The 59,106-nt window shown below is 37.0% G+C and overlaps 1 protein-coding gene across 2 annotated transcripts; it reads right to left on the bottom strand.

Annotated features, from left to right (window-relative positions):
- Positions 1-12,513: 12,513 nt before the first annotated feature.
- LOC132039906 (dicer-like protein 4) lies at positions 12,514-44,699 on the bottom strand. 2 transcript variants are annotated; one of them, XM_059430459.1, is made up of 25 exons: positions 44,424-44,699; positions 38,984-39,161; positions 38,084-38,194; positions 35,396-35,536; positions 35,233-35,305; positions 34,414-34,454; positions 33,693-33,827; positions 33,487-33,612; positions 32,168-32,306; positions 30,868-30,964; positions 29,513-29,705; positions 29,218-29,378; positions 28,928-29,134; positions 28,507-28,769; positions 28,142-28,416; positions 27,628-28,070; positions 26,642-26,736; positions 25,246-25,451; positions 24,887-25,096; positions 22,066-22,524; positions 21,671-21,943; positions 15,564-15,890; positions 13,758-14,070; positions 13,572-13,686; positions 12,514-12,848 (listed from the first exon to the last, which is right to left on the bottom strand). In XM_059430459.1, exons 1-25 carry the CDS (start codon positions 44,549-44,551, stop codon positions 12,695-12,697), a joined length of 4,863 nt encoding a protein of 1,620 aa, XP_059286442.1. In that variant the 5' UTR covers positions 44,552-44,699; the 3' UTR covers positions 12,514-12,694. The 2 variants fall into 2 exon arrangements, with proteins under 2 accessions (XP_059286442.1, XP_059286443.1); XM_059430460.1 differs by having other exon boundaries at positions 27,628-28,067; positions 44,424-44,698.
- Between the last annotated feature and the right edge of the window lie 14,407 nt (positions 44,700-59,106).

Raw genomic sequence — 59,106 nt, 5'->3', positions numbered from 1 at the left:
GCCCCACAAGCTCGGTAAGTGCACCAAGCTCGGTGCACGGCCACAAGGCTCAGGGTTATTATTCGTACCCAACTGCAGTGGTGCACGCGCGTCGTCATATATAGGTATACATACATACTTACTTTCTATATTCTACCCGGCCATATAAGCTCGGGGTTCACAATAGCCTCTCATAGGCACACATGCATATACATATACATACTAGCTCATATCTATCTCATAGCCTTCCTACTATCGTTATTCATTACATTCTATCCTTAGAGCATTACTCGTCGTATAAGGAACTTAGTACAATCGTATCACTTGGGCATCTTTGGCTTAATAGCTTCTCGAGCTAAGATCATTAGAAAGTATCATGAACTCGTAAGAGATGAACAATTTGCCCAAGAACCATGCCTTATGAAAGAAGGGTTAGCCTTACATACCTTGTCGTGTAACTATTCTATCGCTTGAGCGATCTTCTTCAAAGCTCACGTTCTACCTTCATTGAAGTGCATACTCGTATTAGATGATGGATAGCATTAGCATTCATAACTAATTCTAGAGAAAATCGAATGACATCTCCTTTATTTATACGACTTTCCTCGTATTACATCTCAACTCCCAAACATCAATAATAACATTCATATTATCATCATAATAGCTTCTAGTCATCTACCTTATTCTTACTTCACAATTCTCTTCACTTCATCTATGTTCATAGTCATAACTCGACAACATGTTCACTCAAAAATGTTACTATTCACACATTCATGACCCATTACTTGTATTCTTTCGTAATCCAAGTGTTTCACCTTCTAAACACTTTATATAACATGGAAACATCATAAAACTTACCTTGGATGGTGTAGGATTGAACCTTGGTTGCATAAACCTCACTTGAGCCAAACCCTAGATTTTCCTTCACTTGGTTTTCTTGCTTTTGATGAACTCTAATGGTTTCTCTTACTTTGATTCACTTGGTTTAATGATAAACACCTTTGATTCCCCTTTGAATTCTTGTTCATGAAACATATATGGAACCCTAGAGGTCTTAGAGAGAAGTAGAGAGAGGTTGGAAATGAAATAATGAAGTTGGGAACTCATTTAAACACTTAAAACATTTCGGCCGTCGGGTGTTCCACGGGCTTGTTCCACGGTCCGTGGAACCAAGTCTTGTCGTCCGTGGATCTGGTCGTGGTTCATGACCAACCAGGTACTCTCTCGCTGGCGGTTCACGGACCCATCCACGGTCCGTGGAATGAAATCTTGGCCGTGGATCTGGCCGTGGAACTCGCGGTTCCACCAAGTTTGATCCGTCGTCTCGTTTGATCTCCGATCACTTATGGAGCCTTCTTGGCACTTGTTTATCACTTCATTAGCAACCTAAGGGGCGTCATAACTATTCCCCAACACATCATTAAGTTGTCATCAACTTACTACTCATAAAGCCTTTCCGAAACTCATCGCATACATGGCCTTCTCTTGGCAACTTTCTTATCTAACATCGAATGTCTTTCAATCTCATTTGGAATCATCAATTGCTACGTCTTACTTATTGAAACGTCGTATACTTCATATCTCTCATTATCCTATTCACTGTGCATCGACGGAAAATTTTTCCGAGGTGTAACATTCTCCCCCCCTTAGGAACATTCGTCCTCGAATGTTAAGCACTCGGGGATTTTATAAAAATTTCGCCATAGTTTCCCCTATAATATGGCACTACCACCCTGTCACAACAACCCATAATATCAATGCCACACAGGGCCATAACATAATAGCAATATAATTTGGCCACACACTACCCGAATACATAGAAGGAAAGCGTACATACCTTATGATATTGACGTCTCGTCTTGGCCTCTTGCAGGGGAAGTGAAATAGGTGCGGATATTTGAATTTCATGCCTTCTTCCGCTTCCCATGTCATTTCTTCTCGATTATTATCTCTCCACAAAACTTTAAGCGAGGCCACTTCTTTGTTCTAAGCCTCCGTACTTACTATCTAGTATGGCAATGGGTCTTTCATCATAAGCTAACTTTTCGTACTTGAACATCATTTAATGGGACGATCTAGTAGGATCTCCAATACATTTACGTAACATCGAGACATGGAACAACTGGATGGGCCCGACTCCAAATCGGGGAGGAGGTAAATCGCTTTCGCAGCTACTTTGCCTACTTTGCGCACAATTTCATAAGGCCGATATACCGGGGACTAAGCTTCCCCTTTTTAGAATCTCTAAACGCCTTTCGTTTACACTTTCAAGAATACCCAATCTTTAACTTGGAACTCTAGGTCCCTTCGGCGATTATCGCATAGGACTTTTGACGACTTTGGGCTGTTGCAGTACCGATCTTGTATAAGCTTGACTTTCTCTATGGCTTGTTGGACCAAATCCCTATCGATTTAGCCTCTCTTGTCTCAAACCCCGATCGGGGATCTACACTTTCGCCCGTATAAGGCTTCATACGGTGCCATTTGAATGCTAGAATGATAGCTATTATTATAAGCAAATCGATGAGCGGCAAATGATCATCCCAATTTCCTCCAAAATCTATCATACATGCTCGCAACATATCCTCAAGAGTACGAATGGTACGTTCGGCTTGTCCGTCGGTGTGGATGAAATGCGTGCTAAGGCTCACTCGAGTCCCTAAGCCCTCTTGGAAGGACTTCCGAGAAATTTGCCGTAAAGGCGAGTACCTACATCGGAGATAATAGATCCGGAACACCATGAAGTCGCACTATCTCTTTAACATACGGCTTTGCATAATCCTCTGCTACATACGTCGTTACGGCGGCAAGAAATGAGGCGACTTGGTGAGTCTATCCACAATCACCCATATGGAATCATACTTACGTCGAGAACGGGGTAGACACGTAATAAAGTCCATGTTAATCACTTCCCGTTCCAAGTTGGGATTTCTATAGCTTGTAACAATCCGCCCGGCTTTTGGTGCTCTATTTTCACTTGTTGACAATTGGGACATTGAGCTACAAATTCTGCTATATCTCTCTTCATCCCATTCCACCAATACATGGATTTAAGATCATTATACATTTTCGTTGCTCCGGGATGGATGGAATAACGGGAACAATGAGCTTCTCTCAATATTTGGTGGCGCAATCACCTTGCGGAACACGTAACTGCTTTGAACATCGGAGAACTCCGAGTCTCCGTAATCTCAAATGATGACTCCCCTCTTTTACGAGGGAGTGTATCTCACATCTTTATTGCTAACATGGGATCTTCGTATTGTCGCTCCTTCGGCTTTCTACTAGCGGCAGAGGCTTGCTAAATTCGAAGGGTAGTTCCCGCTACTCGAGTCCCTTACTCGGACTCCCCGGAGCTAGTACTGGCTGGAGCTCACGAGTCATTTCTCGTTTCTCGATTGTACATCATAAACTTCCCGTAGACCGCGCGGCTAAGAGCGTCGGCCACAACATTTGCCTTTCGGGTGATACGAATCTCAACATCATAATCTTTTAATAATTCTAACCATCGTCGTTGCCGTAAATTCAACTCTTTTTGCTTGAAGATATGCGAAGGCTCTTGTGATACGTATAAATATCCACATGAACACCATATAGTAGTGTCTCCATATCTTTAATGCATGAATCAACTTGCGACCAATTCCGGATCATGGGTTGGATAATTCTTTTCATGCTTTCTTAATTGCCTCGAAGCATATGCGATCACTTTGCCGTCTTTGCGTCAACACACACGCGGCCCTAACCCAACGCACGAAGTATCACGATAAACTACATACCCTTCCAATCCTGCGGAAGTGTCGGGACCGGCGCGAAGTCAATCCCTTTAGCTCTCTTGAAACTACGTTCCACAAGCGTATCATTGAAACTTTCTTGATTTTCGAGTCAACTTGGTAAGTGGGGCGAAATAGAAGAAAAACCTTCGACAAATCTTCGGTAATAACTGCGCCAAGCCCGAAAGCTACGTACCTCCGTAGAAGTTGCCAGGCCTTGGCCCAGTCTTTACGGCCTCATCTTTTGGCTATCTGCCGAATTCCGTATTTGATGTGCCCAATATTCTTGAATTGACGAACTCACCCAACACGAGAATTTTGCAAACAACTCTCTCGAGTCGAAGGATTAAAGGACGATGCAAATGATCCGCGTATTGCACCTCGGATCTAGAATACACCAAAATGTCATCGATAAACACAATCACGAACAAATCTAGAAAGGTCACGAACCACGTCATTCATTAAATCCATAAACAACTGTAGGTGGAATAATTAGATTACAAAATGACATCACCGGAACTCGAAAATGGCCATATCTTGTGCACGAAAAGTACATCTTGGGATATCCTTCTCCACAACTCTCGACGATGATATCGGATCTCGAATACTATCTTGGAAAACCATTGGGCACCTTGTAATTGATCAAATAAGTCATCAATCCTCGGAAGAGGATATTTATTCTTAGTCGTCACCTTATTTAATTTAGATAATCGTCTGCAACGTCAAAGAACCATCTTTCTTTCGAACAAATAATACGGGTGCTGCGGGAAATGAGCTAGGCTTTAATAAAGCCTTTATCAAGCAAATCTTTTAAGCACTCTTTCAACTTCTTTCGATTCTGCGGGAACGTTCTATAGGGAGGAATAGATATGGGCTTAGATGTGCGCGACACGTGATAGCAAAATCGATCTCTCCCGGCTCGGGAGGAAGGCACAGGAGCTCTTAGGGAATACATCAGGAAACTCGTTCCTTTCTGAAGGCCAGGCGAAAAATCGGCGGTTTAAACCATCTTGAACTCGCACTAAATGATAAATGCAACCTTTTGTAATCATTTCATACTTAGATAGAAATAAACCTACCATTTATGACGCGTATTCCTTTCCATTAAGCGGTTCTCGGGGAATTGAAAACGAACCATTTTCATTCTACGATCAACATTGGCGTAAGAGCCGACCCAATCCGTACCCGTAATAACATCAAAATCCATTTTGTAACTACTTGAAATCGATTCGCCAACGTACGGCGATCCGCAGGATCACGATTACACGATTTCTATATACTCGGCTAGCTATTCTTGCGGTTCTGACGGGTGTGGACACGAAAAGGTTTAATCGACTCGGTTTGATTCATCGACTCGCAATATACGGAGTAACATATGACAATGTGGGCCGGGGTCTATCCGTATCACATGTCGCATGAAAATGCAATAATATACAGCGGACCCACGTGGAGAAGACCTAAGTCTTGGCGTCCGATCGAAAGTATAAACACGGTCTTCCGATGACCGGCGTGGGCCCAGGGCTCTCCCCCTCCCTACCACGGCGTGGGCCGCGTGTGGACCGCCCTATTAGGGCGTATGAATCTTCCGAGCGTCAAACCCGGCTGACCTGAAGGTGGTCACACCTGCGCCGCCTCGCGGGCGATCTCGCATGTGGCACCGGTCGACCACGCTGAATAATAGCGTCGGAGCCCCGTGCGCACGGGCCCCGTGTGTTCCTGCCCCCGGGAACATCGCGGCACGGAGTGGCCTCGCCCCGGCCGAATGCGCCTCCCTGAGCGAGATCCGAAAAGCTCGACTCGGCCGGGATGAGTAGGCACCGCAGAGATCTGCGGCACGAACACCGGGTGGAGGGCGCCTTAGTCATGGGGTGTAGAATGTCTAGAGAATCTGGCATGCGTGCCCACCTACATGCTCGTTCCATCGGACTGAAAAATCTATTTTCTTCTTGTACTCTGTCGTGCTCGGCTGCTTTGTTGTTGCAAGCTTTATTTTAAATTTTGAGAATGGGCTTGGATGCGTGCGGTATCCGTATTGATACGGAGGGACGCGATCGGACATCTGTCCGTAGTGTGGCCCTGGGCCTTTCACAAACACAGCATACTCGATCACCCGCCATCCCGGCCTGCCATGGGCGAAGCGTACCTGGCCCCGAGGAGTTGAAGCGGAGGCACTACTATACAGAGCACTCGTGCTCCCGCTTGTCTCCAAATTCGGGAACATCGGCCTGCAACTCGCCCAGGGCCGGGGGCAAGTAATGTGGGAGGAATGCATGCAAATTCTTTCCACATCACAGGAGGGTGCATTGGCTCCCAGTGAAGCCATCCCGCGCTGTGTGCCCGACATACGCGACGTCCCTGAGTACGCAGGACGCTGGCTGCGACGACTTGGTGTACGAAGCATGTATCGACCGAACGTCCTCGGGCACGTCGTAGGTACGAGGGTCATAATCGGCTTTGATCCCGAAAATTCCGGAGGTTCAAACTAATAAAATCGCGGGCTCTTGCAGCAGCCTATCGCACCCTTTTGAACCCGACCTCGTATGCAGGTGCCCAGCCGGCGGAGTCGGCAAATTAATGGCCGACACCATCTTGGCCGAGGGCATCCCCGTTGGAGGAGCGGAGGAGTCTTTCGGGCAGGCGGAGGCTCACTCGTACTCCTCCCCAATAGGCTCTGAATGGGAAGACGAGATTGAGCCGCGCTCACCGGGACTCGCTGTACACTGCGGTTGGCGGTGCTGTTCCGGCCCGCACACGTGCCCAGATCTTGCCCGCACTTCCAGGTTCTTTGTGGCCTTTCTCTTTACGAGCGTTTACGAAATACATAACATATCGTTAAGAAAACAGTTCTTACATCAAAGCTGTCGCACGATTTAACGCAGAAGAAAAGGAGTCATTCATTCCTAAAATATCGCGAACTGCTTGTTTATAAGTGTGGCACGCACACCCATGTGAGGGCCTACACTAGACACGGCTCGTAGACACGCACAAATTTGAGCGCTCGTACTTTTGTCCGACCCGACTTGAGGGCGCGACGAGCGCCGTCTTCCCGCCCCGGGCACCCGCCCGGCCACCCCCGCCGTTACGCCCCGGGTGAGCGCGTAATTATATCATACTTTTCGTCGTAAATCATTCTAATCACGTCGGGCCACGCGCATATCCGCTACGTATTAACATACATGCGTATAAATGTACGTACGTAGAGCGAGCGATCGGGGTGACATCTGAAAATATAGGCCGACAGGCGGAACATATCAACCATATACACGTGTCTACGAGCCTCTGAGAAGGGTATATCACATCATAACGTATGGGCGGGACGGGACCGCCCGGGTGCCCGTAGATATATACGCGAAAAGAATGCATACCAAAAGGCTAACGACTCCGAATGAAATGGAGCCTGTTGTGGTCCACGAGATAGTACGCGACATGGATCAAATGCGTCTCACTGACCACTGCCCGGGCGTGACGCGGCGTCCACAAACAAGACGTCGGTACGAAGAATGTGCGAGTATGTAAGCCTCAGTCAATATCGATATGGAACGTAAGGGATAACATTTGAAATAATATGTTGGGAGATAATAACGTCATCGTCGTAGCACTTACTTGCTTTCCATAGGGACATTCCATTTATTTCGTATTCGTGTGCATACGTTTACATTCTTGCTCATTTACCTTTCGTATGTTTACTTTCACGTTCGTATCTATACGTTGCGTAATGCATGTGCCGCAGCGGCTTACATGGTCTTAACATAATTAAATGCTATAATGATGTCACATACATAGCATAATCGTGCTATTAAAGATGTCATACATATAGTATTTATATAGCATGCCGAAACCACGAAGGTTCGAGGGTTTCACGTACCGACACGAGCTCGGTGCAGCTACTACCGAGGGCTCGGGGGTTATTATTCGTACTTGTTGCGGTGGTGCACGCGCGTCGTCATATGTAGGTATACATACGCACGCTTGCTTTCTATATTCTGCCGGCCCGTATAAGCTCGGGGGTTCTGATACCTACTACATGCAGCGCACGTACATATACATATACATACTAGCTCGTATCTATCTCACTGTACCTTTTCTATCGTTATTAGTTACATTACATCCTTGAACGTTACTCGTCGTATAAGGAACTTGAAATAAATCGTATCCTTTGGGCATCTTTGGCTTAATAGCTTATAGAAACTAAGATCATTAGAAAAGTATCGTGAACTCGTAAGAGATGAACAATTTGCCAGAGAACCATGCCTTATGAAAGAAGGGTTAGCCTTACATTACCTTGTCGTGTAAAAGCTGATACATCGACAGCGATGTAACTTCAAATAAGATTACTACGCCGTTTGAAGTGCATACTCGTATTAGATGATGGATAGCATTAGCATTCATAATTAATTCTAGAAAATGGGACGACATCTCGCTTTATTTATACGACTTTCTCGTATTACATCTCAGCTCTGACATCCAATATAACGTTCATATTATCGTCACACTTAATAACCACAGTCATCTACCTTATTCTTCTTGATTCTCTTCCAACCGTATGTTCATAGTCGTAACTTCGACAACGTGTTCACTCAAAAATATTACTATTCACACGTTCAGCGACCCGTTCTTGTATTCTTTCGTAATCAGTGTTTCACTTCTAAACACTTTATATAACATGGAAACATCATAAAACTTACCTTGGATGGTGTAGGATTGAACCTTGGTTGCATAAACCTATAAGCCAAACCACAGATTTTTCCTTCTTGGTTTTCTTGCTTTTGATGAACTCTAATGGTTTCTCTTACTTTGATTCACTTGGTTTAATGATAAACACCTTTGATTCCACTTTGAATTCTTGTTCATGAAACATATATGGAACCACTGAGGAGTCTTAGAGAGAAGTAGAGAGGTTGGAAATGAAATAATGAAGTTGGGAACTCGTTAAACACTTAAAACATTTCGGCCGTCGGGTGTTCCACGGGCCCGATTTCCACGGTCGTGGAACAAGTCTTATCCGTGGATGCGGTCGTGGTTCACGACCAGTTGGATCTTTCTCTCTTGCTGGCGGTTCACGGACCCGTCGCGGTCGAGTGGAATGCGATCTTTGGCCGTGGATGCGGCGTGGAACTCGCGGTTCCACCAAGTTTGATCCGTCGTCTCGTTTCGATCTCAATCCTTATGGAACCTTCTTAGCACTTGTTTATCACTTCGTGCTTAGCAACCTAAGGGGCGTCGTAACTATTCTGACACGTCGTTAAGTTGTCATCAACTTACTACTCGTAAACTTTAAAACTCGTCGCGTACATGGCACTTCTCTTGTGACTTTCTTATCTAACGTCGAATGTCTTTCAATCTCATTTGGAATCATCAATTGCTACGTCTTACTTATTGAAACGTCGTATCGCCACTTCATATCTCTCATTATCCTATTCAGCGTGCGTCGACGGAAAATTTTCAGAGGTGTAACACTCCAACCCCAAAATCCGAGAATTAAAACTCTCGGCCATGTTGTTGTCTAATGGCTATCCGCAACCAGTGAGGTATTTAAAGTAGACCTTGGACGCTTTATCTATGTTTGTAATATAACAAATCTCCATTTATTCCATCACCTAACTTCTCAATATGATCCAAATTTTGCAACTCTTTCGTATGTGGACTTAGCACACGTCTCGAAGCCGGTTTCTAATCTACATGCCTTTCCCGTGTTTTTGGAAAAATTGGCAAGCACGTGTCTTGCACACATTAACGTTGCTGCGTTTGGCAACGGATCCTTAATGGCTATATCCGGACCCTACGATAACATGTAAAAAATATTAGGTGACAATGAAGCGTAAGTTAAAGAGAATGAAAATAATTCGAAATCAATAACGAGAAATACGTACCTTTTGCATATCGAAAGAGTTGTCAAACTAGTCCCGTCTCCGAAACTCAAGATCATGCCTTAGAATGTTGACAAACCATCTCCAGTAAAAGTATTCTCGAAACGACCCGCGCGGCCGGTGGTAGCATGCAGTTGTTCCGTCCTTACAAACGACCTGACAATTGCCGCTACTAACACGCTTTTAAAAAACATCTATCGACCCGATTGCTAACTCTCCTACAACCAGCCTTGAATGCCTTAACGTAGTATCAGAAACATATATAAAGAACATTTTGATTCCAAGTTTTCTTAAACTCGGTCTAACACGTATGTGCTACTTAGATTAGTCCTTAAAAGCTCGTCCTATGTCTAAAATTCTTTTGAACTTCCTCTACATTTTCACCATGATTTGTTGCAAAACAATGCTTAACTTTTTGCCATGAAATCACCAATATATACATTCATTCTCTTTTGATTTTGAAGCTAAAAATTCTAATGCCGAGTTAATAAATAATTCTATCCTTGTACCTTTACGAAATATACAAAGAATTTACCGACTTGTTCTTTGTTGTGCCATTATAACTTGTGAGCAGGATTATAATTCTTCACGACAAAATCATTTGTTCTAGAATCGTAAGCGGCAAATATAACCATGGACAACCGGTAGTACGCTTTACCTAAATCTGGTTGGTTCGGTGACATATTTATCAACTCTGTGTTCTTGTTGCATACCTAGTAAGTGCCTTCCTAAGCTGTTTAGTACTTTCAAATACAAGACAGTCTCCCAACTATTTCTTTACACTTAGGATAAAAAATAACCCTATTTCTAATTCTTTTTTGGTCTCCTTGACTTTTGGTAGGCTTTTCAACCGCATCGTCAAACATCGTCGGTCTCATTTCAAATAAGGGTTAAAAGTCTAAAAAGCATCCCCCCATTTTCCTTATGTATTTTCTAGATAAATATTAAAATTTTATCACCCTTTCCTTTAAAACTATCCTTGAATTTTACCTTTTCTTTTTTTTTTTTGATTTTGAAACCCCCTTTCATAAATTTATCCTCTATGAAAATCCTTTTCAATTAACCTTTCCCCCCTTTTCATTGTGGACTTTGATTCCTTTCCGCCCACAAAACGAATCATCGTCTCAAAATTTTTTTGATAGTAGTAGGCCATTAGAGGAAACCCCGGGGTTTTAAACGGCGCCCCTTGAACCTACCTTGCCCCAAAGTTTGACTACCACTGCTGCCCGACCTTTTCATTTATAACTTCGCGTATGGGGTTATCCAACGGTAAAAGATTCCCCGCCGGAGGGTAATAGGTGGAAAAGCGAGGGGACACGATAGATTATAACAAGATGAGTCACAAAAGTACAACCAATGTCTCCGTTTTTTAATTGAGGTGCAATACAATAATGTCCTATAACACTTTTAACCTACTTGTAAATCGACATTTAGGTGGTCTAATATATACACGAAACAAAGATGAAACATTGTGGCAAGATTTCTTTAACATAGTAAACAAGCTCAAAATAAGAGAATTTATCAAGATCAACATCAAAATAATCTGTCACACTACCTCCAACATAGTTAATATAAGGGATTTTTTCTAAATTGCCTCCGTGGTTAAACCTCAAAGTCACAAACACATCGTCCATTTTCTTCACAAAACCTAAAATTGAAAACAAATTAAAAATTACAAGATTCAGTTACCATTTACACAAAAAAAAAAAAAAAAAAAAAAAAAAGTTAAAGATAAATTTTTTGCAAGCGAAAAACGATGAAATCGAAATCTGAACAAACCTAACGAGAACAACAGAACGCGTACCTTTGTGGCTAGCTAATCTTCAATATCCTTTCCGAAACGACAATTTCGTATATTTTGGGTTTTTAACTTTGCAATGATCGGGTTGTGTAGAGTGTGGAGGTTTGGTTGTGTAGTGGAAAGGGGAAAAAGTATCGATTGGGAACCGTGGTTGGGCCTTTTGTGAAGGATGGGTCGGGTTAATTGGGGCTGGGTCGGGTTTTTTATGTGGGGATGGGTAAAAATAAGTTGGGGAATTAAATAACGACGTAGACCAATTAGCTCGCGCGTGTCTAACACTACCCGGCCCCTCAGGTGCGCGGGCCGCTAGGGGGAAAATAATTACAACGTAAGTTGTTAAGGAAGTAAATAAATCTGAAGTTAAATTTAGTTTCGTGAGTTTTCGTCTTGAGGTTCAGGGGTCAAATGATATCTTTTCTCACATAAATATGATATTTGATGAAAAGTAATACTTAAAGTTAAGTTGAAAAAGAGTGTCTCAAAATTAAAGTTGTTTTTGTCCATTCATTTAACTTTAAAAAAAGTTGATTTTTCTGTGATTTCTAATTTGAAAAATTCATCTTTAAAAAAATTCCAAAAACAAGTTCAATGTATAACCAAAACAACATTTTTTTTTATGGACAAAGGCTCCTTGTTATCGGTATAAATTGGGTAAATGACCCCCCAGGTCTCTATTTTACAAATCAGGACGTCGTTTGCCCTGGGAGGTAACAAAGTGATATGAGACTCGATTATAATTACTAAAAACTTGGTAAATATTACCTCCATAGATAATAGCATGTTATGCATCAAATTAACAAGCATTGTTTGGGAAGGCTGACCTCCCAAAAATAGCAGGCCAAATATCATTTCAAGACCTTATACACTTCCCCAAGAAGGTAAAATTACATCATTTAGCACCTATTCTATTTGCACCCCATAATCACTCTATAAATTCTTCTAGTCAACAACAAACCCAGTGTAATCCCACAAAGTGGGATGCAGGTGTATCTGAAGACCTACTAGCATAACACATGAAGGTAGAGACTATAAATTCTTGGGTCAACAACATCGTCTAATCACTGAGTGAGAATGCAGGTAGGATAGGATAATATGCAGATCTTACTGACCTTTGTGGGATAGAGAGGTTGTTTCCGGTAGACCACTTGGTTAATATACACCATTCTATGCCCTATACACATAGGATTGACATATAGCCACATAATCGTCGCATTAAAGATTCTACATACAGTTTTTTGTTAATTACAATCAAATTGGTGTTCTATGGCTAAGCGCTCTCAGTTGTCAAACAAATATCCTTCCTTCTTCAAGAACCAGAGTGCCCCTTCTGCTGCATGCTCAGCTGCATCTTTCTTTTTTGCCCGAGGTTCTCCATAAGACTCTATAACTCTGGATGTTTCTTCGATCTCCACCACCACCCGGAAAGTAAACCTGAAGATGATTTGTCAAAGTGAAGGAGGGAACATACATAAGCAGTTTGGAAAACATGGAAATTTTGCGGTTGTTCGAGGGCAAACATAAGTTATTACTACTTTTTTCAATCTCTCTCACTTTCTCTCAATCTATACAGGGACACTATGTCGAGGACTTTCGGTGCACAGTGCTAAAAAATAATCAAGAACGAAGGATGATGTTGGTGGTGTCAACATTTCTTGGTTAGATCAGAAGAAAGCGTCATAGCAATACAAGGGTCCTCATGGACAACATTATACCATATGACCAGCAGGAATTTTTCTTTAATCATAGGTTCCAATAATTGAAAGTAACAACTGCAAGTGCAAGTAAATATCAAACAATTAAATAGTGAAGAAATTAACCACATGAGTTCTGTCAAAAAGACAAGGCAAAATATGACTGCTTATCGCTACCATCTCAAGCAGAAGTTCTTTTCTTTGTGGTGCATTGCTTTCTACCTCTCATTGGAGGAACTCTTCAAAATTGCCCAGGCTTCACGTGTTACGTCATTGTTATTTCCAGTAAAACTTTTTATTTGTTCAATTTTGAGCCATTTCATGAAACTCGATACTTTGCAACTATGTAATTAGTTAATTCAGTTGTTTACTACCATTTAGTTTTACTTATTCATGATTCCAAGAATCTACTCAAAATTTGGGAATGAAAATAAGAACTACTCTTTACTAGTTCGGTACATACTCTTTCAAGTGGCTTAGTCCTGTCTCCTTGCAACATTCAAATATAGGAGGTTTCCAGCAGTTGGCAGCACACATCTCATGCAAACGTGATTTTGCCGATTCATTTTTTGAACCACCTGAAATGTTTTGGAGTAAGAAAATGACAACATGGATAACAAAGCAGATAAATATCCTTTTTCATTGATACCTGTAGCTTTTGAATCTGCATTAGAGCCATTACTCATGATGGTCTGCTCAGAATTGCATTGTACAGCTGCCTCTGGGGACAACAACTTTCTCACAGGCTTAAACTTGAAATTGCAATTCCTTGCAAGTTCCTCACTAATAGGGGATACTTTTAAGTCACGATCACTTTCAGATGTTTCATGCTTCTCCAAGTCATCACAACTAGCAGCAAGAACACAGGGTGTTTCATCATATCCTATCAGTTTCGGTTCCTCCTTGTTGGCTGTTTTTAGCACTTGCTCCAGTGTTTTGGACTTGGGCCTATAGCCTTCAGCCTGCACATTGGAGAAGACATAATTAACCTGAAAATAGCTATATACGGAATGCAATATGAGAGGTGCTAAAGATTGGAATACTAAAACGCAAATTACTTAAGAAACAATGATAAAACAAATGTACACAAGGAGAGCGTAGAAACATTGGTTCTGCCCTCTATAACAACGGCTGATAGCACGCAACTGCTGGGAGAAGCAAAGAAAATAAAGCAGCTTGCATTTCAAGGTTAAAACTCTAGCAGGCAAGATCGTCCACCAGCCAGAAAGGATAAACCAAGAGTCGCAAGCATCCACAAGATTAAAATGTTATGGGACTAACAGGTGTTGACTGACCATTTTAGGGGCATTCAAATTCTGGTTTTGAAAGCATATTCACTCCAATTTGCAACTGCAACAAATCAATTGCCTTCTCCGAATTTCATTCAAATGTTATAATCGCTAATTTTAAGTAGTTAATGTTCAGCAATTCTCTAACTTTTTTGGCAATTAAGATAAATGAGGAAAATTGAAGTAAAAGATCCAAATTTCCAACTCGGTAAATGAATAAAAGAATGCTGAGAATAAGGAAACATAACAATATAAGAATCTTCTATGAAACAAAGAATTTTTCAGAGGTACTTTTTCAAATAACAAAATAAGAAATAAAGAACAAAAGACAATTTAACATGGAGTGCACGTTGTGAGAAATATAACATAGAAGAAAGAATCTATGGGATTGCATGAATAATTATATCTCATGCTTCGATCTATTTATATAAAGATATTACAATGGAAATGTTTACACTTGACCAATGTGGGACATTGTATAAAACTACTGGACTGTCTACTATCTAACACTCCCTTCAACCAATGATGTGTCTGCCGAGCTTGTTCATAATATGTTCTAGACTTTAAATTCAGCATAATAAAGCCACCAACGCCCCACCCTTTAGGACCTTATCATTCTACTAGTTGCTACAACCAATACCCAAATACCTGAAGGTCAAAATCTCTAAGAATCGATGCAGCAACAAAGGTTGCCCTGAACAAGCCAGGTGATTCAACTCATTAGTGACTTGAAATATAGAGATTTTCTCAACACCTTAATTACAAAAATCTACACCCTGTTTTTGTGATAAGTAAACCTTCACTTTCACATAACACAACAACTAATCCTCAAGCTTACTTTCCTTATTTTATATGGGCATGAAGAATTAACCAGAAAGACAACCAAACTGATCAATTGTTTGCACCAGAATGTGACATTTTCCTGATAAGCAATATTTCAAGTATCAGTTCATGCTACTGAAAGCTGGTTGTTCAGCATTTCGTTTTCTTTAAAGTACAAACAAGCTGCGCAAGTGACACCCTGCATTCATTTTGCTCACATAGCATACAGAAAGAGCTCCCACAAGAAGAAATAACAGAGACAGTCAACTGTAAGTACCTTGTTTTAAGATACTAGCAGCTGAAATCAAGGTGCACACAAAAACATAGAACGGTGAGATGCATACCTTCAAGCTTGAACATAATTTCTGTGCAGCCATTCTTTCGGCAGCCTTTTTGTTGATATTGAGAGCAAAAGCAGCTGTAGAAAAATTCTTCCCATTCACCTTAGCCTCAACTAGAAATTTGTTATCTTCTTTTAACGACGGGAACTCTAAATGCCAGCCATAAGACTGGCAAAGTTCATGGAGTTCCCTTGACGGATTAAGCTGCAACTTGGTAAAGCTCATGACGGGCTTTAAGAAGGAGAGCATAATATGCCAAGCACGGTTCAAGTCAAACCCTGTGTCAAGTAGGATTGCACCCATACAAGACTCCACCAAGTCGCCAAGGGCCTAAACCAACCAGTAAACATGGGAGCAAAATGAGGATTTATCTTTTTGATCAAGTAATAAAATTTATTAAGCGCAAAAAATACCCGCATACAAGGAAGTATACCAAAAAAGTAGAAAATCTCACAAAAAGATATGGTTTCCCACGAACGAAACCCAATCTTCTATATCTACAGGAACCTCGAGGATGCACCCAAAAGAAAAAAAAAATAATAAGGGAAGAGAGGCTATTCCTCCAATGTACAAAATCCTTCTCTATCCATCAAAGTAAGGGTTCATCTTCTAAAGGTTCATCAAGAAATGATTGAGCAATTTTCCTAACAGTTTAGGAGAGAAGCAACCAACCCCAGAATTACTTCATATATACAACTGCTTCCATATACCATCACAACCCAATTTACCTGACTAACATTCCTTATTAGTAGCCCTAATCTCTTTGCTTTTTCACTGAACCACAAATTCAAAGAGGTAGAATGATGCAAGAGACAACTTGAGAAAGATGAAAACAGCATTTCTTTCTACGTGAGTTTGTGGCCCAAGCCCAAGCGTTCAAGGATGTTTATGGTACAGGTTTAGATATCATCATATTAACTGCTAATCATGTCTATTTTACCCTACCAATATCCTAATCTTGATATGCTAATTTTTTTTTCCTTCTGACAAATAGGTAGATTCCATTAATAAAGTACCAAGAAGGTACTGAAAGCATACAAAGTACAAACTACAGCACAGCTGCAATTGTTAGTCTCAAAGCTTCTACAAAGTCCATCTGCTGATCTAAGTCTTCTGCCATACTACCCCTACACCACAAGCAAAGATTAAGAAGGCAGCTATTCTTAACTCTAGCTATACGATTCTTCCTATTCTCAAAACATCTCTTATTCCTTTCCAACCAAATGGTCCAAAAGAATTTAACATCAGCTGAGTAATTCATTGACTTTCATTTTATAAGGAGCCCTACTCATCCAAGAAGCTAACATGCAGATGTTCCCATTTTGTTTAGTAGGAATGCCGAAAATAAGTTTATCACCTATGGTTGAGGTGAATCTTCTAGTTGAAGTGTGTTATCATCTCACTTAAAAATTTAAGCTATTAGAGATAACACGCATTTATTACTTAATTATATACTCAACACAGCCCCTCACGTGCGGGCCTGATTCTTTTTCATGTGACGAGCATATCATAACTCTTTTTGATAACGGTTGGCAGTGAGACTTGAACTTAGGACTTCTACCTGAAAGCAAATCTTTGGGATCAAAATAATCAGGTGTCACGGGAAAGCTAATAAAGCAAAACTCGAACAACGATAAATTAGATAATAAAAGAGAAATATACCAAAGGAGACACGAAAAATTAATGTGGTTTAGTCAATTGACCCACACCGACTGACGGCGATGAGTAATCAACTATATAAATGAGAATACAAAATATCGAGCGAATGACCTTACAAAATTCACAAAAAAAAAAAAAAAAAAAAGGCTCGCACAAGTGGCAGGATAACACTTGTGTCTCGCAAATTCTCCCCCTAAACAAGATTCTCTAACCTCTTAGGACTTGCAACACCTCGTACTCTCATACTGAACCATATCGGTAACATCCCGTAAGTTCGAGTTAGGTCCTAACGGAGAGTATTGGTATTACAATGACATGATGGTTATATGAATCCCTTCGGGATGATTTCGGGCGATAGATAGTCGTTTTGAAGTCAAACCGAAGAGTGAAGTCCATAAGGCCTTCTAACTCCGTCTAAATCTGAGACAGTCTTCATTCATGGCCAGTTTTAGAGATTTGCATTAGTAATTTGAGAAAACTTCCTTCTTGGAAGTTGTAGATATTTGAAATACCTTTCCAACGGTATATTATGGAGGTCAAACGGACATCCGTACAAAGAGTTATGGCCATTTTACTGAAGGGTGGCAGAGCTGAATCTTCACTGGAAATTTCACCCAATGTATGCCCAAGGAGTGTTGGACGTACTTCCAAGCACGGGCCATACATCCTAGGACGTACATTGCCCATTTTTGGCAGAAAACTCATTTAAAATGGGTATGGTCTTATTTTGCTCCCATTTTTCATTCTCCCAAACCCTAAGAACGAAATTCTTCTCTCCCAAACTCAAGATACTCTAAGGTAAGCCATTCCAAGTTAATTCTAGCATGTACCCATGATTACTAATCAAGAATTCATCATTCCTAACCTAGAGTTTTCAAGAAAACCCACATAAAGATCAAGATTCTAGCTATTGGAGTTCTTCTTCAAAATTCAAGTTTTGGAGCGATTAAGGTATGTAGAGTTTCTATATAGATTTGCTTCATAGGCAAGTCAACCGGGTGAAGAATCCCGATGTGTGGTGTTGGGCCCAAGGAAATAATGGAGTGCTCTCTTAGTGAAGTCTTTTTATGAGAAACTTTTGGTTAGGCAGGAAGTTGATTTCCCATGTAATGCAATATGGGTTACAAGTGTCTTGAGGTGTGTGTGTTTTCACTTGGCTAGCCACTAGAGGAGTGACTTTGACGGCGGAAAATCCTAGAAAAAGAAAGGTTGTTTGCATCAGTTGGTGCTACATGTGCAACGAGACAAGGGAGGACGTGAACCATCTTCTTCTACATTGTAGGTTTACCATGAGACTGTGGTGGGACATGTGTGGGTGGTTCAATACTTATTGGGCAATGCCAAGAACTGTGAAAGAGTTGATGGTCAGTTGGAAGAGCGAGAGGAGGAGGAGAAGACGAAAGGCTTGGAACAAGGTTCCGCTTGCATTGATGTGGGTAGTTTGGAATGAGAGAAACAAGAGAGCTTTTAAAGGAATAGAGTCAAGTTTTCTCAATTAAGGAGTAGTCTTCGCTCCTTATTTTCTTTTGGTGTAGTCGAAAGTTCCTAGTTGTATAGAGGATTGGGTGGGTTAGAGAATCATATTTTGTAGATCCTTTATCTTTTGGTTTATCCCTTGTATACGGTCGTTCTGTGGCCATGTTTATGAATGAAAATACTTTTACTTGATCAAAAAAAAAAAAGGTCTACGTGTGGGAATATCATTGTTCTTCCCTACGCCTCTTCTTCCATAAAAGTATGATTCTTTACGAAAACTAGGATTTCTAACCATGTTCATGATAACCCTAGGTCCATGTCCCATGATTATATTATGTATTGAATTATTATTAATTCTTCATTGAGTGCTTAATATTTCATTATGATTATTGAGAATCTGTCCGTAATCCATGAAAACCCATGCTTTGCATTCCTTTGGGTTCTTACATGTAAATTTATGAACTATCATGATATTTTCAAGAAAAGCTATACATGTTTTACAAGTTTCATGCAAGAATAATACGAATGATATCCATGTACGTGCAAGTTATGATTCATGAAAAGCCACAGGCAGCAAGTGCCACTTATTTTCCATGTTCATGTTTTTGGGAGTTGCGTGTCTTTGCGAAGAGGCTTCGAGCGACCTCGAAACTACGTAGCCATCGTAGGATGAGGATCGCTCCACCCATGCTTAGGACGAGTTCTCATAATGACTGGATCCTTTCACAATATTATTAAATCTCATATCCCCGCTAAGTATGAGTGTTACCTGGTCATAGGGCAAGTACCCGGACCATGTTATCGGTTATATTCTTGCTCTCCCTACTCATGATACTTACACACGTGTTATATATGTATATGTACTCATGATCACGATCATGTTTCGGGCCGGTCTCTATTATGTTATTTCCATGTCCCATATTATTTCGTTCGGTTGCTTTACATACCGCCACGTTGATGTCTTGACGTCCCTTTGTTGCCCGGGGCATTTCACGATAGATTCGGATTTACGGGACGACGCACTGCTCGGTAGGACTTGAGACTTATCAACATTGGTGAGCCCTATCTCATTCGGGTTTAGTTAACTCTTTATTTTATGATTATATGCGTTTAAGGTATCTTGGGGCACTTGTCCAATGAGTATGTTTTCCGGTCGGACTCGTGATAGAGGTTTCATAAACTGAACAAGTCAGTTATGTTATGTCAGACTTTCAGAGTCGGTTAGCCATTTTGGTTGATTTACGATATTATCCGCATTCATGATTTAAACAAGTATTCTATTTAATATTGACTTACTATGTTTTACAAAGGCTCACTATGCATTCATCTCTTATTCCGCTTCTGATACGTCTCATAGTAATTTAGCAAGCCACGTGGTTCGCTCGGTCACATGTAGTAAGGCACCGACTGCCGTGTTTCGCCAAGACCATGGTTCGGGGCGTGACAGGACTACAATGTGGATACTAGCAAGTGAGAAGAAAGGAACCTCAACTTATAGGAATCCAAAGTCCTCCAAGGAAAGGATTAGCCAAGGATGAGAGGTTTATATTTTCCTTTAGGAAAAGGAAAAATCAATTGTGGTCAATGCGTAGCCCTTCCTTCAAAGGAAATGAAAACCCAAATATGGTAACAAGATCAGGGCAAACACCTAACAATTCTCCCCCTTGACCTGAATGTTCTAACAAAAAAGAATGATCCACCTTCTTCACATTACTCTTTAACAGGTTGAATCTCTATCTCCTCCACAAAAACCATCAACGGGTTGAAAATCAAAATCTCCCCGTTAAATCTGTCTCCACACAGAGTAACACTACGGTCAAATTTCTCAAATAAAAATCTTCATTATCGTCAAATTGGCCGTGACTAGAACTAAGCCCGCCATGAACTTGTCTTGAACCTTGCTCTAAAAAGAAAATATAAATCTCCCTTATTATTTTTTTTTTTTTGTGGGAACCCACAGCCGCTAGACTTTGGGTGAGCACAAGGTAAACCCAGCTCCGGTACAATAGCCCGCAAACCACATAGGAGAGACAACAAGCACTAAGGGGTTAGAGAGTCTTGTTTAACGGAAGAATTTGTGAGAGACAAGTATAACCCTGCCACTTGTGTGAACCTCATTTTTCAAGAGTGAACTTCGTAAGCTTAGGTCTCTCTCAAACTCTCTTCTTTCTCACACTTCTGTTGCTTCTTGGTGCTTTATGCAGTATATCATTCATCAGGACTCTCCATTTGTCCAGATGCACTCCTGTCAATCGGGCATGACATGGGCATTGTACCTCGTATGTATCCTTCCATGTATGGTTAGGGTCTATCTAAAATTCGATGCAGCTGAGTTGGATAAATACATATACCCGACTAGATGCTCATGTTCAAGTACCGGACTCTGAGCCTTACCATCTGCAACGGAATCTAGGTAGAATTCTAGATTGCTGCTTCTGTTTTTCACTACTGTTTAATTCCAATACAATGGCACTACTCATCTCCACTATACTATTCTCTTTTGACAATTCTGGGCCGATAGTTTCCAGTTTTTCCTTGCCCAAGCTTTGAAATCTGGAGTGTTGAATGTATGGTCTACAAAGCCCTCCACCGAGGCTATGTTACTCGGACTCTTCAAAAATGGACACAGGTGCGTGTTGGATCCTCCAAAAGTAGTGCATTTTTGAAGGATCCCACATGAGTGCGGCATCATTTTTGGAGAGTCCGAGCAACATAGCACCGAGGCTGTCAAACAAGTGTTTGTCGACCTACTTCTTTGCAGTAATGACTTGCTATCCACTTTTATTAAGATCCAAATTCTTATACTTGAATTCTTTCATAGGAACACACTACAATTTAATTTCTTACATTTATTGGATGAAGGGCAAAAAATCTATACTACATCTAGTGTAAGCACAAACTATTATAAACTCTGTATAAGAAACTCCATCATCCATCAATATGTAAGACTTCATCAACAAGTAAATAGTGAATACCTTTGGACAAGCTGGCTCTTCAGCCAGCCTTTTCACAGAATCTGGTCCGCCGATGAAATTGGCATATCTAGTAATTGACTCACGGAGGCCGCTAGAATCACAAAGTATATAGCGGTGGAAGCTTTGACGTACTGCAACAACTGCAAAGGTGTTGTTGTTTACCAAAACTGATCTCAGATCAGTCAACTGGCCAGGCTTCAGTTCTGGGTACACAGAGTATAGATACGATGTGATCAAATAATCAAGGACAGCATCTCCAAGAAACTCCAATCTCTGCAAAATAAAATCAAATGTTCAAAGAGAAAAGTTGATGTAAGGGTAGTCATAGCTCGCCTTACACAACAACCATAAAGGATACAGAAAAAATAGGTTATTAAAGAAGAGCAATTTCATACCTGATAGCAACCCCCTCCGTGGTTGTTATAAGATGGATGGATGAATGCCTGAATGAGCAAACCCTTATGGACGAATGAATAACCTAATAAATTTTCAATGCCCAGAACATCTATTTCATCAGCAACTGGCATAAAGACTTTGCTTGCAGAGCAGATACTTCTTACTTGTGGTTCTTTGAAATCTGTATGGATACCAATCCATTTAAGAAATGCAATTGCTGCTTTGAAGCCAGAGTCCACTACAAAAGCACCAACAAGGGCTTCAACTATATCAGCAATTGTTTTCTTACGCAACCAGTGATGACATTTGCTACACCTAATTTCAGTCTTTTCACCATCTGTCCCGCTACCACAATGACCATGTATGTTTTTTTCTGTTTGCTTGTTACAGATTACAGGACACAGACGGCCTACTACATAGAAGTGGTTGGGTTCAAATGATCGATCACGTATATATGCCTGGCACAAAGAAAAACCTAGAGAATTAAACCAATTGAATTAGAGTATGCAGTTTAATCTTATATTCATAATTTCAGATTTACGTTCAATTATTGATATACAGAATGCTATCTGTCTTAGTTATCACACGAAAAGAATAAAGAATGCAGAACTGTCTAACTTGAGACTCCAACAACATAGCTCACTAGAAATTGAGGGAGCTATTTTAGGATGGTGAGTATGCATGTTTTACATTTATGGCTTGCTCTTGAGAATATTCAGATATTTGTGCTGAGGACCGCATACTTGTCAGTCTGAATAAAACATGTCTTCATGCTAGCAAAAGGAAATGTCAGCTATGACTGAATATTAAGGTGTATCAAGACAACATCAAACAAACTTAGTAGGATTAATTTGTTTCAATGATGACAAAGAAAAGCATTCATTAACAGCTAATCAAATATAAAAAGAACTTAATGCGTTAAAAGTGTGCAGTAGAAAGGAAGTGCCTATTAAGAGTCTAGTATCGAGCATTCCCACATCCTTCATGTATTTGTTTCAGGCTCCGGTCAGTGTTACGGAAAAGCTGGAATGACTTCAAAGAAACTTTCTATGGGGTTCGACAGATGGGGCAAGGAAGTTTCACTTGGCGCGGTGGAAGACTGTCACGGCTTCTAAATATTGGAGCGGGCCCGCGTTTAAAGACTTGAAGGTTTTCAATAAGGCCCTATTAGGCAAATGGTTATGGAGATTTGGGACAGAGGAATATGCTTTGTTGGAGAGAGGTGATAGCGTTAAAACATGGGGTCTGGAAGGGGTCTTGGAGGACTAAAAATATCAGTATGCCTTACGGATGTGGGTTATGGGGGACATTTTGAAGGGATGGGAAGAGTTCAGCATTTTTGTGTATTTCAACGTAGGGGATGGGAGGGAGTAAATTTTTGGAGGCATAGTAGTGTAGGGACAATATTTTGAGACTTGCATTTCCTAACATAGTCAGAATTTCTGTCAAAAGGAGATGACGGTCCAAAGAGTCCGGATGATACAAGATAGAGAAGTTTTTTGGGATTTGAGGTTTACAAGGAATTCCAAATGGATAACCATGATATTTAGAAGTGGGGAGCGGGGAACAACAGGATATTTTCTGTTAATATTTCTAAGAGAAGCTTTGGGTTAGGGAGGAGATTGCATTTCCACATAATTTGATTTGGGTACCTTAGGTTCCGAGAAAGATGTGTTTCTTGACTTGGCTAGCTACAAGAGGGGTGATATTCATGGCTGAAAATCTAAGGAAGAGAAAGGTTACTAACATTAGTTGGTGCTTCATGTGAGAGGGCTCGGGTGAAAATGTTGCCCATCTCCTTCTTTATTGTTCGGTAGCCTCGAGATTATGATGGAAAATTTGTGTTGGTTAGGAATGACATGGGTGATGCCAGGAACCCTAAAGGAGCTCATGGCTTGGAATGTTGCTCCACTACCACTTATGCAGGAAATATGGAGAGAAAGAAATAGGAGAGCTTTTGAAAGTGTAGAGATGAATCTTGCTCAATGGAGAAATAGTTTTTTATCCTTTATTTCCTTTTTGTGCACCATGAAATCCTTTATGTTTAAAAGATTGTGTGACTTTTGTAGAATACCATATCTCTCTGTAGTTTTTTTCTACTTTTTGATGTACTTCTTGTATACGGCTGATTTTGTGCCCAAACAATATCGAAAAGATATTTACCTTATCAAAAAAGTCTGCAGTAGAAAAAGTTTGTCGTTATAGACACCAAGGAAATCCCCTCTTTTACTTGGTTGATAGGAGATCATCAAACCTTATACTCCCTCATTCCCAATTTATATGATAATATTTCTATTTTAGGTACTCTCAAAATGTTTAACCCATTCCATTTTCAACCTGTGAATGTATCAGATGTTTATTACTCCCTTTATCCCATTTGTTTTACGGTTATTGAATAGACAATTTTTATTAGTTAAATTAACTTATTTATTATTATAGTGAAGAAGCCATTAACGTTGTTTCATACAATGACAAATTATTTGAGGCCTCAGAGTAATCAAGACGGATGAATTTTTCTTTTCCCATATGCTTCAACCAAGAAGAAATTCTAGTTCTGCTCTTTTATTTGTTTTTTTGGACCATGTGAGATGAGAGGGAGCCACACAGGCATCTGTGTTTGTGCCAGACAATGGTTTCAATAGACACCTCAGTGTATGCACTTTCTCACGATGAAATAATGTAAAATTTGCAATTAGTCAAAAACCATATTTTGAAACAAGAAAAAGCAAGCATTCTCTTATCTGAACATAAACGACGTGCTGTCACATCACTGAAGAAGTTGGTCCATATCTAGCATTTGGAGTTTACAGCACCATTTACCTGTAATTTGTTTCTGATTGCTACCATGTATAGATTGGAATTGTTCACATTGTTCGAGCGCTTTCTGGTTAACTGTCCTTCATCAAAGGCATCGTGCGAAAGAAAAAGATGCCTCCCAACTGCAAACTTGAGGAATGCATCACCAAGCACTTCAAGCCTTTCAAGAGAAAAGGCTTCATTGCATTTCTCTGTAGTGAGTGCTTGAAGAACCTGGTCCGGTTTCAGACAATTAATAGTAAACTAGGAATTGTATCTGGCATGATTCATAAGATATGAACAAATGATACATGCAAAACAAATGTGTTTGATTGAGGACATACTACTAAAGACATATTACTAAGTATGGAAGAATCCCTTACATGATCTATTGCTACTTCCTTTCCCTCAGGGAAAGAAGCAGATAGACAGCCCTTTAGTTCAATAGCGACAAGTAAGCTTTCCAGACGATGCATCATTGATGGCAACAACGATAATGAGCTCCCAATATCTTTGGAAAATCCAATTATCTTGAGCTGGCAAATTTCAGGAGGTAGTTCAATAAAGTGCTCCTCCTTATCACGCAACTCTGTAATAGGGGGCCAAAAGAGAGAGTCATTCATTGCAAAATAATACACCACTTAAGTTATTGTGTGTCTCAGAAAAATAGGCATGAAAGAAAAATGATCTTATTTTCAACGGGGGAATAACAAGCTGACATTCTGAAAATGTGGTAAGTTAAATCAAAGTAGAAAGCTCTTCATCTAGCCGTAGCTTGTCAGACGAAAGTATTTGAAGTCCATAAGATAATCATATAATCGTGGACATTGTGGTCTTGATCTCTGACCTAGCAAGGTGCTTTATCATTTTGTCATGTCAAGTCTTGGTGAAGCTTAGTCCCAAAAGACTTACTAAAGTTTTAAAAGAAGACAGAGCCCTTCACTAGGAGCTGCTTGGCACATTACCCCAGTGCAGATATCCTCTAAAACAAAATATCCTCTTCTTTTAACAGGTAATAGCTATTAAAACCAAGTAGCTGCCATCCATTATCTATTGCCCTATCAAATCCACAGGTTTCTATAAGTTGCGAGCCAGAAAACAGATCTCAGTCAGGCCTTAGCACTATTCACCTACGTAAGCTATAAGCAACTGGACCTCTCACTGCAATATATTAGGTGGCAATTTTGTTATTTCATACCACCGTTCCTGTTGACTTTACCAGAAGAAGCTAAAGTACATTTTGCGTGATGAAAAGCTGATGTTGAAGCGAAGAGTGCAAAAAAGTCAAGGTTCAGAGACTATTGAAGCAGCAATGTTACTGTTGAAACTAGAAAGTAGCGTAGGAAACCCATGACACTTTGGGCTTTAGTTAGTTTCATATTTATTTCATACAAATCTTTCAACTTATCATTATAGCTATTTGATGTCATTTCTTTTCAGTAGTTCCTTTATCAGAAAGAATTAGGATTCCCATTTAGAACTAGGGTTCTTGGGTGCTCTTTCTCACGCATAAACAGAAAAAGACCAAACTTTGTCAGCATTCAACCATTCCATGTCAATGATACTTGCCTTTTGAGTTCTATCATTGAATTTGTTGTTTCTTTGGTTTCATGGCAGAAGCACACTGGTTTTTGCTTCAAACCACATTAAAAGCTATGCTTCAACATGAATCAAAAGTAAAACCCATTCTTCCAACCACCCCCCTCCCTTGCATCACAAGTCTTTATGAGTTTTGCAATCAAAAGGAGCTCAACTACAGCTTGAGCAATAAACAATTACCTGAATTGCCTTTCTTCCGTAGTAAGTTGTCCAAGCAGAAGAGCTGTTTTGCTTTTATTAGTGGTTGATCAGGGTATGAAAGACGGACAGAGAAACTGTAAAAGAAATCTCACCCATTAGAAAATACTTGATACATATTTGTAGAGATGATCAGATCTTCAAATACGGTGATGACAGAATGTTTTTCTTTATGAGAAAAAAAATATTATTAAGCAAAGCGCAAAGTAAGAAGACAAGATATCCTCAATAAGTAACATCGAAAGATATAAAACAAATGTATCTCTAAACAAGAAGAGCATGCCAGTCCCTTTGGAGGTCAGTTGGTGCATCCTAAAAAATACTCTGACTTACACAATTGCAATGAAAAGAAACGTATTCTTTCTCAAACTAAAGCCGGTTGTATTGCTTCCTAAACAAGAATACACAGACATCAATAACGGGAAGTTCCCAAAGAGGTTACTGCTCGTACACAGGAGTTATCCCACATTAATTAAGTCATTTACCTTATCAAAAAGGAAAAAGGAAGTTACATCATCAAGAATCAACTCTGTTTATTACTCAGGACTCGGAGTAAGTATATAAAAGACATATAGTGACAGACCATAATACATATTGTCAGGAAAAAAAAAAAAAAAAAAGAGACAGAACTTCCAAATGCATATGTTAGAAAATGATTCAATTCGTTTTTCAGCGCCAATTGGTTAGATGCTAATTGATCTCATCCAAACCCTTTTAACTGCTGTTCTCTTTGCATCTAATTTGTAAATTTTCCTCCTTTTCTGGTCACAGCAGACTGAGGTTGGCAATGGGAAAATTAGGGCCTATTTCCACTTTATTAGTACTTGAATTACTAATCTGGTTTACAGTAAAACAAGATTCTCCGGGCAGAAAGAAAGCATGCGAATGTATATGCAGGTAGAATCAACAAAAGAACAGGTAACCCAGTTGGTAAGCAAACAAGAAATAAGAAAGTCATTTTTACTTACTTATCATAATAGTGCTCGACATGGGTTTTTGAATCTTCTTTTTTTGAATCTTTATACATGCTGTATGCATTTTTGTCTTTAACAACATCAGATATGAAGAAAAATGTATCCTTGCATCGAACATATACCAAACTATTGGCAACATCATGAACTCTTTTGGAACCATTGGCAAGTTGCAACTGCTCATCAAATTTAGATATCTCATTATTGTCTGCACATACTGAAGTCCCAAAAATTGGTGATGACAAGCATCTTCTGACAAGCTCCCAGTCAACAGATATTTTATTATGCCCAAACAAATTGACGGGAAGCAGTAGGTAAAACTTAGAAGCTGAGTCGACATAATCATTTTTTTCCAAAGACACAAATTCTGAAATGAACTCAGAGCGGTCAAGAATGATCTTGAGGAACATTCTCTGGAACTTCTCTGCTAGTTGTATCTGCTAAGAGAAAGTAATCAAAATACTGAACAGAGGCTTTCTGTTTAAAAAAGAAGATAATCAAGTAGTTAAACCTCATTCTTCTCAAAATTAGTAGCTCCTGATGGAATAAGCTCTGTCTCTACAGATCTACCGCGTTCCAAGTTGAGATCAAGTTTCATTCTTTCAGCCTCTTGGGGTAGAGGTGCTTTCAGAAATAGGCCAAACTTCTTATAAACCCTATCAACAGGGCGAGGCAAAAATTTAACGTAGTACGAGTTAAGGCAAACAGGATTCTCTGTCTCAGTCCATGGTTCTTTAAAGGCAGCAGGAACAATCATCTGATGGAGCTCTTCCCGTGCATCTTCGCCTGTGACATCAAAATTACAATAATGACAACAAGCACCAAAATAACACAAAGCACATTAAAAATGCTGTTATAAGAATAATACTCCCTAACCATCAGAGCTTTCTAAGTCAGAAAAATCATGGATCGGGTCTTCATCTTCATCTGCTTGATCAGGCAAAAGATAATCAGTGAGTGCTCCAAGTTCATGCAATCTCTTGCAGGCTCTTAAACAGGCATCTTTCTTAGCAGCTTCAATAGAAGATTGAGGAGCGCTGACAATATGATGCACTGCAGCGTTTGAAGGTAAAATTAATTTGCAAATAGTTCCATCTATGTCATCACAGTAGAAGAACTGCGGCTTGGGGCAGAAATACCTATAAAACAAGCAAAATGGAAAGAAATGAACTCATGTTAAACCATGAATATTGAGTTCCGAATGCAAAAGCCACCTATAAGCAATATAGAACAGAATATACTATAATTAGGAAAAGGGAAACAGAAATATCAAGTGAAATTCAGTACAAGATCATACTCGTCACGTGGAAGTTTGGAACAATAATGGTGAACCAACGAAATGCTTGATGCAGAACTTATGGTTGCACCAGTCATATCTACTTTGTATATATTTTCCTGAAAATCTGCCACTGTTGTGCAAGATTTCCTGGAAGAGATCTCATCATTCATCCGAGCTTCATTTCTTGCAAAATGCTCAATTAACTGAAGCTCCCTTTCGTTACCACTGCCAAGAGGTTTGCGTCAGAGATATTGCTCTGATGAACTTGACTGGTAAGAAGGTACAGAAAGCATAAACTTTGGAGATACCTATCAACTAAAAAAGCATATTCAGACTTTGGCATGCGGGCACGCCCTCTAGACTGTATGAAACTGGCAACAGTTTCAGGAAGATCAAATCGTATTACTAGGCAGCATGTCTGGATATCAAGTCCTTCCTCGCCAACTTTGGTTGCAACCAATAAATTGAGCTGTCAAATTGAGCAAAGGATATGCAACCAATCTCATACTGAACTATCGGAGATAGAAACAAACATAAACTTGGAGTTCCCTCCCAGAGGTCCTCCGGATAAGAGAATTTAGCGAGCAGAGAAAGAATCATTACCTCACCAGAACGGAACTTATTGAGAATGTTAGATGTATTTTTTCGTGACATACTCTTCAATCCCGAGTGGACTCCTACAAGAAACCCGCACTTCCAAGAAGATAAAACTTTCAGACGCCGAAGCATATATGAAAGGGACCTTGCAGTCACGATCCTATTGACGAAAATTATGCATTTCATATCTGGTTGTACCCTGAAAATAAAGAGAGGGAGATACCAAATTGCAGAATATGAAGTTGAGTCAATTTCCATAGCGACTGAACTAACAAAGAAGAAGAAACATACATCCATGACATCAAACAAACTGAAACATTTTTCTTGTACGTAATGGGTAAAGCCGCAAAGGTATGATATGACAGCAAGAAACATACATTAATGACTTCAAACGAGATCAAATATTCTCATTTCTATGGGATAAAGGTGCATTATGAAGGTATCTAAATGACTAAATCCTTATTTTAAAAGCGGAGGGGCTACCAAGCTGGTTAGGTTCAAACATACAAATACTTGTATTCAAGACTTTAATTCCATATTTCTCCATAGAGGCCCCATTGTGGTGTCTTTAAGTGTAATTGAGAGAAAATGCACAGAAGCTAAAGAATACAATGGTAAGAACAAAATCACGACGAACAAAAATCATTGCAAGTAGAAAGATCTTTTGCTTCAAGCATATTTTGATAGAATTAAGAAATTGATATTTCTATTTCCCTGATACAAAATGTATAAAGTAATACATCAGTTTTAATCGTTTATAGTCCTATTCAAAGAGACGTTTTCGGGCCAAACAGCATTATGCCTTTAGCTGCTGCCAGAGTGACTTTCTAATAATATGTGATAACTGATCATCTAGTAAACCAAACATTCTATGATGCACCCGTTTCAATCTTTTGTCGAATGAAATGACAATCTGCTTTTACATGCTTCATTTTTTCAGAAAATACTGCAGCCTGATTGTCACAGATCAATTTAATTGATGCATCTCCTTCACACCTAAACTCTTTGAGAAGTTTCATTGAAGCAAGATGGAAATTCTGTGACTATGCTTGAAGATGACACTCAAAAGAATATAAAGTTTTCATAAGAAAAAAATTAGCCCCAGCCGTTAAAGGAAATATTATCTATGCTTCCAGTTTTTTTATTGTATATTTACATGTGTAAAGTGAAATTTTATAGGTCATCACATAAATTCACTATCAATATTTAGTTCAATTATTTTATTATAATCGGATGCAATGATCCATAAGAACACCCCTCAAACTGGATTTTCCAATTCTGTTTCCAGCTAGTTATAAATCTTGAATGAGTTACAGAGATCAGGAATAGAAAATTATTCATTGTGCTACAGAATGACTAACCCGAAGTTGGAAAGGATTCCAATTAGACATAAAAGCTTTTTGGAAAAATAAGGCTCCTTCATAACTTCCACTACTGCCAAATCAGGATTCATACCATCTGCATGAAACACATATGTTAGACTAGTAATGAACGGATGAAAACAGCATATGCATATTCGGCTGCAACATAAGACATTCTTAAGAATCTCTCAGGGGGGCACGGATCATTGATTGGGCTTATATTTGCAGGAATTGACTTTATCTTAAGCCCTTAGTCTTCATTAAAAGACCCTAAAGCACGGCAAATAATTCAAAATCAAGTCTGAACTTTCTAGAGAGAGGTAAAATGAGGTGTGAAAAGATCACTCTGCTAGTCCAGTACTTCTTTCATTTCAATCCATATCAGCATCAGTCTGATATTATAATATGTTGACTTGCAATCTTGCACCCCAGGCTTAGCTCTCTGTAGTGGGGTGGTCTTTCTAGGTGAGATAATGAGATCAAAGCATGAAAAACGGCTGCCTGTGATTTCGTATTGAAGCTATTATCTCAGCATAGTGTCCCTACCCATGATGATCTAAAATTATTGGGCCCTCCAACTTTGATATATTCAACGTGCTTTTTACTTATTTATGAATATTATATAAAGTATTAAAGATATATGCCTGAGACTCAGTCGATACCAAGATCAATCCTGGAAGTACCCTTCTATTCCTCCAAGCGAACCTTGCCCTAAGCAATGGCAAGCCGATGAATTCACAGTTAGAAATGAAGATAAAGCTAAAGAATTCCTCTGGAACTTTTCTCCCAATGGTGAAAATGCTCTTCCTTTTTGGCAAAATCAGCGGCAATCACCTAGGCATATTTTCCATTGCATCTAACTCAATATTTCCTCCCGCAGTCTACATTTCTTTCTAAAGTCCCTATACACAGCTAATGAGATCCATGTAAATCTGGATTGATGTGAAATTTCATTTACTCAGTTTAGGTGGATTAATCCTCCTCCCTGTATGCTTCTTTGTGGAATGTGTTGTGCTGTCTAAGAGCACGAAAGGATAAGAAACCAAATTTAGCTTTTGGAGAAGAAGCACCCTGCTTAAGCCGTGAAATGCCTTAAATTGATTCACAAGCTCAATTCAAATATCTTGATTTCCATTAACAAGTCAGACAAGATCAGAGCCTGCTATTTCATTTCTAGAACCAAATAATCCATGATCAGGCCAGCAAATCTTATCTAAACTGGAACTCATAAGAATCCTTGTAATGATGGTAAGAATACAAATAGCTACAAAACACGAACCCACGATAGAATAAAACATACCTTTAGCACAACCAGAAGTAAATACTGTGTCAACCTGACGCAGATATTTGTCACATAAAGAGTCATCACTAGCATTAACTTCAGCTTCCACCATTTGATGGCGCTCATGGTGATCTCCCTTTAAGAGGATGCAACTAGCCTTCACCAAAACAAGGATGCAACTCAGAATTTAATTTTCCAATTGTAAGTCTTAAAGGTTAGAAAAAGATAAATCGTGATTTCTTCCCTGTGAATTAGTAGTGGTTAAACTATGCTAATCATAACTAGGGAACCCAACAAGATTCTAGGTTTACATCAGTGTCATATTCTACTGAAATTAATGACTTTTTAAGTCCGAGAAAAACAGTAACATCTAAACTAGGGAAATGCATGTGGGCTCTCCAGCTGAAGTGCCTAATAAATATACACACACAAAAAAAAAACGCATACAGACATAAAAACTGAAGTGCCCCAAAGATGCCTACAGATACAATTTCAGTGGCAGTATGAAAGTAAAAAACAAGAAGAGAACAGAAGGATCTACACCTATCTGCCAAAAGATCTATGTCGGGTCAAAAGAGTCTATAAAATGCACAAACTTCTTAAACCCGTCTGCACACACTTGTTTTAATTTTGCAGAGCACCGAGGAGTCTGGTCAAGTCTTGACGAACAAGATGGTTTGAGCATGTGAAGAGGAGGTGCGTGGATGAACCGTTAAGGATGCCTAAGAGGTTGGCAATAATCGGAGTTAGGAGGGGTAGAGGTATGCCAAAGAAGAACTGGGGGAGCGGAGGTGCTCAGACAGGATATAGCTCAGCTTCAGCTCACTGAGGATATGATCCTAGATAGAAAGGTGTGGAGGTCGAGGATCGGGCTAGAAGGGTAGCAGGTAGCCAAGGGTTTTTCCTATTAGTAGTATCTAGCTAGTAATCGTGTAGCCTTTTTCTTCAATGTGTATTATTATTTGTTTTCTCGTTTGCCTTATATCTTGCTATTGTGCTGTTATATTTTTACTTACTGTCTTGCTTCAAAATTCTTTCTTTTCTTTCAAGCCGAAGGTCTATCGGAAACAGCCTCTCTACCCCCCACAAAGGGAGGGTAAGGTCTGGTACATTTTACTCTCCCCAGTCCCCTGGGTATGTTGTTGCCTGTTGGGTGCGTGGTTAGGTAGGCTAGGTCTTCCCTCTTTTTTTCCCAAATACAGTTAGGAACATGCGTAAAAATATTAAATTGGAGCACAATAAAGTTCTGATTCTATCTTTAAAACTCAAAGAGTTATGAAAGATCGGGGCTTGTGAAAAATGTCTTGTGGGGTAAACAACAAGAAGTGCAACAAAACCTGTAGTGCCCCCAAAACACCTAGGTGTTCCAGAGAAAAAATTAGATGTCCATGCAGTTTTTTGAGCATCTTTTTCGTGTTCATGAGAGTGCTGTCAACTGGTTTCTTGTGAAGCTCCTTGACACACTACAGATCATGAAAACACCAGAGAGTATTTAGTCGAAGACTTCAGAAAATAGTCATCTCAATTTCTGAACAGATAATACCTGGTGCTTTATCTCTTCAAGCTTCTGAGAATAAGCCTCTGTAAGGCATGAGGAGCCACGACCATAGTAGTACACATTCACCTTGGGTGATGCAACAAACTGTTCCAATTCATCTTTGTCTTCAACAGAATACACCTGTGGTCATACATAGACAAGAAATTGAACTACAGAATCTTTTTTCTTTTTGGAAACTGGAACTTTTTAAACTATAAAATGTTAATGTTCCTCCTCCCCTCTACCCTCCCGCTTCTGCAACAAAAAAGGGGAAGAAGTCCAAAGCACTGTGGGTAAGACCTTCAACTGGTGAGCATTAGCTGGACTTAGGCAACTAAGAAAGAGAAATATGGTGCAGATGAAACCAGTATAGGTATGAACCAAGGTTGGCAACCAAGCCCAGCTAGGTAAAATGTTGCCAGGCTTGGCAGCAGTGCTTTGTTACCTAAGAATGAAATACCACAACAAGAGACCTAGGATATAAAAATGATAGCCACCGGCATTGGAGTCAAAATCTTAAGGACATTTCTTAAACATCCTAGAACTAAAAAACCTACGACAGAATTCTATGCTTCACAAGTAACTTTTTTTGGACTTTTGGTTCCCACAACAATGATGTGAGGCAACTCTGACATTTATGGTTATCTTTTTTATTAAAAAAAAAAAAGAAAGTAAAATAATTTGATTGATCATGAAAAAAAAAAGCTTTTGTATCCAATAATAGCACCTTCGAGCGAAGTAAGGTCTCAAGGCCTTCAATAGTAGCACCTGCAATAGTAAGAAGATAACATAATGTCTGAGAGTTGAGGAGAGTCTAAAAACAAACGTAGCTTAAAGGAAAGATATACCAGTTCCCCTGCCAGAATTATCAGTATTGAGAGAAAAGTTCAGGTTAATACTGTAAGTCCAAAGTGCAGTCAAAACAAGGTATAGGTTCTGCTGGTACCATACTTCCGAAACATCAGAAAATTGGTTACCATACATTACAACCACATTTTAATGATTAACATAGACAATGTCATGGAAAACATATGTGGATAAATTCATTCCAAAGTAAAAGTTAAAGATTTAAAGATCTCACAAGTTGAAGAAACTTGTTCGTTTGGAATGAGTAAGAAGTTGAAGAAAAAATTGACCCTGGAAAACCAAAAAAGAGATATAAATCTGGAAGAGAGGGTTTTCTGGAATCTGACATCCACACTTGAGATCATTTTGCCAAAAATTACTATGCAAACCTCAAGTGTCAGTTCCAAGTCAATCCCGTGCAATTTTATTTCATTCTGCCGAAAATTACCATGTAGAATCTCATAATTGTTACATTCCATGACAATCCCATCGCATCTTACAAGCACTGTGAGGTACTATTTGTCAAAATCTTTTGACAAGAATAATAAATTTATTTACCTTATAAGAATATTATTTGTCAAATTTAAAACATAAGGCAAAATATGAAATTACTGATGAGCTATAATCTGATTGGATCCAGCTAGTTAGAGAAAGTTAGGACATATTGTTACTGGTGAATTCATGGGCACAATAATATTACCTTTCCCTGATATTGGAGATGCAGTCATGCCAAATATACGGGGCAGTTTTACTGCATCAGGTCTGTAAAATATCTGTCCAAGAATAATACACATGAATAACTAGGCTACTATATACAAAATGAAGCATGTTTGCCAGTGTATAACACCAGATCAGCTAATTACCTTCATAATCTCAGCGTAAGGATGATCGCTCTCAACTTGTGCATAATGACACTCATCAAATATCAGAAGAGAAATAAATTCAATCCTGATATAGCAGTGGGAAAGGTTATGTAACAGTATTTGAGGGGTCATAACAAGGACCTGAACAAACAACGTGCAAATTTGTGGGTCAAAACCTTCACAAAGTGGCAAACAAAGATAAAGTATAATGTCAGCCCTTCAGCAATATCCGCACTCATCCACAGTCCAAAAAAGAAAGGACCTAAGATGCTACGACAACAATATATAACACTTAACATGGTTCAATCACTCTATTTCATATAGTTAACAGAAAAACATGTTCATTTCTTTTATTATTCATAGTGATTATAAAGGATAGTTTAAATTAAGTGGTTGAGCACCATGAGATCACAAGTTCAAATCCTAGCAGAGGCAGAAATACTTTGTGATTTCTTCCCATCTATCCAAACCTTGGTGGACAGAGTTGCACAGTACCTGTGCCGGTGAGAGGTAGCAGGTACCCCATGAAATTAGTTGAGGCGCATGCAAGTTGGCTCGAACAGCACAGTTTCCCAAAAAAGTGAATAAAACAACACAAGCAAGTGTTGATGTCAAGAGTATCAAAAGAGAGAACAAAATTATAGGTCCCTAATCAAAAAGTAAACGGACCCAACAAACTCCATCAAATCATCTAGTCCAAGTACATATCTACGATAACACAAATAAGCTAAGAGTTGTAAACAAAAGTATTTCAAACTGAGTTAGAGTTTCTTCGCCTTTTGAGGTATCTGTGATTCCCTCAAAACAACCCACATAACACAGAGCACAGACCATACTTGTGCTCTTCTCAGAACTTCTCTCAGAACTTCTCTCTTTTCACGGACGTAAGCATCACCCACCAGATTAAAAAAGGCTCAGAATATTAAGATTTCAATTGAAACTGGACAGTGTAAGACTATATGGTTAACACTCCCAGTGCTAAACAGGAATGTGAGCTGCAATTCAACCATAACTTCCCCCACGGAGAGGGAAGGGGGGGGGGGGGTCTCTAGGTTTCCGTATCAGTTTCTATTATCCAAGGACAGAGAAATGACTTTCCATCCACCCCCGACAGGATGTTGTGACCAGCTTTGAAGTAAATGCACCTCTCGCATCAGTACTACATATCAGGATATTGGTACTACCAGCTAGCACTTCCTTCTCCTCTAACCTACTAAGTAGCCTTGTTAAGCTTTCTATTTCCAACTCCGGCAATGCATTCTAAGATGATATAAAAGTCAGCATAAGGGAATCTTAAGACACAAAAACAAACACTATATTTGCTTCTCAGAGAAGTCATTTTCATGGTCAAATCCAGGAGAAGTCCTGGTTCTAAAAAATAAAGAACTAGAAAAATAAAAGATATGATTAAAATGAGGGCTTCAAAGAAAAAGTTCAAAAAGATTTATTCAATTTTGCAAATGCCTATAAAGGCCTAGGTGTATGCAAGCAAATGAAAGACTAGACACCCAAAAATTAAACATCTTTTGACTTTCTTCTTCTACCCCCCTTTTTTTTGTGCCAATGGTTGTGTCCGGACCAGCTTGTCTGCACTTCGACTAATCCACTGGGTACCCACTACCTACCACCAGCGCAGACACGGGTAACTTTGTCCACCAAGTATTGTTGTTGGAATTCAAAACTTGGTTGCCAAGGCTGTCACTCCATCTTTTCAACTGCTAGGTCACCCACTGGGGCAGCCACACTTCGTCTTTCTTCAGAAGATTTAAGTGGAAGAGTATATACTCAGAGCGAAACTTGGAGAAGAATGACTGATGCAGTCCAATTTTGGAACCACAAAACAGCCAACTAAAGATTTTTTTTTTTTTTTTGGGAACAGTAGAACCTCATAAGAAATTCTCAAAAATATTCCATTTGGAGAATTTTCAACTAGAAGGAAATAAAAAAGTTTAAAAGCTCTTCTCTGTGGTTGGAGGACGGACAGGTAAAAGTTAAGGACTAGAGGCAGTATGAAAGTGTCGCACTCCTCTGCCAAATTTTTAAGTGGAAAAGAGCTTGACCATGGGAAGCTACGAATATAGTAATAAATTTGAACGAAGGGTTGAATCCCTTTATCCTACAAAAGATAGATAGAAAATGTACATTCCAATTCTCTTGATATCAAGCAAACATCTGAGATTTGTCACTTCATAAGATCATTTCCTCGCATTCAAAATCCCGATTTAGATAAAGATAATTCAAACTCTGCAGTAAGTGGTAAAACTTAATCACTTAAAGAGTAAGGAGGCAAAGAAAAGATACAAGAACTACTTATATCATCTAATCAAGATGCTGTGATTAACACGAAGAGAGAAAAGTAGATGGGAGATAATTCTTTTTGTAAAGGAAAGTAAGAGTATTTATTACTGCAAGCATTAGATTAGCACTAAGATATTGTCTTATTGCAGGTCTGCACAAACATTCCAAGTATAAGGGAGATAATTTAGTTACATCAGTATTCAGTTATTCAGCTTTTTTTGTCACCCTAACTTCAGTTTTTCAAATTTCAAAGATTATTTGCATTAAAATCTCTAATTGGGAGTTTGCTTACCAAGAACGCCCAAGGTTCTGCCATAAAGAAATAATACTCAGGAGATAATGTCCATCATTAACCAAAAATAAAAATAAAAAAATATCATGCAGACTTACCTCATACTCTTCCATTTCTTTCTCCCAGTCTTGGTGGCTCTTCAAGTGCTTTGATTTCCCACAGTATGTCCCAACTTTGAAGTCAATAGAGTCTTCTATGACTTTGGCTTGCTTTTCCAATTTCAGAAGCACATGCAAAAACCAAATAACTTTTAGGCCCATATATCATCAAGTTTCAGACACACTTATTAATTCCCCACCCTGCCCCAAGAAGCAAAAGTATACACAGAAAAACAGAATAAGTTTAATAGGAATAAGATTCCAATGAAGAGAAAATTGGTTAAACATAACATATGACATTCAAAATTTAAGAGTTCTTTCTTGTTCTCTATGAGGTGCAAGACTATAGGCCTTTTTCATGCTAATCACTTGACCAATTTTCAGCAAAATCGGAAGTATTACTTAATTTATTAGCCTGAAACACCTAGTCTATATGTGAAGAATATTGCTTACATACGAGCCACAAAATCAATAATGATTTCTATGAGAAATATATTGAAGACTCAATGATGTGATGAATACAAAGCCAAAGCGGCCGCTGGACAAAAGCAGTGATGACATCAGAACAGTAGCTGAAAGATATGTGATGCCATTGAAGCAACAGAAAGCACGATGGTAAGGAAGTGGCCATCCAAAAGAAGGGATGACTAAGAAACTTTTTAGGCGATGCAAGAGAAATCAATAAAATTGTCACTTTTATTTGGGACTGAATTGAACGGATAAAAGACAGAGAGGATATGTAATATAACTGGTAGAAACACTTATGCTTAAAGCTCTCAAACACCGCCTCAATAGTAGAAAAGATATTTGATATTCAGCCATCTGATTTCATGTAAAGTAGTTCACATCCTTGATATCAAAAAATTTAGAAGGTTACAAAAAAATCAGAAAGAAGAAAACCTGTTCCACCAATGCCACAGTGGGAGCAAGAAACACGCAAATGCTTTTCTGGGGTTTCCTTATTAGCTGCCCCATCTCATAGATAAGCAAAACAGCAATGTGGGTTTTCCCACAACCCGTTCCTAGATATACGACAACATTCTCCTTTAATGCTATTCTACAAAGATCCATCTGATACCTGATAAGAAATAAAATCAGTAAAATCTTACTATAAAAGCATCAAAGCCGCCTAGTTTGTTGTTTTTGGAATACTTAAACATCATTATTCAGCTAATATAATGTAATTAAATTCTAAAATTGTTTGATATTACAAAGAGTTTCAGGTGTTTGAAAACTCAAAGGTTTTATTGTAGCAACACCTACACAAAACACACTTCTCTGTTCTTTATGAAAAGGTAGAGATTTCATTAAAAAAATCTCAAGAAACTCGAAGGTAGTAGGAGAGTACAGCAGGAACGGGTTTTTTACGCCTAAATATTGAAGGAATACATCAGATCAAATAATGAAGCAAAATCAGTTACAACATTTTTCTTGGACCACAAAGAGAAACTCTTTTAAACACCTAGACTTTACATGAGAAATGTGTTCCTTTTTTCTCTAACCATGAGAAATGTGTTCCTTTTTTCTCTAACCAGTGTTCCAGAAAGTAAAACTAGATACTGCCATTTCAGTAGAATCTGCTTCCCAAAAGTTTTACCAGCTATTTAAGGCCTGTTTTATGCTTCCTACCAACCAATTGACTTGAAAAACTTCCCAGAAACATAGACCAAATCTCCCTGATGAAAATGCAATGGAGCAGCAGCAAGTGATCAATTGATTCAGCTGCTTCTTCACATCAGAAACATTTACTGCAAATGATAAAACCGCTCCTCTATAGGTTTTCATGAGTGAGACAGGTGTCATGTTGCAGTCCAGGTGAAGCAAGCAACTGCGAGGATGCAACAATCTTCAAAATATTCCATCATGGCAAATTTTCATAGTTTCCTCCCATTTTCAGCAAAAGATTTTGTAGCATGCCCTGACAGTAAATGCTTTAAACTTCCAGAGTAAAGAATTTTCTATCTGTTCATCATTGAGATTTATCTCAATGTAAGATCCATACACCAGAAGACTAGCAGTCAATCATAGTGCAATTCTTGTTGATGGTAATTGTATTAAGTCAGCGAATTTCTCAAACAGAAGAGTGTCATCAGACCACTTCTCAGCCAATATTTTAACACTCTTGCCATTTCAAACGTTTAACTTAACATTATCAAAGTGTAACAACCCAACCCCTTTTTTCAGTATTTGTGTGTCATTGCATGTTTAAGACTTCCTATAGGTTCATATAATGTTTTCAGACTTGTTAGCATGTTCGGGTCGGGACCCGAGGGGCTCGGAGGTGTTTCAGCACCATTTGCAGATTTTATTTAATTTTTACAGTTCAGAAAAAAAAAAATTGCAGATTTTTCTGGTGCTGATGCCTTCATCATGACCGCGCATCCCCTGTCAAGATCGCGGAACTCAAGGAAAATGTTCATCACGATCGTGGGGCCAGAGAGTGCGATCACGAAGGGTGAGGGTCTGATCAAATCCGGTCAAGCCTTTTAAGCGACCATGAGGAGACGACAGCGATAGCGCAAGCCTGGACATTGACTGCATCACGAATGCAAGTCCAGGGAATGCGAACGTGATCGAGGACCTGTGGCAGTATAAAAAGCTGCTATGAGATTTCAACAGTGTTTTTAACAAGGAATTTGTAATTTTTGAGTAAGAAGTTATCGATCTTGGATCACAGAGAGGTGGAGTTTCAACCCCATATTCGAGGTATTGATTCGTTAAGTGGGACTCATGATTATGCGTGATTCATAGAATTTAAGCCATGAAAACATGATTCAAGAGATCCAATTGGGGAATTTGGATTTTTTGACCTATCGATTGCTATCAAAATATGATTTTGATTATTGAATGGGATCCCATAGCTAATAGGTAACACATGCATGTGACTTATTTTGAATTTTGATCGTTGATGTGAGGGGTGATTTTGAATTGATCAAGGATTGACTTTAACCCCGAGGTGCCCTAAACTTATGAATTAGTTCCCCTAGACTAATTTGAACCCGTTATTCGTGATTTTGAATAGAATGAGGTGAGAGGACTTCGGACATTCAAATAAAGAGAAGTTTGTCATTTTCGAAGCAAGCAAGTTCAATGGAAGTTTGTCATTTTCGAAGCAAGCGAGTTCAACGGAAGTTTGTCATTTTCAAAGCAAGCGAGTTCAACAGAAGTTTGCCATTTTCAAAGCAAGCGAGGCTTGAACTCTTAGCCTGCTTGCTTTTCCTTAAAAGCACAATGTATGAGTTGTTAGTTTATCTTAGGCCGTGAAGGCCCCAATATATGTATCTATACTTTGATTCCGGAAAATTATAACAATTCTATGTCCAAACACGATTCCGGAATAAAATTCCGGTAAAAAGTGACAATTATCCATGGTCAAACGGGCCCTATATTTCTATACATTGCTGACAAACCACCGCATAGCTCAGTTAAATGTGTGTATATACACACATAAAATTTATAAGAAATTTTTTATATATATATACACACACACACACATATATATATACATACACACACACACTCTCCTTCCGGCCTCCGTATCCATCCTGGAATTTTTGTCACGTTTCGCTTTCTTTAGTTTCATTTTCATTTTGCTTTGAACTGCTTGTACTTATCTGACCTTTTCTTATGTTTTCTCTTGAGCGGGGTCTTCCGGAAATGCCTCCCTATCTTCCGAGATAGGGGTAAGGTCTGCGTACACTTTACCCTCCCCAGACCTCACATTGTGGGATTTCGCTGGGTATGTTGTTGTTCGCTTCTCGAGAGTCAAACTACTTGAACATTGACCAACATTTTAAGATAGTATTTTTTTCACCATATTGATATGAGAACTATTACAATTTACAGTATATTTTGTCTAGTTTTTAAATATTCTAATTTTAAGTTTAAAATATTAAATTAATCTAATCCAATTTAGCTTAAAAAATTAGTCAAATTGACTCTCGAGAAGCAAAACGTGACAACTTTTCTTGTGACGGAGGGAGTATCATTTTTTCACGCACAAGGACAAAGTATCAAATTGAAGTTGATTTCCGGAAAATTTTAACAATTCTATGTCCAAACACAATTCCGGAATAAAATTCCGGAAAGAAAAAGTGAAAATATGGCCAAACGGATTGCTAAATTTCTATACATTCCTCACAACCGCCGCACAGCTCAATTAAATGTGTGTATAATATACATATATACACAAATAATTTATAAAAAATTATACATACATGTATGTGTGTGTGTATCAATTTTGCACCCACAAGGACAAAGTAGCACATCGCAGGGGTACTCCAAATTCATCGACTTGAATTTTTTAGGCGAGAAACACAAAAAGAACTTGCTAGATAGCAACTTTAATAAAATTCCGGAAAGAAAAAGTGAAAATATGGCCAAATGGACTGCTAAATTTCTATACATTCCTCACAAACCGCCGCACAACTCAATTAAATGTGTGTATAATATACATATATACACAAATAATTTATAAAAAATTATACATACATGTGTGTGTGTGTGTGTGTGTATCAATTTTGCACCCACAAGGACAAAGTAGCACATCGCATGGGCACTCCAAATTCATCGACTTGAATTTTTTAGGCGAGAAACACAACAAGAACTTACTTTCTTACAACTTTAATAAAATTCCGGAAAAAAAAAGTGAAAATATGGCCAACGGACTGCTAAATTTCTATACATTTCTCACAAACCGCCGCACAGCTCAATTAAATGTGTGTATAATATACATATATACACAAATAATTTATAAAAAATTATACATACATGTGTGTGTATCAATTTTGCACCCACAAGGACAAAGTAGCACGTTGCACGGGTACTCCGAATTCATCGACTTGAAATTTTTAGCCGAGAAACACAAAAAGAACTTACTTTCTAGAAACCTTTCTAGGATCCTTGTCGGATTTCTCAGTGGAATCCAGGTCACCATTGAGAGATAGAACGGAAAAGCTTGTTAGTGATCAATGAAGCTTCAACACTTGATAGAGTATTTGTGCCATTCTCAAATTTGCCGCCTTCCATGACGGCAACAAGGCGGTGGTGGGTTAAGAGCGGTAGGAAAAAAGGGTTGATTCATTGACTTTCAGTTGACTGGGTATAATAGTGTATAAGAGGTGTTTAAAGGAAAACTAGGCTAAACCGGGTAATTAAGGAAAAACTAGGCTAAACCGGGTAATTAAGGAAAAACTAGGCTAAACCGGGTAAATATTCTTTCCCAGTAGACATAGAGCGTAATTTTACCCATAAAAAAAAATGTGAAATTTGAAAAAAAAAAAAAGTAGTAACAATTTGAATTCTGGAAAATTGTAACAATTCTATGTCCAAACACGATTCCGGAAAATAGTGAAAATTACTCATGGCCAAACGGGCCCTATATTTCTATACATTTCTCACAAACCGCCGCACAGCTCAATTAAATGTGTATATAATCTACATATATACACAAGTAATTTATTTAAAAAACTATATACACATATATCAATTTTGTACACGCAAGGACAAAGTAACACAGCACACGGATACTCCATATTCATCCAGTTGAAATTCATCAGGAAGGAATACAAAAGAACAATTTTCACTAGTCAAAATATTAAGTTGATCTAATCCAATTTAGCTTCGAAAATTAGTGTAATTGACTCTAGAAGCAAAAAATGTCACATAAATTGGCACAGAGGGAGCATTCATCGAATAAATTGAAATTTATAAGGAGAAAAAAAAAATCACTAGAACTTACTCTCTAGCAATTTTTCTAGGATCCTTTTCTGATTTCTCAGCGGAATCCACGTCACCATTGACAGAAAATCAGTCAAATTGACTCTCAATAAGCGAAAAGCGTCACATAAATCGACTAATAATCTGTGTCCAGACACGATTCCCGAAAAAAATGAAAATTATCCATGGCCAAACGGACCCTATATTCCTATACATTTCTCATTAACCGCTACACAGCTCAACTAAATCGATGTAAATACACAAATAACTCATTAAAAAAAAAATATATATATATATATATCAATTTCGCACACACGAGGATAAAGTGCATTAATCGAATAATTGAAATTTACAAGAAGAAAAAAAATCACTAGAACTTACTTTCTAACAATTTAGCTTTAAAAATTAGTCAAATTAACTCTCGATAAGCAAAAAGTGTCACATAAATCGGAAAAAGGAACTAATAATACATTTCTCACAAATCGCTGCACAGCTCAACTAAATTGATGTAAATACACAAATAATTCACATATATATACATATCAATTTTGCACACACGAGGATAAAGTGCATTGATCGAATAATTGAAATTTACAAGGAGATAAAAATCAGTACAACTTACTTTCTAGCAATTTTCCTAGGATCCTTCACTGATTTCTCAACGGAATCCACGTCAGCATTGACAGATAAAACGGAAAGTTTCTTAGTGATCACTGAAGTTTCACCATTCTCAAATTCGCCGCCTTTCATGACGGCGTAGATTTAACGACGGTAACGGAAGAGTTAACGACGGTAACCGGAAGATTAACGACGGCAACACTATAATTGACTTTAAGTTGACTGAGTGCAGAGTGTGAATGAAAGAAATAGAGACCAAATGAGAATATTTTGTTTCTTTCTTTTTATTACTTAGTTAAGTGGGTTTTCAGGTGTGCTTTTATAAAATACGTTCACTACTGTTATTAAATTAAAAGTAACAACCTAATAGATTCTTTATGCCACATTATGGAATAATAATATCGAGATTAATGTGAGGTCACTTAAACCCTTTTTTTCTACGTACTAAATAAGATGAAGCAAGTGGAGGATATTTTTGTAAAGAAGCGATTTCTTCGTAAATATTATGCAACATATGTTATTTTTAGGGTAAATTTCATTATTAATCACATAAGTATCTCTTTTGTCTCAAAGTCACTTAATTATATTTTTTTAATACAAAAATCACATGATTATCACTTTTTTTATTAAAATCATTTAACTGTGTTTTTTAGCATAAAAATCACATAACTATCACTTCGTAAAAAGTGATTGGTTATGTGATTTTTGCGTTAAAAAACCTTTAGCGGAAAAAAATACTCTAGTTGTATGTGATCATTTATGAAATTTACACATTATTTTTAATACAATAAATCAAAGAGGTAACAAAAAATAATATCAAGATAACTAATCTAGTATGGTTACCCTATGCTAAAACGTATGCGAAAATCTTGGGTATGTTATTGTTATACAACTAATTTAGTTTAACTAATATCAGCATAACTTTAGCACTTGATAGACTACTTGTGCCATTCTCAATAAAAATAAGTAGGCGTTTGGCCATGAAAATCAAATATTTTGTTGGGTGTGCGACAATGCGCGTTTTGTGGAAAGAAAAAGAAAACTTATAAGGAGTTGGATCTTTTAATGATGTGAGGTCAGCCCCGTGCGGGGGCTTGGCCGAAAGGGACAATATCGTAAGATATCTTTTAACACAATGGTTTGGCGGGACGAGTATGAAGATGGCGAGTGTGGCGTGGGGCACGGCTCGGTGCTTTTGCCAGGCTACGGGTAGGTTTACGACGCTTCTTGTACTTCGCGCCACGACCTTTGGGGCGGTGTTGTAAAAATATCTAACGATGTGGGTGGCCTTAGACATGTTGAATCTACGATCCATGGTATGATAATCAACTTATCGAGGGGAGATTGTTGGGTGTGCGAACAAAGTACCACACGTTGGTATTTAACATAAGGGTTGAATCTTTCTTAATGATGTGAGAGCAATAAAAATGCGGGTTTGGCCCAAGAGGACAATAGCACGTAAATGTTAAGTATCACAAAATCAAATATTTTTCATTTTATTTGGAATTTTAAAGTTTGAGTTTAAGATAGAATTGTGTTTGGTTATAGTTTTTGCAAAAAATATTCGGTTATTTGAATGTATTAAAAGTGGAAAAAAAATGAAAAATAGATTTTTTTTGTGTTTTTTAAATTTTAATTATAACTTGAAGTTGTATTTAAAATTTTCATGATCAAATATCGATTTCCAAATAAAGTGAAAACTTTTTTCGAAAAAAAACGAAAAATTCTAACGGCCAAACGGGTCCTAAAAAAGGGGGGTTGATTGATTGACTTTCAGTTGACTGGACAAGTGGGGGCAGTGTGTACGAGAGACAAATTAATACTTTAGTATTTGTTTTATTATATTATTCTTACTTGAGAAGTAGGTTTTCAGGTGCATGTATCTTTTGAAAAAGTGCTGACTGACACTGTTCAATGATGTATCAACACCCTCACTGTTATTTGCTTAACCAGGAAGAAACATAAATTAAAAAGGTAATGTGATTAAATTACTCTTATTTACTCTTTATCTTAATTTAATGTTATTCTCTTTTCTAATATTATTAATAATTTCTCTACGCATTTGTTGGTAAGGGTAAAGGTGAAATAATTAATTATTATATTTTTAAATATTTTTTAAATAATAATTATTTTGGACCAACTATTTTTAATAAGCACGAAAATTAAAATAGACATGACCCTAGATAGGAGAGTGTAGAAGTCAAGGATTAGGGTAGAAGACTAGTAATGAGTAGATAGGTGTTTTTTTCCCTTACCACTAGTATTAGTATTATTTTCATCATTTTTATTATTTTAGTAATCTCATAATTTTTATTATTAGTTTTCTATTACTACTTGTTGTACTCAGTTTTTCTATTGTTGGTGTTACTGCATTTGTTTTCATTAATTGTTGTGTACCTATTTTACTTAAGTTAAGGGTCTATTGAAAACAACCTCTTTACGTGCAAAGATAGGGCAAGGTCTGCGTACAATCTACCCTCCTCAAACCTCACTTATGGGATTACACTTGATATGTTGTTGTTGTTGTTGACAACTAAAATGGACCGGAGGGAGTAGTTTTTCTCCTTGTATATATATAATTTTAAAACTGTCAGTGTGAGTCTATTTTATGAAACATCTCTTCGTGTTCAAATGTTACGTTTTTTTTGTAGGTCAGAACTTATGCAGCAAGGACTTGACTTGTTACTAATTCACGTATTAAAAGATTTTGTTTCTTTCTTGTCGACATCTCATTCTTAATGTATCATTTATTTTAGGTTATTACTTACTCATCAATGTGTATTACATAATCTTACGCGGTTACCTTTTAAGCGTCTTTGGAGCATCTTTTAAAAATCGCCGGTGTAAGTCCATTTCACAAAATCTCTCTTCGAGATTGTATTTACATCTTTCGTATCTACCCGACAAGGACTTGACATGTCACTAATTCTCGTAATATAAGATATTTTTTTCGTGGTCGACATTCTATTCCTAATATCTTGTTTGCATTTAATTTAAGTTGATACTTATTAATGCATATTACATAATTTAAGAGTACCCCGTGTATATATTTATTACCCTTTTAACATTTTTTTAGGTATGTGTAAGTCTATTCAAGAAGCGAGATAGTTTTCATGTTGGTCGGAATTCGGAGCTTATCCGCCAAGGACTTGACTAGTCATTAATCGTAGCTCGTATTTTAAGATTTTGTCTCTTCGTTGTCGACATTTCATTTCTAATATGTTATTTACCATTTATTTTTACGTTACACACCATTTATTTTTACGTTACACTTTCAAGCACATTAGGTTTACTCGATAAGAACTCGATCAGACATTTAACTTGGTATTTTGTTTCTGTGGTCGACGTTTCATTCTCGTTTGGCCATGAAAAATTTTCATCTTTTTTGGGAAAACGTTTTCACTTTATTTGGAAATCAATGTTTGGCCATGAAAATTCCAAATACAACTTGAGGAATTTGGAAAACACCAAAAAACTTATTTTCACTTTCAATACATTCAAACAACCAAATATTCTTTGCAAAAATTACACAACTCCTTCAATTCCAACTCCAACTCCAACTCCAAAGTACAAAATAAAGTAAAAAATATTTGATTTTCATGGCCAAATGCCTAGTTAATATATTATTTACCATTTTATTTTAGTTACGACTACTTACTAGAACCAATGCATATTAAAATAGGGGTACATATAATTGCCTTTTAAGAATATTATTTATACATATATATGTATATATATATATAATTCTTATATATTCGTAAATGTGGCTTAAACCTTTTTATACAAGAAGTCAAACTTGTTTTTTTAATAGACAAACTAGTGATTTAATATATTTGTGTCAGAAGAATACTGTAATGCTTTTTATTATGTTGGTCGAATTCTTTTGAATGTATCATGAGAAAAATAATTATTTATTTACAACGTAAGACATTATTCATGTGTTTTAAATTAAATTTGAAAGAAAAGAGACACGTGCTTTTGTGATGGAGGCAAAATCTAATTCACAATTACGGTATTTATGATTTTATGCCCACTAATTAAGTTTAACTGCTTTCAGCGTGAAACACATGTGCTAAAATATAGGGTAATAAAGTGTGTGTAAGCTAGCTACTAGAACTAGATTACACAATAAATAAAGTTGTTGACTGCCTCTGTACCTTTTATTTACATCTTATTTATACTAAAGAAATGAGATTTCTCTCAAGAGATTATTTTTTTAATATTACGTCTATCATTAAATAACTATGTAAAAGATCAGGGTAAAATGTATTCTCACCAAGTGATTACACCAAATTAATACAATTTATTATAGAAGTGATTTAGGATGTGTTTGGTATGAAGGAAATTATTTTTAGTCATGTTTGGTTGGTCATAATATATTAAAAAATATATTTCCTAACAAATTCCTTAAAAATGAGAAAAATAATTTTCCTAATGCAAGTAGGGAAAACAAGTTCCGTAAGTGACATTTCAAGTTTATTATCTCCTTTCAACCCCACCTAGCGCTCCCAACCCTCACCCCTTGACCATGCGACCCCTACTCCCCGCCTCATCCAACCCTCATAGTATCTGGTTAGATGACATATAAATATTTTTGGGATAATATTTTTTTGATTTACTAAACACTAGAAAATAATTAATAAACTCACTTACTTTTTAAGAGAATAGAAAATATTTTCTTTCATACCAAACACATCCTTAATGAAGTAAAAGTACACGTTAGTTGATCATGGTTAAGTAATATAACTTTATATTCAAACACATGGGATGCATGTATTGGCTTGATGTAAACACTCGCTGCGGATAAATTTTTATGAAAGACTAGTAGTTAAATTAAAATTTCAAAGTATAATTAATAAAATTAATATAATAAAATAAACTCTTAATAAATAATTTATTAAGTGAAGTATGAAAGTCAACATGAGCCATCTATTACAAGAAATGAAGTTATTGACTCTTGTGTCTATATATGTCTTTGCACATATTTTATTTTGAGAAAATGTCAAAAATAGTATTATGAATTGAACAGTTTTGGTCCTTTATGTTTGTCAGATGTTAACACTTTTAGTCTCCGTCAAATATTTATCGAACTTTATTTTTTAGATTTGACAGAACTATAAAAAAAATGAAACTAGTGGAACTCACATTCAGTAGTACAATTTTGTAGAGTTTTCTTCTTTTATAGAGCAACTCTTTGAGGTGAGTTTTTTAGTATCTAGTGCAATTTTTTGTATTGGATATTTTAGGATTTGATGAAACTTTTTTAACGTTTACTGTTAAATTTTTTTTTTACCATTGTTTTCGTCAAATCTAACGAACATAAATTGTTAAATATTTGAGGGAGACAAAAAGTGTTAACTTTTAGCAAACTTCAAGGAGCAAAGTTGTTCAGCTCATACTTAAGGGGCTATTTTGAACTACCCTCAAATATGAGAGACTGTTTTTATCATTTTCTCTAATTATTTTGCTAAACATTTCATAGCTTACGCAAGTAAGTTCTTGTTAGCCATCAAAGAGAATGTTAGCACTATCGTTCAGTATTTTATTGAGAACATACTGATACTTGTAACAAATATATTTTAATTGTTCTTAATATTCTACTATATTATTAATTATACATGATCTATATTGAATTGAAATGGAGTGTTATTTTCGGACGATTTGTTGAATGGAATGGATGCTGACTAATTATGTTCCAAATGTTGCGAAGAAGAATAAAATATAAATGAATCCGTTTGGTAGGAAAAGATTATTAGGAGGATAATATTGGCTAACGAGAAGCTTAGGAAATACGAAGGGTAAATTTGAGAATATTTTTAAAAATTTATAATTAAAAGAGATGACATATTCTTCAGACCTTTTTAATCGAGAAGATGTGTATAATTAAAGGAGGTGATATATTCCTCACGTCAATTTCAATTGAGATTGATGTGTATAATTAAAGGAGGTGATATATTTTATATAGTTAACTTATCTACGTATTAGGCGCGCGCAAAAGTATTTTTAAAAGTTGAGTCGGAATAGAAAGTGTAGTTATCGGTGTATTCAAATAATTGAAACACGTTATCGCGTGTTGTGATGCATTCAATAAAACTAGAACCACACTGTAAGTAATGTAAGATAGAGTTGTAACACCAATTCAATTAATGAGGAGATATAGTCCCTTTATTCCAAGAAAATGAAAAGAATGAAATTCGAATATTCAAATGAAATTTTGTGACAAGTTTAAGTAGTTATCGGTGTATTAGATCGTCTTAAATTTTTATAATTTAAACTACAAATAAGTAAAAGGTAAGGGAAACGAAAAGTTATGAGTAGTCATATTTTTCCATTTGCCTTAAATGATTTTGTGCCGGAGAATTTAATCATTACTCATTTCACACCATAAAACCAGAACCACACTGTAAGTAATGTAAGATAGAGTTGTAACACCAATTCAATTAATGAGGACGTATTTGCATGAATGTCCCTTTATTCCAAGAAAATGAAAAGCATGAAATAAGGCTAACACAACAAAAATAGAACGAAGATTTCTTCTTCTTTTTTAGATGATCTCCTTTTATATTTGGTTTAGTAACACCAATATCCTTTCTAGTCGATGATATTATGCTGATCTCTTTTATTTTATTTTTTTAGCAATTATTTTTATCTATTTATTATTAGTATTAAAAATCATAAACATTCCAGCGTCAACTGGGTCGTTTTATCACAAATCTGGCCAATTTGATGAAGCAAGATTTTGAATGTCATAGTTTTCTCACACAGTCATATATATCATGAATCAGGCTCAATATCAGTGCATATTCTGTGAGTATTAATTACTTGTGCCAGAGTGAATAGTAGGAGGAAGGACGAAACAATCCTCATCAAATGGAATGTGAAAATAGGAGGGGAGATAGTATAACTAGGTAGACGAATATGGATGGTATTGATGAATGAAATGTAGGTGTCAATTTTTTGCTAGTCCCTAAAGTGGATAGAGAAAAAGTGTTATGACACTTTTAACTAGAAAATTTGGAAAAAATTGAACGCTTCCCTGTTTACGTGACTGTATTTCCTTTTTTACTTAAAAGCTTGTTTCGAAAGTCACGTGAAAATTGAATTCGAGTGTAATTAAGTGTGAATCCAAATTTGATACACAAGAATTTGTTGAAATTTTGTCAGAACTTGTCTAATTGCTGAAAATAAGGAGAACACGTGTTTTCGGCGTGTGTTTGGTATGAAAGAAAGATGTTTCCAACGGAAAAATCGGGTGTGGTTGGTATGAAAGAAAGAGGTTTCTAGCAGAAAATAAGGAGAACATGTGTTTTCGGGTGTGTTTGGCATGAAAGAAAGATGTTTCCAACGGAAAATTCGGGTGTGTTTGGTATGAAAGTAAGAGGTATCTAGCGGAAAATAAGGAGAACACGTGTTTTCGGATGTGTTTGATAAGTATTGTAAAACACTAGAAAGATTAGTATTGTGAAGCCAAATCTTAAGATAAGTATTTGAAATTATCCCTTTTATTTTTCGTTTTCAAACCACTAGAATGGATCTTTGAACATACATACTGATGTATTGTTGAGGGTGTGGGTTCATGTGCACTCATACTTTTCATAAATCATGTAGCAATGTTTTATCTCTTTAAAACTACTTAAATGCATGTGTATATCCAAGCTAAAAGAGTGACTTAGCAATGCTTCTCCTCCTCTTCGTCCCCCTCCACATGCCCCTTCTTCTTTTTGTTGGATTGAATGGGTGTGAGTGGTGTGGCTAAAATTACTGAAAATACCAGAACGAGCTGAGGCTATATACAAAATTTGAGAAAGATTGCTAGTGGCTTGGTCTTGTTTCAAGTAAAATATCAACAACATACCCAGTGTAATCTCACAAGTGGAGATTGGGGAGGGTAGAATGTACGCAACCTTGCCCCTACCTTGTGAAGATAGAGAGGTTGTTTCTGATAGACCCTCGACTTAAGTAAAGCATATCAAAACATGTGTGGAAAGGAAATACGACAGAGAAAAGAACAGTAGCAACAATAAATAACACGATAACCGAAGCAAAAGAAACAACATGTACTAATAAAATGGAAGCACAAGTTAATAGGAGTGTAATAATAATATTACAGAGAAGCGAAAATTAGACGACGCCCGACTAGCTACTAACTTTCTATCCTAATTCTCGACCACCATATGTCCACGGTAACCTATAAATGTGTCATGTCCTGTCTAATCATCTCTCCCCAATACTTCTTCGGCCTACCTCTATCTCTCAGACCCTTCATAGCCAATTTCTCACACCTCTTCACTGGGGCATCTGTGCATCTCCTCTTTACATGCCCGAACCACCTCAGGTCACTTCCTTCGTTCGAGCATCTCCTCTTCACACAGAGGCCACTCCCACCTTGACTCGAAATCAAACCTAGAAAATGCCTCTGAAATATGTGTATTTCATGATAAATATAGTGTATATCAGTGCGTATCACATAAAAATTTGCATGGATGCCATTGCGATATGTGTATACCATGTAATATAACCGTGTATGTGACACACATACGTTTAATGAATATATACATGATATACAAAAGATACACAAATACAAATTATGATATATACTGATATGCATAAGGATACACACGAGATGTAATGGGGGATACACAAACCGAATCATCTTCAACCTCGAGTTTTCAATCAGAAATTCAGCTCAAGTCCACCTCAAGCGTCTCTAAACACCTCCAAAATTGATATTCAAGCTTCTTAAGATGTTTCCAACAAAATCCAAACCCAATAGAGACAAATCATAAATACGTAGATTGAGAAAAAATTCAAACCAAGCTTCAATGGTCTTGAATGGTGCTTTCAGGTCTTTATCTTCAAAATATCGACAGAGAACCCGAAAAATAAATGAATATTCTAACCCAACAACGAAATTGACGAAGAACCCAAAAAATGTAGAAAAAAACATACAAATTTCAATCTAAAATTGATAGAGAAATTGGGGAACAAGATTAGAGATATTTGGGAAACTAATCGCATACAAGCTTTAAAAGGGAGAGAGAGGGAAAAAAACTTAAGTTATTATACCAGATGAAGTATTTGGTTATAAAATGCCAACTTTTTAATATAAAATGTGTATGTAGATTATCGGGTGCCAATTTCAGTAACTTTGATTGTTTTATGTCAATTCGTGGCTAAGTTGATACGCCGTACCAAATTCTCAAACATGTTTGGATCATTGGGGATCCAAGATTTTCAAGAAGGGGTTCAAAAAATAAAAATATAATGCCTGAGATTTGAATTTGAAACCTCAAGGTGAATTTTGGACCCCTAAATGACTGAGCCAACCTCTAGTCTTGCACTATTCAAAATCTATATATTTACATAAAAACTAAAAAGATTACCTTATATATATACAGTGTAATTTTTTGACGATGGGGTTAGGGTAAACACCCTCCCGCCCCCTAGAGCCGTCCCTGGTTTGGGCGTGAGCAACAACACTGGACGATACGAAAATAACATGGTGAGTGAGAGAGCTATTAACTTGACAAGCATCTGAGATATCATATTGAAAATGATTTAGCGTCATTTTAGAATCAATCCCAAACCAAAGTGCTATAAATAATAGGATGTTAGCTTATCTTGAGAATAAGAATCCTTTCAACGTCAAAGCTTATCTTGAGCAAGGATATTTAGATAATGTCATTCACCTGCGGAGAAAAAGAACAGAAATAACGATACTATTGATTCAAAAGAGATTTTTACATAAATAGCCGGCCAAATTCATTATTCATTTTTTTTAGTTGGTATACATAGATTATACACTGATTATACCTAGATTATACATATATTGCACATTTGTCTACTATTTTTAGTTCAAGCGGTTGAGTGAGCATCTATTTAAGTTAATTCTTCATTCAAGAGAAAAAATACAAGCAACAATGAAGCTAATATGATTGTTTGTACAAAAGAACAATTTGACAGTGTCCTCAATTCATCCAGGATACAATCATGGAATTTTGCCTTTTTAGGTTTGAAATCCCCATAACACCATCATGGATTCCGTAAATTGGCTGTTTTTCAATGACTTCTGAATATGTAACTATTTTTATATTACTAGTCTAAAAAATGGCTACTTTTGTACTTTGTCCCATTCTTCTATTTAATGGTTAATTTGAATTGAGCTTTGTTGAGTGATAGCTAAGACCGAGCAATAAAAGCTTTAAAAGATCGAATTCTAAGAAACAAATAAGTAAAAGTGATGATAGAAAATAGCAAAAATTTGGTCATGTATGGTTCTACCATCAAATTAGCAAAAAATGGCAGGCCACATATCATTTCAAGGCCATATACAATTTGCCAACTAGAGCTAATTATATCATTAGCACCTATAATCACTCCGTAAACTCTCAGTCACCTGGTTAATATACAAATTCTATGCATGTACATATGAGAAAGATATACACCCACATTATCATTTTTCTAAAGACCATACACAATTTTTTATTAATCTTAAACACTCTCAAATAAGGTATCGATCGATCACATCTCGGTTGGCAATTGAGTCGTGACATGATAAGTCCTAATAGTCTTCATTGATGACATTTACTCAAAATGCTCTTGAATGTTAGAGCTTGTTTGGGTAAACTGATTGTAAATAGTTGATAAGTTTAAAGTGCTTAAACATATTTTTAGTGCTGAAAATCATATCATAATAAACAGTTACGTTCTTAATAAAAATGCTAAAACTGATAATAAGTAATTAAGAAGTTGATATGTTTGATAAAAAATGATGATAAATTGTTCTTTTATTAAAATGACTAAAATACTTTTGAAATTTAATACAAAATTATATTAAAATTTCTTTAGAAAGAAAAGGAAAAACGACAATCTACGATAAAGAAGCACTTAACATCTGTAAATATGAAATTAAGAGAAAGTTAGTAATTTTGTTTTGAGAAAGATATTTTCTGTATTAGAAAATATTATTAAGGATAAAATAGCAAAGTTTTTGGTCAAATTAAAAATGCTTTTAAGCTGAAAAGTCATAAGTCGAGGATGACTATAGATAGGTCGTGGCTGATTTGACTTATTATAAGAACTTAATTTAATAAACAATTTGGATATGTACCAAACACTTATAAATCAAAATTTATTTATAAATCAGTTTATAAGCTTAAACAAATACTCTCTTAATCCCCATAGATCAACTGGAAAATGATAGTAAAGCGAATGATATGACTTAGCTGGATATTGAAATGTGTATGGATGCGATTGAGCCACGGCAGAGCTACTACTATTACACGTGTCAGTAGTTTAATAACTTATCTTTCCGGTTTCGATTTGTTTGAGCACTATTTCGCTTTTTAGTTAAATGCGAAAATGAATGATCTGTTTCACAATTTGGAAAGCAAATTCACTTTATGAATGATTTACAATTTCTTACACAGAAATTTTAGGCTTATTTTGAATACAAGTCTCAAAAGTCTTCCCTCTTTTTTAAATGTCATGCCTAATCAAATGGGTTCATATAAATTGAAACGGAGGGAATATTACGCTAGTAAGTAACAATAATAACCGTGTAATATCATTTCTCTTTTAGTTTGTTTAGTTGGTTAGACAAGGTCTATTAGAGAGCTGAAACGTGTCTTAGCTAGCGTGATTATAGATTTTGCGAAACTTGAAAAAAGAGTTTTTGGAATTGTGTTGAGAAATAGGTTTTGTAACTTGAAACTATGTTTGGAGTTGTATTTTACTTTTTTTTTTTTTGAAGTTTTGTCAGTGGAAGAAAAATTTCACGCAAAAACTGATCCAGGTTATAGAATTTGAAAATTTTTCTTTCTATTTTATTAAAAACTGATCAAATTTCATGAACAAATAATATTTTCAATTTTTTGTTTTTTTTGAAAAAAGCCTTTAAAATCTAATAACCAAATGGGAGCTTAGTTTCTTTTTCATTCATTAGACTACGTGGTTGTCATCGCCTGATCATGTCCTTTTTCATTAATTGATTGCTTAGGGACCGAGTTCATTTTGCATTATCAGTTCTAGAGAATTCTACCAGTTTCTTCAAATGCATTTCCAATCTTATCACATGCACTGTTTACTAAACGGGGATATGTTTTTCCAATTAGTTGTTACGTATAGAAGATTAAGGGCCCGTTTGTCCATAGAAATAAAAAACAAATTCACTTTTTTTGAAATTTTGGAGTTGGAGTTGTGTTTGGCTATAGTTTTTGAAATTATATTTTTTGTTGAAATGTAGTTGTTTTAATTGTGAAAAAAGTTAACTTTTTTGAAAAATAAGTTTTTCTTATTTTTGGAATTCCGGAATACAACTTCAAGTTGTATTTGAAATTCTTATGGCCAAACACTGAAAAGTGAAAAAAAATTCTAGAATAAAGTGAATAATTCTTATGGTCAAACGCCTACTAAGGCCCCGTTTGTCCATAGAAACCCAAAAAAATTTCACTTCTTTTGGAATTTTGGAGTTGGAGTTATGTTTCGCCATAATTTTTGAAATTATAGTTTTTGTAAAAAAGTAAAAAAATTTGAAAAATAAGTTTTTTGAGTTTTTGGTATTTCGTAATACAACTTCAAGTTGTATTCGGAATTTTTATAGCCAAACGCTGAAAAGTAAAAAAAGTGAAAAAAAAATCGGAATAATGTGAATAATTCTTATTGCCAAACGCCCACTAATCATATGGTGATTTTTTCAATCGCTTTTCACATCACATTTAATTCAGGTTTAGTGACAGCAAAAATGAAAGGAAGTGCGTGGAAGGTTTGTCAACAAACGGACAAAGCAGGCTTTTGACATCACAATTAATTCAGGTTTAAAGACAAATAAAGCAAATTATAGCTATCGCTAAAAAACCTCATTTTTTTGGCTACTCAATATCCTCATTTTTTTCTTTTTCTTTCTTTCTTTCACTCAACATATACTCCACACAAAATATACATCATTGACCAAGACCAAATAAAATTAAAGTTTAAATTTTGTACACTAACATTTTATAAAATTTCTATAGCATCAGCTAATATTGGTCTACAAGTGATTTTCATGATTAGTTTAATGTTATAACCGGGAGTGTTCAGCGAAAACCGACTAATAGCATCAAATCGATAAACTGAGAAAAAATACTGACTAGTGATTTGGTTTGATTTTAATTGAAAAAAGGCAAATCGAACTAGACCAAATCGACATTATATGTATAATTTCTTAAAAATATTTATTATAATGTAATTCATAAGTATTTCTCAAATATTTTTCATTGTTTATGTTTCTTAACATATAATTTCATGTTTGGACTTACAATTTTAAATGGTTCAATATCTGCTACAAAATTATATCTTATAATTATATAGTAACTCAAATAAATTCCAAATTAACTTATCTTCATTTTCATTATCTTTATGAGTTTTCATATTATGGTTATTGCTGGTGACACGTACGATATTTTAGCATCATGTCATAACTCGCTCATCACATTCACCGTTGGATTTTTGTATCTTACTAAATAGAAGAAATATTTGGAAGCACTATAGTTACATGTTCCAAAAACCGAAGATATCGATTAAAAAAAACAGATTTTTATTGGTTTGATTTGGTTTATAAATTTAAAAAATCGACATAATTGATTTCTTTTGGTAAATGAAAAAACTGAACCAACCCGACCTATGTGCACCCCTGATTATATTATAACTTAAGAATACATCTACTAGGCTGTGATGGTTAAATTAACTACTAGTGTAATTGTAAGGGATATGCTTATTCCCTTAATTTGCTATGTTTTTTAAACTATTGTTATGTTATGTTGAGTAATTAGTCGAGAAAGTGTCTGTAAAAATACTAATTATGGGTCCTATTTCGTCTAAAATTCTCTATAATTAATTACCACTCCATATATGTATATAAACCCATTCTGCCTCGCTCTTCGTTTACAGAATTATATCACTTCATACACAACAAATAGAGAAATCATCATCATAATATGGAACCCTCATTATTGGTCTTGGTCTCCATAGCAATATTTGTTTATTTGCTATTGTCTTGGTTCTTCCTAGTCCAAAAACTAAAAGGTCCAAAGACATGGCCATTAGTGGGTAGTATTCCAGAAATGTTATTTAACAAAGGAAGAATCCATGAATGGACCACAGATCACCTACTTGCAAATACAGGCACATATCAAACATATGGTATTTTCACACCTTTTCTGCAGAATTGGAGACGAGCTTTTTCCACTGTTACATGTCATCCACAAAATTTGGAACATATTCTTCGAACTCGTTTTGATAATTATCCAAGAGGGCCAACTTGGCAAAACACCTTTGGCGATGTTATAGGGAATCAAGGTACTTCTATATTAATCTCATGTGTTTAAGGGTGTGTTCGTATGAAGAAAAATGATTTTTTGGAAAATATTTTTTACTTATTTTTTTGTGTTCGATACGTAAATAAAAAATCCTAAAAGTATTTGTATATAATCTAGACAATACTATAGGGGTGGGGATGGAGACTATGTGGGTGGGGTGAAGATGAGGTGCGTTCGAGGGTGGGGTGGACAGCAAATACGTTATCACTTGTCGAGCTTGTTTTTCCTACTTTCATTTAGTGAAGTCATTTTTCTCATTTAAAATGTTTTCCTAAAATTTGATTAACCAAAAGTGAAAATATTGGCATTCTTTCACTCTGTAGAACTTACCTT

This window comes from Lycium ferocissimum, chromosome 12, assembly GCF_029784015.1.
Source record: "Lycium ferocissimum isolate CSIRO_LF1 chromosome 12, AGI_CSIRO_Lferr_CH_V1, whole genome shotgun sequence".
Classification (NCBI taxonomy): Eukaryota; Viridiplantae; Streptophyta; class Magnoliopsida; order Solanales; family Solanaceae; genus Lycium; species Lycium ferocissimum.
Note: the sequence above shows the minus strand (reverse complement) of the source record. Positions and strands in the feature narration are given on the sequence as shown.

Coding starts and splice junctions, on each gene's coding strand:
- LOC132039906 (XM_059430459.1), bottom strand. CDS start 44,551: ATGAAAGGCGGCGAATTTGAGAATGGTGAAACTTCAGTGATCACTAAG. Junction 30,965..32,167: donor TACTTCTGGTTGTGCTAAAG/GTATGTTTTATT, acceptor TGTTTCATGCAG/ATGGTATGAATCCTGATTTG. Junction 21,944..22,065: donor ACGGAGGGGGTTGCTATCAG/GTATGAAATTGC, acceptor TTTATTTTGCAG/AGATTGGAGTTTCTTGGAGA.